At 37.9% G+C, this 72,089-nt stretch overlaps 1 protein-coding gene and 2 long non-coding RNA genes across 3 annotated transcripts; 2 read left to right on the top strand and 1 right to left on the bottom strand.

Moving 5' to 3' along the window:
- The first annotated feature begins 26,890 nt into the window (after positions 1-26,890).
- LOC141652382 (uncharacterized) lies at positions 26,891-28,635 on the top strand. The gene is made up of 4 exons (XR_012547182.1): positions 26,891-26,969; positions 27,698-27,801; positions 27,916-28,045; positions 28,389-28,635. It is a non-coding gene; the product is annotated as an uncharacterized LOC141652382 (long non-coding RNA).
- Positions 28,636-52,201: 23,566 nt separating this feature from the next.
- Positions 52,202-54,939, top strand: LOC141653717 (uncharacterized). The gene is made up of 2 exons (XR_012547503.1): positions 52,202-52,313; positions 52,859-54,939. It is a non-coding gene; the product is annotated as an uncharacterized LOC141653717 (long non-coding RNA).
- Positions 52,631-55,605, bottom strand: LOC141653716 (metal-nicotianamine transporter YSL1-like). Its single transcript, XM_074461558.1, has 6 exons — positions 55,042-55,605; positions 54,780-54,952; positions 54,599-54,693; positions 54,176-54,500; positions 53,961-54,078; positions 52,631-53,868 (listed from the first exon to the last, which is right to left on the bottom strand). Exons 1-6 carry the CDS (start codon positions 55,418-55,420, stop codon positions 52,940-52,942), a joined length of 2,019 nt encoding a protein of 672 aa, XP_074317659.1. The 5' UTR covers positions 55,421-55,605; the 3' UTR covers positions 52,631-52,939.
- Positions 55,606-72,089: the final 16,484 nt, after the last annotated feature.

The raw sequence follows: 72,089 nt of genomic DNA, 5'->3' as shown, positions 1-72,089 counted from the left end.
AGTCTTCGTCTGAGAAAGTAATAGGATTACTTAGCTTTGGTGATTCTTGGAAGACCAAGTTGACTACATCTTCAGGAGTGGAGTTATGTGCTACACTTAACTTGGCCAAAGCTTGCAGTAAAGCTTGGCGATGTGGGAATGAGCTTGCTATTAATTGCCAGACTGAAAGATCAGCCTTGGTCTTTTGTAATTGCTTGAGAAATTGGTCAGTGGGATCATCTTCGTTGTCATTTGGTGTGATGACGTTGGTTGGACCGTTTTGAGTAGCATTTTGATATGGGCGACCCGAACGAGTTAGGTGATCCACATCTTGGTCTTTGCCATTTTGGACTATTTCCTTGACTACGGAGTTTTCAATGAGATACTCGTCTTCATCATTATCGGCCCAAACCCCGTTGATTGCAGCTAGTTCCCTCATTCTTATGATGTCGCTCTCTAGTCGTATGATTTGGTCAACTAGCTTATCAACCACGGTAATTACCTCTTGCATAGTGGCATCTTGGGAGAAGGTTAGTGGCGCATGTTCTTCGGGTATTGCGTTGGGATTGCGTAAGATTGTTGCCATGCTCTCTAGCTCCCAAACTTGTCTATCTACACTTCTTGCCCATGTGATGAAGTCGGAAAGGGTAGGAGAGATAGTAGAGTAGAACCCCTCTTTCTCAATCGCATAAATTTCATTTTCGGTGGGAGAAATGAGGTGTGAGCAATCTAAGGTAGATTCGTCACTTGTAATCACTAGAACTCCAAGAGGATTCTGAGTGTTGTTGGGTTTACCTCCTGGTGGTATTGGGAGTCGACCATCTTCAATCATATCCTGAAGCACGTGTTTCAACTTGTAACATTTTTCTGTGTCGTGCCCCTTGCCCCTATGGTATTCACAGTATGAATTTTCATCCCAGAACTTAGACTTCTTTTCGGGTTCGGGAGTAGGTCCAATGGGTTGGAGTTTACCTTGCTTCATTAGCCTCTTTAGAGCGTTGGAGTAAGTATCCCCAAGGTTTGTGAACTTCCTTGGTGGGCTAGTTTTCTTGGATGGCTCGAGAAGGTTAACCTCATCGGTCTTGCTAGTAGAGCCGTATGAACGACTTGCGGACCCTTGATATCCTCTACCTACCGTTTTGGACAAGAGTCCTTTACGGATGTCATCTTCGATTCGTGTCCCTAGTACGGTTAGATCCTTGAAGCTTTTGATGTTTTGGTATCTCAAATGATTGGCATATATGGGCTTGAGGTTATCCACAAACTTTTCCACAAGAGTAGCCTCATCTGGGCGTTCGACTAGTTGAGTACTAGTCTTCCTCCACCTACTTAGGAAGTCGGTGAATCCTTCTTTGTCATTTTGGGTAAGAACCTCTAGAGTACGCATGTTGACTTGGATCTCGGCATTATCCGCATATTGTTTAGAGAACTCGATTGCGGCGTCCTCCCAAGTAGCGACCTTCTTATGATCTAATGTGTAGAACCATTGCTTCGGGATGGTGTCAAGAGATGAAGGAAAGATCCTTAAGAACATCTCGGGTTTGATGCCTTTGATAGACATGTAATCCTTGAAGGCACGGATGTGGTTCAAAGGGTTCTCGTGCCCCTTGAATTTAGGGATATCCGTCATGCTAAAGTTAGTGGGCAATTTGGAATTGACGGCTTCATACTTGCGATTGTTCTCCATGTAAATGTCATTCCCCTTAAGGTACATCAATTGTTCCTCCAGATGTTGGAGTCTTTTCTCAGCTATGGTCATCCCCACGGGAGGATTTTCATCTTTAGACTCGTCATCAGAAAAACGTGCTTCATTTTTAGGGGAGGGCAATCTTCCCTCTACCTCAAAGATACGGCCTTCGATAAGTTCAAGGCGGTCATAGGTTTGTTCTTGAGTGATTTGCATTTGGGCCAGCGCGGCTAGGATTCGATCACTATTCTCTTGAAGTTGCTGGAGATTTGTTTCATCACTTGATCCGGGCATCTTGGAAACTGGATAAGAGATCGGCGACGGATCAAAACACGATCGACCATTCTATCACACTTGCTAAAAGAGGAAAAGTTTTGACTCTTGAAGTGGGTGTGTGCCACTTGTGTTGAGTGAGTTTTGAAGAAAGACAAGGTCTTTTGAAAATGTGTGTCCTAGTCAACCGTAGTGTAGTTGTAGGAGTGGACTCGAAGTGAGGTTTTGAAATGGGCTTGTGGCCCGAATTTTTGACACGACAAACGGACAGAGTTTTGACCGGATTTGCGCTAATTGAGGCCTTATTTCGGAATTCTTGTTTTGAAAAAGGATTTTGATTTTTTGAAAATTTGTCATGGTTCTGTTTAGAAATGGTGATCACGTAGGGTTTACACATTTATACAAGCATTATAACGGGATGTTGAGTGCATTTAGAAGGGTTTTGGTTTAAAGGGTGGGTTGCCATACCGAACCATCAAACCCGAAGTCTGTGGAGAGGCTCGTGCCAAACAAGAGTAAGGCCGATTCCTAGTCCATTTCCTCAAGTAGTGAAGGCCCTTGATACAAACAAGAGTAAGCATCATGGTATGGATGACGTCAATCGCTATCCATCCTTAGGCCCAAATAAGAATTAGGACCGTTTAGACGGGACGATTGGTCGAATGGGTTGGGTTGGGCCTAGGAAGGCCGAATAAACGGTCTAGGAAGACCGAGTTATGAAAACCGACAATTGTCTTGTACAAACTTATTCCCCAACCTTGTTCAAGTTTCACCCTAGCTACACGTAAGTGTATTCCCCAGCGGAGTCGCCAAACTGTGGACAGCGGGCCGCCCACGGGGGCGCTTGGTGAGGAGCGAGAAACAAGCGTTTGCATTTTGTATGGAGTCGCCACCAATTTTTATGGGAAATTGGAACCGTTCGAATACCTCATGTCATGTCAAGACATAAAGTAGTGACATGAACACTAAGCAATCGTTACCCTTAGCATTCTATGTCTAGAATGACTCTCGTGGATGCCAATGAACACGGGTGCTCACGGAGATCTGGAGTAAGGGGTGAGGGTACGTATTAGGAAGCTCTTTTGATCGAACACCTAATCCCGCCCGCCTCGATAGCGGCCTCTACTAATGATTAGGGAAGTTATTCGTACTTGATATATCGTCGGTTATATGCATGCAATGCAACATCCAAGTTTTAATCCTAACATGTGAGATTAGCTAAGTCGGTGGACAATTAATTAGGCATACAATTGGGTCGAAGTTAGATTTAATGCTCATTTACATGTGAAAGCATACAAGGAATAAAAGAAATACAATAATTATAAATTACAATAATGGAAATTACAATAATTACAACGGAATAGGCGATTTATGTCGAAAATACCTTTAAAACGGATGATTTGAGAAAAAGGAATAAAAGAACAAAAGAAAGAAATAACGAACGGATCAGAAGGTGATAATACGGATAATAGTTAATTAATACGTAAGCTAATTAATTAAGTCAAGGCAGAAACGGAGTTCAGAGACGGAACTCAGCCAGGAACAGGCGCAGCAGGACTGCGCCCTCTGGAAGAGGCGCAGCAGTTGCTGCGTCTGTTCCAAGGGTGAGTTCTGGCTGTGAAGCCGGAACTGCAAATCGTTAATGTTAATTGTTAATTTTAAGGATTGATTAGATTATTTGACTCGGATAGAAGCGATTTTACAGGTTAATTACATATGAATAAGGTCATGAAAGCAATAAACATGAGTAAGACGGAAATAAGACGGATTAATTATGTGAAGGGTCGATGTTAATGAATGATTTAACAAGCTAAACGAACGAATTAAATAGACTAAACAAATTAATTAGACTAAACATGATGAGTTAGTGACGAACATACGATGAAAGACAGGTTAGAATGTATCAATGACGAATTCCAGAGATTTAATATGAACAAATTGAATCTCTAAAATCCGGGTTTGAATTTAATGACGAAAACCCGCAAATATTAATTACTTGGGATTTAAGTCGGATTTATGATAAATTAAGCATGCGAAGGAATTATATACAATATACATGTGAATTATATGCTAATACGATGAATTAATAAACGAACAAGCAAAAGAAAGAATTTGAAATACGAATTACAGAGGACAAACGAGGAAGAAAGAAAGCAGGAACTGCGGCAGCCTCACGAAGAGGCGCAGCAGGAACTGCGCTCCTTCGAAGAGGCGCAGCAGTTGCTGCGTCCTTTCTCGATGGTTATCTACTGGAAATCCGCAAAAACAGGTTTTAGCAACGGGTTTTAGAAATCGGTTTTAGAAGATGCTTTCGACATAAACCTTACAATTGATACGATAAATAAAATACAATAAATAAATAAGGATTATACACCCTCAGACTTACATGTTGACGGAACGAGAAGAACTAAGAATCGATTAGTGAATGCTCGACGCGAATGCAAGGAAAGAGTGCCCTCGTAAGAGGAAAAACGATTGATTAATTTAAGTTGATTGAGTGTAGTTGGTCAAATTGGTCGGTCATGCAACGGAGAGGCTGGTACCCGGAAAGATCCGAGCTTACGTGGTCGGAAGTCCAAGCACGTAGGCGCCAATTAGTAAGAACAAAGTCTAGAATGCAAAGGGAGAAGAGAAGGGCGGACACTCGCGTGAGAAATATGAGGAGCGAAGGCTCCTATTTATACTAATCACGTGAAGGTTTAGGGTTTCGGAGACTCTTTGGAAGTGAATCTCGGAAAGATATGAAAAAGATACGTAAATCATGCAGAGAAGGGCCTGGGAAGAGGCGCAGCGGCCATCGCGTCTCTTGGAAGAGGCGCAAAGACTGGCGTCTATTCCCGGAGGTTTCCTCTCCCGTCAAGAAAGATTTCCGTGTTTGAGTTATGGTAGGACGGAAATAATTCGATTATCCTTAATAGTTATCATAAATATTACGGGATATTATTTGCCAAAAGATAAAATTTATGAAATATGGAATAGAAATATCCGGAACATTCCAGAACATTCCGACTCGGGATTTAACAAATTATCGAAAAATGGAGACGGTTTTTGACCCGGACTCCGAATGTACTCTAATTACTGCCAAAACGACCGTATCAGAACGTAGATGACAACTAAGAGGTTGACATTAATATTTGAGCAATCACTTGACGATAATCTTACGAACTGTCACAAATCGTTCCGCGAATCAAACATGCGGCCCAATCATCACCGGGTGGTTTGCGAGGGGTGCAGAAACGAGGTGTCTACACCTATTTCATAGAAAGTTTTATATCTCTTTTTCAGCTTTCTAATTCCACCGAAATCACCTTAATCCGATTCGTGTAGAGAAAGTTATGCCTAAAATACGATAAGCTGTCAAACGCGTTTTCTCGCGCAGAAGGAAACTACTCGAGAAAGGACGCAGTAAGTACTGCGCCTCTTCCAAGGGACGCAGCCCCTGCTGCGCCTTTTCTCAGGGCTTTCTTTTTGTCCAGGTTTCCGTGTTTTAACCTAAGTCGGTTATTTCCGGATCTTTCCTTCCGTATCCTACTCTTACCATAATTTCCTCCGTGTGATTAGTATAAATAAGGACCTTTGTTCCTCATATTTCTCACGCGAGTGTCCGCCCTTCTCTTCTCCCTTTGCATTTTAAGACCGCGCTCTTTGCTTATTGACGTCTACGTGCTTGAACTTTCGATCACGTAAGCTCGGATCCTTCTGAGTACCAGTCTCGTTTACATGACCGACCAATTTGACCAACTCCACTCATTAATCAATAATTCAATCTTTTAAATCCTTTTTCAAGGGCACTTTCATATTTACATTAAAGTTCGAGTCGAGTTACCACTAAAAACTGATTTAGTTAAATCTCGCGACGCTAACATGTAAGTCTGAGGGTGTAAAATCGCAATTTTATTTATTGTACTTTTTATTTCTGTAATTAATTAATGTACGAGTTTATGTGATAAGCATGCTTAAAACCGATTTCTAAAAACCCTTTTATTAAACCGTTTTACGGATTAGCAGTAACCAGACGTCGAGAAGAAACGCAGCATCAGCTGCGCCTCTTCCAGGAGCTACCGCTGTTTCTGCTCTTCTTCTTCTTCCTCGGTTTTCTGTTGGCTTCGTCTCTTTTATTTTATTTTCTTATTTTCTTCTCTTTTCTTTGTACATAATAATTTTTAATACGTTATTAATATTTATCGCGTTTTAATACCGACTTAAATCCCTAATAATCCATATTTGCTGCGCCTGTTCTAAGTTGGCTTCTGCCTCTGAACTCTTCTCGTTTTGACGTAGGGTTTTTAATTAGGATTTTAATTAACTATTATTTTTATTATCACCATAATTCGACATATTTTCCATATAATTCATATTTTCCATATTCTTTATCTTATTTCCTTATTTTCCAAATTTCCTTATTTTCCAAATTTCCTTATTTTTTCCAATTTTCTAATTTTCCTTATTTCATTTATTCTTTTCTTTTCTTTTATTTCTAAAACTCATTTGGGCATGTTTAAGACATAAATTCAAATTATCCATTGTAATTTATTTCTTTATTTCATATTGTATGATTTAATTGTATGGCATTCACATGTAATTAATTCTAATTCCCAATTCGACCAAATTGTTTGCTAAATTACGTGTTTACCGACATAGTTTAATTCACATGTTAGGATTAATCTATTGTTTGTTGCATTGCATGCATATAATCGACAACATATCAAGTATAGATAATTTCCCTAGTCATTAGTAGAGGCCGCTATCGAGGCGGGCGGGATTAGGTGTTCATTAAAAGGACTTCCTAATACGTACCCTCACCCCTTACTCCAGATCTCTGTGAACATCCGTTTTCATTGGCATCCACGAGAGTCATTCTAGACATACAATGCTAAGGGTAACGAGTTCTTAGTGTTCATGTCACTACTTTGTGTCTTGACATGACGCGAAGTATTCGAACGGTTTCCAATTTTCCACAATAAATTGGTGGCGACTCCATAAATGCAAACGCTTGTTTTCCCAAGCGCCCCCGTGGGCCCATGTCCACACAAATCAGTTTCGGGTTAATGTGATGTTGGATTGATTCAGCAATGTATATTTGTGACTCGGATTGGGTTTGGTCGGCTTATTACAGGTTTGCCTTATTTCGAGTATATGGCCAACATTGGGAATAAATGGTCGAATTTCGATTGTTATGGATCAGGTTAGTTCGACTAACAATTTCATGTAAGAATTTATAACAGGTAATAAATTTCAATACTAGTTCAATGCTTCCCATCCCCGCCACATGCATTTGATACCATGTAACTGGTTTTAATTTTTTATTTATTTATGCATGATGAATTTACCTAAACGATGAAAAAAGCGTAACTCAATAGCAAAATCTTCATTAAGTTTTATTATGGGGTTTGCTATATTCCGCCCCTAATTTTACTCATTCCGCCCCTAATATATTACCTTATTGCACTTGAGTTATTAAAACTCTTTCATACATTACTTTGTTTTTTTTCTCATTTTCGAATTCCGATTTCAAAATTTAAGAAACTCGCTTCAAATCTTTACGCATTTTAGTAACATTGATTTTTCGTATATTAATGAACGATAATTAATAAGCAAAAACGATTAAATTAAAAAAAAAGAGCATTAGAAACGAAAAAAATTTCAAACGACCATAACTTTATGCTCGGGTGTCCGATTTTGACGATTTTTTTTTTTCAAATCGCATAATTTTACGAGACGAACACAATGGTAAAAAAAGGAAAGTGGGCCTTTTCATGTTAAAACACGAACTGACCTAGACCCATTCTTGTGATTTAGACAAACAACCTAGGCCAGTTCGTGTAAATCACACGAATGAGCTTGATGCAAGAGAAATTGTTGACAAGCTCTACACTACAACCAATGATGAGGTTCAAAATCTATTTCAGGATAAAATCAGGACCGAAGAACCTCGACCAGATCCTGCTCTAAATGCTACGGTCGTACTCGACCCCATACGATCAGTTACTAAGAGTAGGAGTAAACGTAAACCAAGCAGTGTTGGAAAGAAAAGGTCCAAAAAGGGACATGACAATGCGGCTTCCAATGCGGAGTTGTACACTCCAATTCCACGCCTTTTATAAGTCACCTGAATATGTTCTGACCATATTTTGGACATTTGTGTAATATTTTGGGTTTACAACTTTTTGGGTGCAAATCTCTGAACTATTCTGACTGTCTAATATTTATTTGATCACATATGGTCTTTTTGTAACCCAATTATGAAATATAGTTCCTTTTAGACTATTTGTAACAATAGTACCATTTATCCAACTTATTATATAATTGGCAACATTATATGCTTATGTGTGAACATTATAATTAACTACTTGTTCAGATTACAATTTCATAAATTCAAAATAGTCTCATATATATTCTTAATGGTCACAATTACACCAACATGAAACTTCCATTCATGTACTCTAATTTTAACTATATGTAACCAAATCAACACGTGTAGACACATTTTTGTCATTCATAAAACTACTTGTTCTTATTAGCTACTTGTAAGGCAATATTATTAGCCTTTTTATGGCGACATATTTACCATGAATACAAATGTCATCATATTTGTACTAATTGTAACCATATTAACAAAGAAATAACCAAAGGAAATTTGGTAGCATCGCAAGTTTATATGACAACATCTTCTACATTGCCAGCTGAACAACAACAACCAAACATACTTAATAAAATTCAGAACTTAAGAAGAATAAACTATTGTATGTTACAGCCAGTACAATGAAATGACAACAAAATGAAGTAACATTCATGTCAATAACAACAAAATAAACATGTTTCAAACATGTTTCAAAATATTAACACTTTTGTTTTGACTGATGATAACAACTACCTACAACCAAATGCCAGCCCCGACTAACAACATTATAGGCGATATTAACAAAATATTGTCATCACCAACTACCTTCACTTACGCCTTACCATCACGTTTCTTCGCTGCTCGGATGTACCCCCGCCTGTACGTTGCAGCCATAGGGTTTCCAGACTCGGGTATGAGGTGTCCCATACGGCATCATCTGTTGCTGCCCTTGTCTCAGCAATCAGGTGGTTACCAGTCTCAGGTAGGGGTTTTTCCACTGCCTCATCTCTTGCCCCCCCCCCCCTCTTGAAAACCTATGTCATCCAACCCTAGATCAAATAAAGGGGGTTCCACAAGACTAGCTGCCAAGGCTTCATCCACCATTCGGCCCATATTATGAAAATCATTAAGGAAGCTTTGATTGTTCTCCAAAGCTTAGGTCCATGAAAACTGAGAGTGTTGTTGGGTCGGCTGCTTGCCATCTTCTACCTCCTCCGCTTGAAGCACCTCATCAACAATGACATCGACAGAGAAAAAAGCTTCCAACTCCTTTCTCATGTCATTATGGAGTCGTGAAACTAGTTCCAGATTGCGTTTTGAGGTCATCCATTTAAGTTTACGCACCGAGAATAATAGAAAAATAGGAAAATTAAAGTGTGAATCAAGAAAATATATGGATACATATTGACACACAGAGTAAATATTAAACTACTTATGCCTGGGTACTTATGCTGAAGTTCCTCATCATTGAGCAGTCCAGCGGGGAAAGGGAGGGTTATGGTCCTTGGCTCATTCTCCTCTAACGTATTTGGGTCCTCCACACGCAGGCGGTACAACACTTTAGGCTCATTCCGTGATATTGAGTAGAAATCATTCTGGCACTCGTCTATACCAAAGTGCCCTCATTCCTACTATATGCAACCTTCTCCTCCTTCACCCTTTGCTTGATATCATTGTATGTCCAATGCTTAACTAAGGGCAGCTCACGACATGCGGGTTTCCCCCTCCAACTCAAAAGGTGGAAATAAACCAATTGTAGAAATAGTAGGCAGTCACCCACATTCGTGGTGTTATTCTTCTTGTATGATTTAATGGCCTCGCTCAACCAAAGTATAAGATAGGAACACCAGTCCTGCCTCACTATGTCATCTACATCTTCTGCCGCTCGGAGTAGCCTCATGTCAACACGTTTGTGCACCATGGGCGCTAAGAAGGATCCCACCGAGAACAGTACAAATAACTTCTTAAACAAATTGCCACCATCTACCAACCCCAACATTTCCTTCTTCACCTTATCTAGTAATATCTCATAAGTTGGAGCCACATTATATCTCGCCTTCCATGACATTACTAAAACCCGATCGGGGTTGTCCTTTTTCTTTCCAGATGTCAACTGCACAACCGGCCCTCTATGTACATGGAAACATAAACACGTCGTACACATCATGTTTGGTGATGACAAAGTTGGTCTTTTCACTGAACATAAACATTTGCGAAATGTTATCATAACACTCCATCAGCCAGTCCGCCGTGAGATTATAGAATGCATTTGCTTTCAACTCTAAAAGCCCACCAAAACATATATCCTCTATACTTTTTTTCTGATCAGGTGTCAATATTTGAATCAACTCGTACAACGCTCTTGGGTTACTGTGACCTTCAACCTCCTTCTCCTTTTCTACCAACCTGTTCACATCAACATTTCCCCCCTCCATTTGTTCTTCCAGTGGCTTCTTCAACCGGACAATCATTTTTCCTTTCACTCTCTTTGATGTTTCCCCAACTTCAAACCTTGGCTACAACTTTTTAGTGGCTTTGGTTCGATAGCTTTACCTGGAAACATTGAACAAACAAATTCATAATTGTCACATAAAACTGGAGACATTATCATCAACACTGGACACAAATATAAACACATTACAATTTGACAAATAAATTACAGTTTCAAATATTCAAAATAGTCACATATATGTTCTTATTGAATACGTATTACAACAACATAAAATTCAGATATTTGTTCTGTCATTTCAACTATTTGTAACCACATTATAATTTACCCAAGTTGTTATATAAATGGCAACATTATATATACTAATTTAAAGAAAAGGTCACATCATCAGCAAAACCTTTTCAGATTACTTTTTGACAAATTCAAAATAGCATTATATATTTAATTAATGGACACATATTACACCAAAATCAAATTTTTATTTATGTATCAACATTTCAATAATTCCTAACCACATTACCTTATAATTCCAAACCAAAAAATGAATTCGAGGAAAAGGTCACATCATCATAAAAAAATGGACACAGGAATAGATCTCATGAATTTCTTTATATGTTCAATAATGGAGGAATGATAACATATTAGACAACAAAGTAAACAAGTGAAGCACATACTAAATAGATTGAATCTTAGATATATGTAGTACCATTTGCATTGTTTGTCACCATATTATCATTTATCTCACAATTAAGTTAACTGGTAACATAATAAAGATCTCTGAAAACAAATTTGCCATTGATATAAAAACTCGTATATATTACTTTTTGACAAATTCAAAATGACATTATATATTTTCGTAATGGACACATATTACACCAACATCAAATTTTCATTTATGTATTAACATTTGAACAATTTGTACCCGCATTACATTATGAGTTCAAACAAAAGAATTAATTAAAGAAAATGTCACATCATCATCAAAAACGGACATATGAATAGATCTCATAAATTTCCTTATGAATTCAATAATGGAGGAATGATAACATATTAGACAACAAAGTAAATAAGTGAAGCACATATTACGTAGGTTGAATCGTAGATATATGTTGTACCAGTTGCATTATTTGTCACCATATTATCATTTATCAAAACAATTAATTTAACTGTAACATAATAAGGATCCATGTAAACATATTTGTCATTGATATAAAAACTTGTACAGATTAAAAATTCACAATTTCAAAATAAACTCATATGTGTACTTAGTGGAAACATATTACACCAACATCAAATTTTCATTTATGTATCAACATTTTAACTATTTGTAACCACATTACCTTATGAGTTCATTCAAAACAATGAATTCAAATAAAGGATTACATCAACAACAAAATAGATACGGGAATAGATGTAATAAATTTGCTTTTGAACTCAATAAAGGAGTCATGGTTACATATATGTAATACCATTTCAATTATTTGTAACCATATTATCATTTGTCTCACAATTATTTTATCTGGTAACATATTAAGGATATCTGAATACATCTCTGCCATAGATATAAAAGCTTGTAAACATTACAATTTAACAGATTCAAAGTAGTCTCATTTATGTTATTAATGAACACATATTTTACCAATATCAAATTTTCAGTTATGTACTCACATTTCAACTATTTGTTATCAAATTACAATTATCCAATCTATTATATAATTAAATGAATTCAAACACAAGATCACATTATCACCAAAACTGGGCACAGATATGTAATAGGAATATTTGTAATAGTTGGGCCTTAACCAAAACCTTAAGGTTTTGGTTGAGATGGTTCATCTATCATGGTATCAGAGCCAGTGTGACCGAAGGTCACGGGTTCAAATCCTGGCAACCTCAAAACTCCTCAAAAACTCGAAGTGGAAACCCAGCACACGGTATGGGGGAGCTGGTGCACAACTAACCACTCTTCAAGCCCAACGGACATTTGAGTGAGGGAGCGTAATAGGAATATTTGTAATAGTTGGGCCTCAACCATCACCTTAAGGTTTTGGTTGAGTTGGTTCATCTATCAACATGGATTCAAAGAAATTTCATTATCAATTAAATAAAGACGTGTCACATAATACACGAAAATGTAAACAAGTTAACCACATTTTACCTTCCTTTCCCTTTCCCTTTTTCTCCACCACTTTTGGTGGTGGTTCTATTTCTTCACTTTAAGAATCTTCAATGTCTGATTCGGCAACATCTTCTTCAATGACAACACCCTTTCTCTTGCCTAGAACAGATTTTGGACGTCCTCTTTTTGCCACACAGAGTTTATTTCTTATCGTCACAACAACATCTTCTACAAGACAAGATTTAAAAAAAAGATTAATAGAAAGATTGAAAAAAAAAACATAAAATAGAAGCTTACAACAAATCCACAGTTTTCCTCCTAATGCATGCACAAATTGGTAACAAACAAATATGCAAAAAACCGAATATTAACATAGTTTTTTTCTAATTACCAAATTCTCTCTCCTCATCATCTTCTTCTTTAACAAATACCTTCCTCCTTCCGGTGACTTTTGACCTCAATGGAACCTCTTCGACAGTTGTATTTGACGCCTTTTTGGAAGTGGTTTTCTTTGCATTTTTTCCTTCCCATTTCTTTTGTTAATTAATTATGGAGCTTTATTTTCAGAGAGTAAAGACGGAGTGAAGAGGGAGAAATGAAAACGGAGAGAGAAATGAAAGAGGGAGAAACGAGGAGAAATGATGGGAGATGTTGAGTGTGTGAACAAATTTTTGAAAAGAGAACTCTTTAGTCATTCTAGCCGCATACCTATATGCGTAGTAATAAATGTCAACCGCCAACCCACTTCTCTATTACTCAACCCATATTTACAATTTGGTATCAAAATGACACGTCTTATTAATAAGACGGATACACTTGGTCGACTAATTGAATTAATAGTGATGTGGGATGTGTCTTGGTGGTAGCTTCTTACTTGTTGATTGCTAGTTTTATGATTGTAAGGCTAAGATTATCCCAAGTCTAAGGGAAAGTCTCAAGCTCATACTTTGCTCATATATACCAAGTTGATGCAATAAAGTGGAGAGTACTATTCATTTGTCTTAACTCGGGTCTTCAGTTTCCAAGTCTCGCTTTGAGACAAGTGAATTGTGAGTGAAAAAGTGGGGCTTAAGTGGATCCCACCTTGTACTTTAGAGTATTTTGATAAATATGACGGATAAAATGGAAGAAATAAGAGGTCGTTTGGTTCATTATTTAGGAATGTAAAGGATTGGAATGAAAAATCATAGGAGTATGGGGTTCCAGTTCCATACTTTCCAAAACATGTTTGGTTTATTAGAAAAATAAATATGAAGGAATGGAGTTTGAATCAATGAGGAGGAGGTGGATATGAGATTCCAAGGAGTTGGGGTGGAATGAGAATCCATCAGGATTTTAACTCCATTCCAAAATATCCCGTCCAAACACTAGAATGACTAGAATCCATTTCATTCCATTCAAAACCTCCTGACCAAACATCCCCTAAGTGAGTCTGAGTCGAGTCTTGAATATAAAATAATAATATTTTACTGTTACTAACTTATAGTGAGTCTGTGGTTAAACATAGTCTAAGGATTTAAGGCAGAGACTAAATTAATTAGTACTCCTAGTAGAGTCGGAGATTGGCCTAACTATGGAATCACACTAGTATTAAAAGGATCTACTATATCACGCCTCTTATTTTATTTTATTTTTCAATTTTCCCCCTGACTCTTTTTACTTAAGTTTCTTAAAATTCAATTATTGTTTTATCGAACATGAATTATGGCGATGATTTTTAATATAATTAATTTAATTCGTAGGACGGCCTTTTAAATACGTCATGTTTCAATATGAATTGCTATATTACCACCCATGTTATACAAATAATTAATTTAATTCGTACGACGATTCTAAAAATACGTACTTTCCTCAACGCTCTCACTTAACGATGATTGATAGCACGAACGATAAATAATACGAAGTAACAATTAAATTGGGACAAAAAATTGAGGATTAAGGAAAAAAACTTAAAATGACCATAACTTTACGCTCGGGTTTCCATTTTCGATGATTATTTTTTCAAATCGCTTATCTCGACGAGACGAATGCAATGGAAATTTTTTGTTTTGCCTGTTTGAAGAGTCAAGGGCGAGAACACCTAAGAGGGGGAGGAGGTGAATTAGGTGTCTATTAAGTTTAATGAAAGCTTATTTTAAAACTCTTAAACACTTTTAAACAACGCTTAGATGAAAGGAGAAGTTGATACTTAAAATTGGAGAGTTAGAAGCAATCGACAACGATTCAGCAAGCAGAAGTTACAGTGTACTCAACTGTTGATTCTGAAGATAAAAACGTGAGTTTAGAGTGGCAGCAGAAATAAAACGAAATAGACACGACAAATGTACTGAACTGTTGTTTTTGCACCTAAACGTAAATTCGAGTTAAAGATCTCCTTAGGGCTTAGTCCTTACAACACATGACTTTAACACTAACGACAATCTTCATCTTTGATCTTCATGATGACTTTCTTGATAGACTTGAATTGATAATTGAAGGTTCATGCTACATGGTTAAAACTTAAGAGGCACGCAATTAAATAATCAGTAAGATTAATTTGTCTTAAGGCATCATCAACATTAATTAATCAAATTGGGTCTTTTCACTGTTTCAGTGGCGTGTTTACACGACCTGACCTAGGCCGGGTCATGTGGTTTACACGACAGGGCCTAGGGCGAGGTCGTGATATTTTTCGAGTCTATTGATTGACCCTTTAATAAGATCCGATAATTCAGCTTCAAAAAACCTTTTGCAAATGATTCACAACCCATTTTCTGATTGAGCTCAGGTAGTCCTCCAGCATTAGTGGATCGAGAAACGTGATGAATTATAACAGCAATGATGAGTCTGCTCATGTTGGAGCACCAAATACTAGTCCATAATTATTCTTTTAACGTTCTTTCATTTGAAGTATCTAAACTAGACACCAGCACCGCAGTTTGTTGCCTTTAAACATTTCAGGTGGGAATTTATGGAGATATCATTTGCCCAATGTAAAAGCTATGTTCTCGCTGGTCTTTGTTAAATGGTTGATCGTAGTGTTAGGTGAGTACCTTGTACCTATAGTACGTTGTTCCCGCTTTGGCGTAGTGTATTTTTATTCGAATTATAGAAAGTGGTATAGATCTCGTGCAATGCATGTACGGTATTTACTTTTTAGTATATTATTTTAGAGATTGTAAATTGGCTATTCATTAATTTTTAACGTTTCTCGTAATTGTAGTTTGATTTAAAAATAAAAATTAAACAACAAAATTAACCAAGAGATTTAAGTAATTATATGAAACTAGGTTTGGTGCCAGCTACGCCCGGTCTACCTTTATTTACCATTTAAATTTTATTTTCTATGAAATATGATATCTCTAAATTTGGTTAACACATACATTTACAATTTATATATTGAAATTATGATGAGAGTTAAAATTAATCAACAAATTATGAGACACATTCACCCCTCCCGTGGATAATATTATTACTTTCACTACATTCCGTGTTGATACTATTACGTTCACTGCTTCTTCGGTTACTGTTGTTTGTTTTACTACTCCTACTATTTTTACGGATAACCGTTAGTTTTGTCAAACTCATATATTTAAAAAATTAATATTTTCTTAAAATCGAATTGTAAGTTAATTTTTCATACTCACTCCGTTGTTCCTACTGTTACTTTCATTAAATGTGTCGTGACTACTATTATTTTCACTTCTCCCGATCGTCATTATTTTTTCTTTCACTACTCCCGCATTTATTATTGTTAATTTCACTACTCTCGTTGTTGCTAGTATGACTTTCACTACTCTCATTGCTATTATTGTTGTTTTACTACTCACATGGGTGGTTACTATCATATTAGTTGATTATCTAGTTGTTTATTTAAATAAATCTGAAATATTAGATTAGAATATTATTTAAGACCAATCATTATTATTTACTAATAATTAAATTACAAATCTAATGAATCATGCAATATTATATTTTTTAGAAATCTGAATTAATTTACTTAACTTTTAATAGTTTCCTAAATATAGCATATACTTAAATTATATTTGTGTATGTTAAATAATTAATGTGACACCCCTCGATAAAGCGGAAAATATAACTAATAAATTAAAGCGGAAATTTGTGAGATTTTAAAAACTTTTAAATTACTAGTTAAAGATTAATACGCGGGTGCCAAAAACGAAATGAAACAAATACGATAATAGACAAATTTAGGTTATTACAACCCAAGTCTAGAAAGCGGGGAAAAGATATCCCACGAATAAACAAGTAAGGAGTTTCTAAACTAGAAACTAAGGTCCAAGGGTTTAGTTCTCGCTAGCCCACATGTCTTCCCCACGTAAGCATCTTCACCACCTGTCATTCATGTAAACATGAACGCCACAGTCAGTGGGGAGTAACTCAAGGTTCTCCCAGCCACAATATATCGAAATGCAAGTAAACAACCACTTAATAAAAACATATTAATCATGCATCATATATGAACAACAAAGAACAAGAGAATATAATTGATAATCATGATGAGATAGGCATAATACTTCCTTAATGAAATAGGCATGATACGATAGAATAAACATGCGATCAAGGACATAGAATAACCAAGTCAACCAACTCATATTGACACGACTCACAAGTGTAAGACCGACACCAAGTGTAGACAGAGTATCCGGCTCAGAGGCTACCTTTAAAGCATGTCCGAGATACCACACACAAGACTACATCCTAGACTCCAACCTCCTGGTAGGACGACGATCATAATACGGTCCTAGTCTAAACCTGGCCAGACTCTCGGGATGGACGACACCCGATTCGACATGTGGTGACCCATCCGCATCCAAGACTCGATACATGGTACACCTAACCGTGCCCGGAAGTCGAGTAACCCCAAATCGGAACCTTGTCACCTAATCGTGACCCCCGGTCCGAAGAGGCGGAAGGAGAAATAGCCCAATCCGGAAACATGGCACCTAACCGTAACCAATGGTCCGAAAGGGTAAATAAGGAATGTCAAGTCGTCACACAATGTAAAACATCACACTTGAGTCACAATAAGAGTAAGAATGATCAAGCAAATATCATATGATACGGGATCATTAATGTCACATTCATACTCATGGCATGCATCTCACCATGAGTACGGATGGGAACATCAATCCCGACGATCATATCGCAACTAGAGGGCTTATAGCTCACCTCTAGTATCCGATAGGACCAAGACTCTCATGTCGATATGGGAAATTCGCGGGTGTTACAATCACCCCACCTTTAAAAAGTTTCGTCCTCGAAACTTGAAAGTAGAAATGAAAGGTTATATAAAATAAAACTGGAATTTTGGAATCGGTAACGAAAACATTTAAAAGGTTATTTACTAGTAAGAATTAGAATTCTTTAAAAAGTTTTCAAACAACATTTTTCGACAGAACCTGATCGAAAGGTAAATCATTTGTATAAATCAAAAATCAAAATGCTTTCAAAAGCATTACGGAAGAGTTTTCAAAAGTGTAAGTCTCATTCATGGAACGAAATTGCTCTTGTCGTGCACACAAGAACGCTAACCTTCCAAGTCAAAGACAGATTCAAAACAAAATCATTCGCCGACAAGCGTAGAACAAGTTATTAAACGTCTCTAATAACGAGTTCTAACATCCGATCAACGTTAAAATCAAAAGAAAAAGGTAATTTACTCAAATTTTCTTTCACAAAAGCCAATATAAAAATAAAAGTTTCACTTTTAAACTCAAAAAGGAGTCAAGTTTGTGAAAAGATAGCATCAAACCTTGGCAAAGAAATCACAAATAGATCAAAGTTAACAGAATTTGGATAAAATTTAAAGAAATTTCGGGTTTAGCATTTAAAATCATGATAAAGAAGTCTATACTCAAAGAACAAATCGGGAACTGAACCAAAATTTCATTTTCAAATCTTTAAAATAGGTAAGGTTTTTTTTTCAAAAGTAACATCAACTTTTAACAACGAATCAAAACTGGTAGCTTGAAATATTTAGGAGTTGTATGAAATGAAAAGCAATTTAGACAACATAAATACCAGGTACGCTAAGAGAGTCCAAACTTAACCAACAAAAAGAGCTATGATGAACTTCATAGGGTACGAATTGAAGTCAAAATGTCAAGGGTAGAGTTTTTATAGGTCACTAGCATCGAACTTAAGGGAGGAGCAAGATGAAGCGAGGAAGAGAGGTATGAACGGTAACGCTTATGGTCGAAGAAGAAGATGAATTAGGCAACAAGGAAACGCCAGGTACTCAAACCTCGAACAACAACATCATCCTAAACGGTTCCGAAAACTTCCTAACAACAAAACTCATAATCACAACACTTCCAAGGATTTCCTCAAAACACTCATATTGCTTCATCCTGAGCAATTCCATGAAACAAGGTACTCCACTATAAGTGTGATCTCACTCTTGCGCAAAACCTCAAACATCTACAAACGACTTCCACAAGATCAAGGTCAAGGTTCCAACAAAGATATACTCATATCCAACTAGTGTCAACCACGAGTTTCTAAAAATGGTAAAATCCCCAATCAAAGATCCGAATACTAAGCTCTAAATTCCCAGAAAGGGTTCCTCAAATATTCCAAAAGGTTCTCCTATAAGGCAAGGTAGCAACATGTCAACCCAAAGTCTGAAAAATTAATGAGACCTCGAGTCTCTCTATCCTTTTACTTATTAAGGATTCCCAAAAGCGGAACTACACTCAACTACAACATCATCCCATCATCTCAAGAACTAAATACAACCTCAAAGGTTCTAAAACCATAGGGTTAACAAGGACTTCTCAATACCAAGTCTCTCTCAACTCAAAAACTCTCAAGAGCCAACTAATATCAATTCACATTACCAATCCTTTATGGTCATCAACATCCCAAAATGTTTTCTTTCGAATCCGATATCGTAGAATTTTACTTACCATCGAGTTCCCAAGAAACAAGGTATTAGTAGTAACAACACTTTACCACCTCATATATTCTCATCCTAACACCAAAAATTGAAACTATGTCCTTTAACTTAACAATTGGTGTCAACCATACCCTTATCCTTTCTAGTTACTAAAACAAGTGCTAAGACTTCCCAACAATGTAGCTTACTTCCACTCTCATACCATACCTCAAGTAGTAATCAATATCACTCACTTAAACCAACTAATAATCCCACCATTCAATTTCATCCATTTTAAGTGAAATACTAAGCACTAGTATCCCAACATAAACAACAAAGCCAAGTTCTATAACCTTAGTAACCAATGCAACTCACACTTGACACATAAAATCCACCAATCAAATATACTCACTTTATCAAGGATCTAGGTATAAGAACCATCAAGTATGTCTCATCACACTACCTAAGTCTTTCCAACATCAAATCCTCTCAAAACCAGGTTTAAGGGTCAAACACAACAATCTCCTCAAAAGTCAAATTTTCCAACCAAGGTCAACATTCCTCAAAAGAAAGAGTACCATCAAAAGGCGTTAAGGGAGGATAAGCAAGGAACAAAGGATAAGTTAGGAAATACAAGAGTAACTTTCAAAGTAGAACAGAGGAGAGTTTAGGGAAAGGATAAGCATCAAGAGGTAAAGAATAAGGCAAGATACACAAAGAATGAGAAACATCTTCAAGGAAGTAGAAGCATTCTTCAAGGTTGAACAAATCTTCAATCCTCAGCAATAGGCACCAAATCTTGATCTTCATGTAGGTAAGCTCACGGTAATTGATCAAGGGCACAACAATTATTAAATGACAATCAACAACCATGTTAGGACCTAACAAAGAGCAAACACACTACAGACTACCACTTTAGGTCCTTAAGTCTACCCATCTCTCTTTCATTATTCAAGGTCAAGTTCAAATTAAATTTGAGGTACACGTGTGTGCGTCGGGAGCAACATATGCTCTGATACCAACTGTGACACCCCTCGATAAAGCGGAAAATATAACTAATAAATTAAAGCGGAAATTTGTGAGATTTTAAAAACTTTTAAATTACTAGTTAAATATTAATACGCGGGTGCCAAAAATGAAATGAAACAAATACGATAATAGACAAATTTAGGTTATTACAACCCAAGTCTAGAAAGCGGGGAAAAGATATCCCACGAATAAACATGTAAGGGGTTTCTAAACTAGAAACTAAGGTCCAAGGGTTTAGTTCTCGCTAGCCCACACGTCTTCCCCACGTAAGCATCTTCACCACCTGTCATTCATGTAAACATGAACGCCACAGTCAGTGGGGAGTAACTCAAGATTCTCCCAGCCACAATATATCGAAATGTAAGTAAACAACCACTTAATAAAAACATATTAATCATGCATCATATATGAACAACAAAGAACAAGAGAATATAATTGATAATCATGACGAGATAGGCATAATACTTCCTTAATGAAATAGGCATGATACGATAGAATAAACATGCGATCAAGGACATAGAATAACCAAGTCAACCAACTCATATTGACACGACTCACAAGTGTAAGACCGACACCAAGTGTAGACAGAGTATCCGGCTCAGAGGCTACCTTTAAAGCATGTCCGAGATACCACACACAAGACTACATCCTAGACTCCAACCTCCTGGTAGGACGACGATCATAATACGGTCCTAGTCTAAACCTGGCCAGACTCTCGGGATGGACGATACCCGATTCGACATGTGGTGACCCATCCACATCCAAGACTCGATACATGGTACACCTAACCGTGCCCGGAAGTCGAGTAACCCCAAATCGGAACCTTGTCACCTAACCGTGACCCCCGGTCCGAAGAGGCGGAAGGAGAAATAGCCCAATCCGGAAACATGGCACCTAACCGTAACCAATGGTCTGAAAGGGTAAATAAGGAATGTCAAGTCGTCACACAATGTAAAACGTCACACTTGAGTCACAATAAGAGTAAGAATGATCAAGCAAATATCATATGATACGGGATCATTAATGTCACATTCATACTCATGGCTTGCATCTCACCATGAGTACGGATGGGAACATCAATCCCGACGATCATATCGCAACTAGAGGGCTTATAGCTCACCTCTAGTATCCGATAGGACCAAGACTCTCATAACAAAACAATACAAGGCATTATCAAGAATATGACCCTTCACAAATAATTATTTAACAATAAATATCCCATACGTGTCTTATGCAAATAAATATTTCATTTTATAATTTATCATGTCGGTTAAATAAAATAGAATGAGTGACAATAATTTACGTTATACGAAATTACGGACTAAAATGTGACCAAGTCCAATTGACACATTTATGAGCCCAAAAAATAAATCATGTGAAATCCAATGAATGGACTAGGATAAGCCCAATAAATAAATCATGTGACAAACCCAACAGAATAAATAAGTAAATGAACGACATTGACTAATTACGTTATATAAAATGTGAGACGGTTATTTAATCATTATATAAATAAATCAATTTAGCGCCAAACGGTTTATAAACATGACTAGCCCTATTAAAATACCATACCACACCTATATGGCCCAATAACATATAATATAAAACAAGCCCAATTTGCCACATTACTAACTAACAAGACGAGTACATGAGCATATTTGAGACGGTAATTTAATTAATTAAATAATGAGATTCTAGAATTATAAAACATGAAAGGGAGATGTATAAATGAACAATGCTTTAACGGGTTGCGTTTTATAAAAAGAAACACGAGACGGAAATTCAAATATTCCAAGGAAATCCCGAAACCGCCAAAAACCCTTCAACTTACGACTCAAAGCAAAGGACTTGGGCATCGATCACGACCCAACCCACGACCTTACACGGCCTCACACCCAACCACATACGCGACCAAGGAACAGCCATAGACCGACCCCATCGCCACTGTCTCACGGCCGCCAAACACCAAAGAACAACCCAAAAGAAAGAGGCGTAGAAACCGTGTTACATACACCATCGAGGTCACCCAAACAGGCCACCAAAACGGACCCAACCAGGCCGTGAGTAGCCTTGACACCGCCACTACTTGACTACCTACCACCACCCTTCACCCACTTCATAACCCGACCCAAAACCGGTCCAAAACAGAACCCAAAAGATGCGTAAACCCGAGCACAACACAAACCACAATAGCCACCATATCGCCCATCCCAAAACAAAAGTAGTAATAAACCATCCAATACGGGCACTAAATCGTCCCGCTTCCAAAGACAAAAATGCGAAGGGGCCATGAGAATACCTCACACGACCACCCTTCACCCCACCTTAACTTCCACCCCAAAATCGCCCAAATGTACTCTGTATCACGCCTAAGGCCGCCCCGAACTCAAGTCGTTTAAGACGAAAAACAGAATACACACAACCGAACCATTACCCGGTTAAGACACCATTTTCAGACGAAATATAAGCCAAACCTCATAAAGAACGAGACTTTTTACGCAACTAGACATTCCACACATGATTTTAACACATAAAACGACACAACAATAAGAGATGTCGACATTTGTCTAGTAACCTATCACTGTTACCTTATCTCCTCGAATTCCCGAGTAAAAACGTCCATAACGCGACCCTATCTTCAGTCTTCAACTAAAAAGGAGGAAAAACGAGTTACATGAGTCACCGAAACCGAGTTGTCCTAAGTTGCCCATTTCGAAACTAAGTCAAAACGTAAGCTTTCTTACCTTAAAAGAACGAGGAAGGGACGAGGAAGCTTGGTACACAAATAATGGAGTTTGGTTGAGAAATAAGGGAGAAAATGGGGGTTGAAGGTCGATGGGAATGGCGTGTTGCTGCTGCTGCTTTCATTGTTGTTGTTGTTGTTTTTGCGCAGGAAGAAGCGGAAAGAATGAGGAATAAAAGGAGGTGGGGACGGGTACTTGAAACAACAACCACAAATAATATTAATAATAATATATAATAATAATAATAATAATAATAATAATATATAAATATATAATAAAGAGATATTTTTAAAAGTAGAGTGTAGGATGTTAGGTGGGTGTGATGTGTTGTCGAATTCTGATTGGCCCGGATTAAAGCATGTACAAAGTGAAATGTGACGGTCTATAGCTAGACGGATGTTGAGACGAGAATTATTATCATTACTGTCTTTATTATTATCTGACCAAAATATGTATACATTTATTCTTGTATAATTATGACTCAAAGAAATAATTTAATAATACGTATTTTTTGTATAAACGAGATTTTATATAATACGTTTATAAAAATCGTGTTTGACATAAAATTAATTAAATTGAATAATTCAAAAATATATAATAAAGTGATTAAACGGTTTAATAAATTTTAAATGTCGATATGGGAAATTCGCGGGTGTTACAATCACCCCACCTTTAAAAAATTTCGTCCTCGAAACTTGAAAGTAGAAATGAAAGGTTATATAAAATAAAACTGGAATTTTGGAATCGGTAACGAAAACATTTAAAAGGTTATTTACTAGTAAGAATTAGAATTCTTTCAAAAGTTTTCAAACAACATTTTTCGACAGAACCTGGTCGAAAGATAAATCATTTGTATAAATCAAAAATCAAAATGCTTTCAAAAGCATTACGGAAGAGTTTTCAAAAGTGTAAGTCTCATTCATGGAACGAAATTGCTCTTGTCGTGCACACAAGAACGCTAACCTTCCAAGTCAAAGACAGATTCAAAACAAAATCATTCGCCGACAAGCGTAGAACAAGTTATTAAACGTCTCTAATAACGAGTTCTAACATCCGATCAACGTTAAAATCAAAAGAAAAAGGTAATTTACTCAAATTTTCTTTCACAAAAGCCAATATAAAAATAAAAGTTTCACTTTTAAACTAAAAAAGGAGTCAAGTTTGTGAAAAGATAGCATCAAACCTTGGCAAAGAAATCACAAATAGATCAAAGTTAACAGAATTTGGATAAAATTTAAAGAAATTTCGGGTTTAGCATTTAAAATCATGATAAAGAAGTCTATACTCAAAGAACAAATCGGGAACTGAACCAAAATTTCATTTTCAAATCTTTAAAATAGGTAAGGTTTTTTTTCAAAAGTAACATCAACTTTTAACAACGAATCAAAACTGGTAGCTTGAAATATTTAGGAGTTGTATGAAATGAAAAGCAATTTAGACAACATAAATACCAGGTACGCTAAGAGAGTCCAAACTTAACCAACAAAAAGAGCTATGATGAACTTCATAGGGTACGAATTGAAGTCAAAATGTCAAGGGTATAGTTTTTATAGGTCACTAGCATCGAACTTAAGGGAGGAGCAAGATGAAGCGAGGAAGAGAGGTATGAACGGTAACGCTTATGGTCGAAGAAGAAGATGAATTAGGCAACAAGGAAATGCCAGGTACTCAAACCTCGAACAACAACATCATCCTAAACGGTTCCGAAAACTTCCTAACAACAAAACTCATAATCACAACACTTCCAAGGATTTCCTCAAAACACTCATATTGCTTCATCCTGAGCAATTCCATGAAACAAGGTACTCCACTATAAGTGTGATCTCACTACTGCAAAACCTCAAACATCTACAAACGACTTCCACAAGATCAAGGTCAAGGTTCCAACAAAGATATACTCATATCCAACTAGTGTCAACCACGAGTTTCTAAAAATGGTAAAATCCCCAATCAAAGATCCGAATACTAAGCTCTAAATTCCCAGAAAGGGTTCCTCAAATATTCCAAAAGGTTCTCCTATAAGGCAAGGTAGCAACATGTCAACCCAAAGTCTGAAAAATTAATGAGACCTCGAGTCTCTCTATCCTTTTACTTATTAAGGATTCCCAAAAGCGGAACTACACTCAACTACAACATCATCCCATCATCTCAAGAACTAAATACAACCTCAAAGGTTCTAAAACCATAGGGTTAACAAGGACTTCTCAATACCAAGTCTCTCTCAACTCAAAAACTCTCAAGAGCCAACTAATATCAATTCACATTACCAATCCTTTATGGTCATCAACATCCCAAAATGTTTTCTTTCGAATCCGATATCGTAGAATTTTACTTACCATCGAGTTCCCAAGAAACAAGGTATTAGTAGTAACAACACTTTACCACCTCATATATTCTCATCCTAACACCAAAAATTGAAACTATGTCCTTTAACTTAACAATTGGTGTCAACCATACCCTTATCCTTTCTAGTTACTAAAACAAGTGCTAAGACTTCCCAACAATGTAGCTTACTTCCACTCTCATACCATACCTCAAGTAGTAATCAATATCACTCACTTAAACCAACTAATAATCCCACCATTCAATTTCATCCATTTTAAGTGAAATACTAAGCACTAGTATCCCAACATAAACAACAAAGCCAAGTTCTATAACCTTAGTAACCAATGCAACTCACACTTGACACACAAAATCCACCAATCAAATATACTCACTTTATCAAGGATCTAGGTATAAGAACCATCAAGTATGTCTCATCACACTACCTAAGTCTTTCCAACATCAAATCCTCTCAAAACTAGGTTTAAGGGTCAAACACAACAATCTCCTCAAAAGTCAAATTTTTCAACCAAGGTCAACATTCCTCAAAAGAAAGAGTACCATCAAAAGGCGTTAAGGGAGGATAAGCAAGGAACAAAGGATAAGTTAGGAAATACAAGAGTAACTTTCAAAGTAGAACAGAGGAGAGTTTAGAGAAAGGATAAGCACCAAGAGGTAAAGAATAAGGCAAGATACACAAAGAATGAGAAACATCTTCAAGGAAGTAGAAGCATTCTTCAAGGTTGAACAAATCTTCAATCATCAGCAATAGGCACCAAATCTTGATCTTCATGTAGGTAAGCTCACGGTAATTGATCAAGGGCACAACAATTATTAAATGACAATCAACAACCATGTTAGGACCTAACAAAGAGCAAACACACTACAGACTACCACTTTAGGTCCTTAAGTCTACCCATCTCTCATTCATTATTCAAGGTCAAGTTCAAATTAAATTTGAGGTACACGTGTGTGCGTCGGGAGCAACATATGCTCTGATACCAACTGTGACACCCCTCGATAAAGCGGAAAATATAACTAATAAATTAAAGCGGAAATTTGTGAGATTTTAAAAACTTTTAAATTACTAGTTAAAGATTAATACGCGGGTGCACTACTACAAAATCAATATATACAGGCGCTCCTCCAACGGCGCTATTAAAAAAAGTGCTAAAAATGAGAAAAATCCACCAAAATTAAAGCGCTTTCTAATAGCGTCTCCACCAAAACTCGCATAAATTGATTCGTTCACTTTCACTCCCCACTAAATTCTCTCTACCAGTCTACCCACCTAAAAAAACCTATGTGTTCTTCATCCTTTAGCAAACGCACGATGGGCAACAATCGAAACTCCATAGTGAACCAGGTATGATCTAGATCTATTGAATTCTTAATGTTCCTTAGTTTTCTCATTGAAAATTGGGGTTTATTTTTTCTGGAAATTATTTACAAATTTCACTCATTTCATATGTTTCAAATTGAATATAAATACTAGTCTTGAACAACGATTCAAACTTTAGGTTTTCATTGTGCAATTAATTTGAATTAATCCCATTACTTTGACATTGTTTAGCCATTTTCTATTAATTGAGATGTTAATTTTGATTGGGTGAAGTAGACTTTAGTATAATATGAGAATAGACTTTGTGGATCTGTGTTCAACGCCTCAATTTTTGTTGACTTGGGTAGTGACATGAATGACGAAGCATATATCGGTATCTTCGTTGCTTTTTTCTTCTGTATTTATCATTTTGATTATACGAGTTCATGAGACTTCGCATTGCTCATCATATTTGGTTTTTAATTTTACTTAATTTGGGTATTTACATATTTAAATGTAAATAGTAAATGAATATATATCTTATTATGCAATTGCACTTAAAACATGGCATGATACATCGCTACTGACATTGCTTACATGTGAATTATGGTCATTGTGATGATATGTTTGTGTTAGCAACTTGATGATATGTTTATGTTAGCAACTCAAAAAATACTGTTTGTCATTCATTTTACATTCTTTGTTGTCAATCCTGCTAGAGGTGTCATCTTGTATCTAATGTTCCCATGTACTCCGTATATGTTGATAAACAGGGAACCATACTGTATGTATGTTTTCAAACCCAACTGATAGAACAATGGGCAGAGGAAATTACTGAAGAGTTATTTGCATATACAATGATTTCGTCTCTTCAAAGGTTGGTTTTTTGCTCTTGTCATTATTTATAAAGATCTGTTTAAATTTATGTTTATTAGCTATATTATTTACTCTTTTTATACATTAATATTACTTTGTTCAATGATCTATGAAGTTTGACAGAGAGTGAAACTGTCAATGAAGATGTTGACGGGCAGCTGTAGGAGAAACTTTAGCTATGGCTTATAAGTTCATGCTACCCAACTGGTTTATGTTCATACCTCCTTGACGACAATGAAGCACAGGTATAACTACATGTCTTCTTGAGTTAATTCTTGTAAATGTGTGTTATTCATAAGTTGTGGGTTTCTATTGACTACGTCCTTGCTAAATTTTTGTCCTTTTGATCTCCTAGCTCTTTGTGTTTGTCCTTTGTAGGATAGAAAAATAAATCTTGCCTATGTTGTTGATGTTGTTTGTGCCATATTTCTCTATGTTCTGATTTTTGTGGAATGTTAATTGTTAAAAGAAGGTAGCCGCTGTAACTCTTTCAATGAATTGTATAGCTTTTCTTCGGAAAAATGATACGAGTTATTGGTAACCTTTAGTAGTTGTACTAACTTTTTTTCTTTATACTTCATATTGCAGATTCGGCATGTGAGATAAACAAGTACAGTATAGATGCACAAGTTCGGGCTATGCAGTGAAAGATGTTAAACAATCATTCATGTTATGATATGCCTTATCCTTTGATTAGGGGTTGTAATTAGAAGTGTATAGATATATCCAAGAACAGTATAGTTGTATATATCCAAGAATTGTATGTCAGTGTTATTAATTGCATGTATTTGACAACAAATATGTTAATAAGAAGGGTGTTTATATTGAATTTCAAGATTATAATATATTTTTGTAATAATGCTTGGTTAAAGCACAAATGTTTTCGATTAGAAGAAGACAAGCACACAGATCAAGGCACTTTCATAACAGTTATTAATTGTATAATGCATAAAAGAGCTGGTATTTGAGTGCAACAAAGTAGCGGCGCTATTTGCTTACTATACCGACGCAAGCAATAAGCGTCGCTATAACACCTCGTATTTTATTATGTTGGATAAAATTCTTTTAATTGCTACTTTGTATTTAATTACGTTGGTTAACGATTTATATATTTATTTTCTCAGCTAATTAATTAATTTCATTATAATTCGTTACGTTAAATTTAATAATCGTTAATAAGTTCTTTTAAAAGTTAGCCCGAGTTTGTTTAGCTGACTTTTTATGGGTTCACGTAAATAGTTTTATTTATTTAATAACTTTTTGTTTCTTTCTAAGTCCCTTATCGAAGTCGAGCTAAGTGGGCTCCAGACGGATCAGTTAGCTATTTCGAGTTTGTTCCGCTAAATTAGCAAATATCTTTAAAAGCCGCTAATTTAGTTAAAATCTCTAATAATTCCGATTCGAGCTAATTTCGTATTATTTTCGTTAACTAGCTGAGTTTATTTTATTTTCATTCATTAAATTTATTTATTATTGAGTATGTTTTATCTCGAAAACCTTTACTAAAATCGCTTCTATTTAACTCGAGACGGTTTTAAAAACTAGCGAAATTTCTTAACGATGAAGAAACGTACGTATAATAAATAGCTAGCTAGCTGGCTGCTCCCTCATTTCTCACGCATCATTCCTTCTTCTCCCTTCCTTTTTCTTCTTTTTCGCTTCTTTTTTTAATTTTTATCAGATTTTAAATTGATTCTGCCACTCTGTTTGTCATCCGTTATCAATGATTTTCGTTCCATATTGCTGCTCCCATCGTTCCTGTCAATCCATTGTAAGTAAAATTCATTTTCATTACGAATTTTTACAAACCCAAGTTATATTTTCAGCTTTATTTATTATAAGTCGGTTGTAAGTGCTGAGATAGACGGGCTGGTAGAAGATTTGTTAGTCATAAATGATTAGTTCAATCGGAAAAAAGGTAACAATGATAGGTTACTCGATATTACTTATAAAATATGTTTATTTCGAATGCTGGTTAGTCTGTTTTATAGTTGAGACGGTGTATAATTATATATAGGGATCATTATGGATGTTAATTAGTCCGTTGTATAGTTGAGACGGTGTATACTGATATGTGGAGATGATTGAGACGGTGTATACTGACCTGTAGGGATCATTTGGGATGCTAGCTAGTAAGTGGTATATTTAAGACGGTGTATGCTGACATGTATGGATTGTTTTGGGTGATAATTGGTGTGTTTTATAGTTGAGACGGTGTATACTGACATGTAGGGATTGTTTTGGGATGCTATTTGAGATCCTGTTTATTTTGTGGTATATTTAAGACGGTGTATACTGGCGTGTAAGGATCGGTTTTGGATACTAGTTAGTCCGTTGTATAGTTGAGACGGTTTATATTTACATGTAGAGATTGTTGGATACTAGTTAGAGTATTGTATAGTTGAGATGGCGTATATACAGGTAGGGATTGTTGTGGATGCGGTTTTGATAAAAGAAAATGGTATATTATTTTGTGGACTTGTCTGGCTATATTTGTACTTTGTTGTAGGTGAGACGGTAAGCATTATGGGCCGTATATGTGCTTTAATTATGTTGGAACAGGTACGAGATGTTGGTCGGCCAATACATGGTGGTATTTTCATATTTAAGTGTGTTTATTCCCATTCCCGTATTGCGTGGTTGTTTCCACCTTTGGATTGTCTGGTTAGTCCATGCTAGATATGTAAGTACAATGGGTCTAAGTGTGTTTGTCATTCTATACTAGTGGTAATCAATCTCATTTGTTACGATCGTTTCTATTTGGATCCTAGTTCATGTGTCGTGGACTAGGTGGCCGGATTGAAGTTACTCGGCCGTGGTTATGTGGTGTAGCCCGGTTACAAGTCTCGGGGTTACGGAAAGTTACCGTAACCGTTGAATCGGATACGTGTTGTATTCGAGAGTATAGTGTCGGGTTACCGAAAGGCCGGTACTGTACTTAAGCTAGGACTGATTATATCGGCTATGTGTTGTAGTCCGATGATTGTCGGGGTATGTGTTGTATCTCGAGAGCGTGATGTTATTTAGCTGTCCTACCGGGAGATCGTGGTTGGTTATGTGGTGTAGCCCGGTTACGAGTCTCGGGGTTACGGAAAGTTACCGTAGCCGTTGAATCGGATACGTGTTGTATTCGAGAGTATAGTGTCGGGTTACCGAAAGGCGTCTTGTACTTAAGCTAGGATCGATTATATCGGCTATGTGTTATAGTCCGGTGATTGTCGGGGTATGTGTTGTATCCCGATAGCATGATGTTATTTAGCCGTCCCTACCGGAGATCGTGGTTGGTTATGTGGTGTAGCCCGATTCTGAGTCTCGGGGTTACGGAAAGTTACCGTAGCCGTTGAATCGGATACGTGTTGTATTCGAGAGTATAGTGTCGGGTTACCGAAAGGCGATCTTGTACTTAAGCTAGGACTGATTATATCGGCTATGTGTTGTAGTCCGATGATTGTCGGGGTATGTGTTGTATCCCGATAGCGTGATGTTATTTAGCTGTCCTACCGGAGATCGTGGTTTACTCTTTATGGTTGATTTAGCATTTGTACATTGACAGCAGTCCGATACATCATTTTGGTCATGGGTTGTCCTCGTGCTTCCTTTACTACGATGTTGTTTTTGGTCGTAGTAAAGTGGGAGACGTTTTGGTTGTTTCAGTTCCGTTATTACATGATTTATTTTTCTTATTTATCTTTTCTATGTTATATTTGTTTTGTATTGTACTTATGTTATTACATTGTAATATGGTTGAGGACACTTGAGTTACTCTCCGCTGACTGTGACATTCATTTTGATGAATGACAGGTGACAGGTCGGTGGTATATGCTAGGAGTTACAGGACGAGTGGCTAGCGAGCGTTGCCAAGGCAACGATATACCCTTTTGATTATCGTCCGTTATTGCACTTTTGGAAATTTGGAGGGATCCGAGATCCCTTGTATATTTCTATTCGTATTATGCTTTTATTTGGTAAAAGTAGTAATTAGGTTAAATAGTTTTAAAATGTTTTCAGTGAACTCCGCGGCTATGCCTCGAAGTTTTAAAATTTTACGTATTTTCCGCTGTTAATTATATGTTTATTCTTTTGTATAACCGCGGGGGTTCACAGTCGCAACAGGTATTAGCGGCACAGGCAAAGCCGGCGCTTTTGATAGCGTCGGTATAACCCCTTACGACGCTATTTAGCGCCGCAAAAACTACATTTTAAGCGCCGCTAAATACCTATTTTCTAGTAGTGGTGCCAAAAATGAAATGAAACAAATACGATAATAGACAAATTTAGGTTATTACAACCCAAGTCTAGAAAGCGGGGAAAAGATATCCCACGAATAAACATGTAAGGGGTTTCTAAACTAGAAACTAAGGTCCAAGGGTTTAGTTCTCGCTAGCCCACACGTCTTCCCCACGTAAGCATCTTCACCACCTGTCATTCATGTAAACATGAACGCCACAGTCAGTGGGGAGTAACTCAAGGTTCTCCCAGCCACAATATATCGAAATGCAAGTAAACAACCACTTAATAAAAACATATTAATCATGCATCATATATGAACAACAAAGAACAAGAGAATATAATTGATAATCATGATGAGATAGGCATAATACTTCCTTAATGAAATAGGCATGATACGATAGAATAAACATGCGATCAAGGACAAAGAATAACCAAGTCAACCAACTCATATTGACACGACTCACAAGTGTAAGACCGACACCAAGTGTAGACAGAGTATCCGGCTCAGAGGCTACCTTTAAAGCATGTCTGAGATACCACACACAAGACTACATCCTAGACTCCAACCTCCTGGTAGGACGACGATCATAATACGGTCCTAGTCTAAACCTGGCCAAACTCTCGGGATGGACGATACCCGATTCGACATGTGGTGACCCATCCGCATCCAAGACTCGATACATGGTACACCTAACTGTGCCCGGAAGTCGAGTAACCCCAAATCGGAACCTTGTCACCTAACCGTGACCCCCGGTCCGAAGAGGCGGAAGGAGAAATAGCCCAATCCGGAAACATGGCACCTAACCGTAACCAATGGTCCGAAAGGGTAAATAAGGATTGTCAAGTCGTCACACAATGTAAAACGTCACACTTGAGTCACAATAAGAGTAAGAATGATCAAGCAAATATCATATGATACGGGATCATTAATGTCACATTCATACTCATGGCTTGCATCTCACCATGAGTACGGATGGGAACATCAATCCCGACGATCATATCGCAACTAGAGGGCTTATAGCTCACCTCTAGTATCCGATAGGACCAAGACTCTCATAAGAAACAATACAAGGCATTATCAAGAATATGACCCTTCACAAATAATTATTTAACAATAAATATCCCATACGTGTCTTATGCAAATAAATATTTCATTTTATAATTTATCATGTCGGCTAAATAAAATAGAATGAGTGACAATAATTTACGTTATACGAAATTACGGAATAAAATGTGACCAAGTCCAATTGACACATTTATGAGCCCAAAAAATAAATCATGTGAAATCCAATGAATGGACTAGGATAAGCCCAATAAATAAATCATGTGACAAACCCAACAGAATAAATAAGTAAATGAACGACATTGACTAATTACGTTATATAAAATGTGAGACGGTTATTTAATCATTATATAAATAAATCAATTTAGCGCCAAACGGTTTATAAACATGACTAGCCCTATTAAAATACCATACCACACCTATATGGCCCAATAACATATAATATAAAACAAGCCCAATTTGCCACATTACTAACTAACAAGACGAGTACATGAGCATATTTGAGACGGTAATTTAATTAATTAAATAATGAGATTCTAGAATTATAAAACATGAAAGGGAGATGTATAAATGAACAATGCTTTAACGGGTTGCGTTTTATAAAAAGAAACACGAGACGGAAATTCAAATATTCCAAGGAAATCCCGAAACCGCCAAAAACCCTTCAACTTACGACTCAAAGCAAAGGACTTGGGCAGTCAGCATCACGACCCAACCCACAGCCTTACACGGCCTCACACCCAACCACATACGCAGCCAAGGAACAGCCATAGACTGACCCCACTGCCACTCGTCTCACGGCTGCCAAACAGCCAGTGAACAACCCAAAAGAAAGAGGCGTAGAAACCGTGTTACATACACCATCGAGGTCACCTGAAACAGGCCACCAAAACGGACCCAACCAGGCCGTGAGTAGCCTTGACACCGCCACTACTTGACTACCTACCACCACCCTTCACCCACTTCATAACCCGACCCAAAACCGGTCCAAAACAGAACCCAAAAGATGCGTAAACCCGAGCACAACACAAACCACAATAGCCACCATATCGCCCATCCCAAAACAGAGTAATAAACCATCCAATACGGGCACTAAATCAGTCCCGCTTCCAGCACAAAAACCGTCTGAAGGGGCCATGAGAATACCTCACACGACCACCCTTCACCCCACCTTAACTTCCACCCCAAAAACTGCCCAAATGTACTCTGTATCACGCCTAAGGCCGCCCCGAACTCAAGTCGTTTAAGACGAAAAACAGAATACACACAACCGAACCATTACCCGGTTAAGACACCATTTTCAGACGAAATATAAGCCAAACCTCATAAAGAACGAGACTTTACTGCAACTAGACATTCCACACATGATTTTAACACATAAAACGACACAACAATAAGAGATGTCGACATTTGTCTAGTAACCTATCACTGTTACCTTATCTCCTCGAATTCCCGAGTAAAAACGTCCATAACGCGACCCTATCTTCAATCTTTAACTAAAAAGGAGGAAAAACGAGTTACATGAGTCACCGAAACCGAGTTGTCCTAAGTTGCCCATTTCGAAACTAAGTCAAAACGTAAGCTTTCTTACCTTAAAAGAACGAGGAAGGGACGAGGAAGCTTGGTACACAAATAATGGAGTTTGGTTGATAAATAAGGGAGAAAATGGGGGTTGAAGGTCGATGGGAATGGCGTGTTGCTGCTGCTGCTTTCATTGTTGTTGTTGTTGTTTTTGCGCAGGAAGAAGAAGAAAGAATGAGGAATAAAAGGAGGTGGGGAGTGGGGACGGGTACTTGGAACAACAACCACAAATAATATGAACGAGCTGTTGCCTTCATCTCCGCTGGTGTCAAGGCTCTTGCCCTCGACTACGGCACCGTTGCACCTGTCTCACGCCGGCCATCATCTTGTCGGCTGTCTGGTTTCCCGGTGTTGGGTTTTAGGGTGTCTTGTTACGGGTTTGCCTGTTGGTTTTTATTTGGTTTGCGGTCTTTACCCAACAGTTCCTTCTGCCCCTTTACACCATCAACAACCACCCCGGGTCGACCTTCAGACCGCACGTCACCGGTCGAGGGTGCTCGTTTGTTGGTTTGCTGTGTGGTGCTGTTAGGGATCTGCGACGGGTGCACGTCGACGGGGGTTGTCGGTTTCGAGATCTTTTCGTTTTCGGCTACTGCTTTGGTTTTTGTCGGCTTTGCTCGACGTTTTCTTGGCTGTCGCTGCCGTCGATCTTCACTGGCTGTCGTCTCCGGTCAGGTTCGTTGGGTCAAGGCTTTACTTTTGTTTTTTTTTTGCGGCTTTTCTGTTTTCCTTTTCCTCTTTGTGTCTCCTCGGCCGCTTTCTCCGGTGGTGGTGATGCCTTCTGCCCGATGCTTTTCCCCGGTCTGTTTGGGACGTGGGGTTTAGGGTTCAGTCTGTGGTGGCCGCTGCTGGTTTAGGGGTTCCTTGGGTTCGGTGTGTTGGCGTGTTGTAGCATGGTGCAGGTTGGCTGGGTAATTTGCAGCGTTGACTAGTTTGAGTTGACATGCTTCATGCTGCTGCGTTTTTGAGCATTTTTATTTTAAGTTTTATTTGGTGTTGAGTGGGTCCCTGCATGTGAGGACGAAGGCTTTTATTCCTTCTTTTATGCCTGAGCTTGTGCGGTATCATTGTCCCTTTTCGGGTCTTCATGCGTGTCGGGATGGTTTTGGTAAGGGCCTTACTAAGGCCGCATGGCGAAGCATTTTCGGGACCGACATTGTCATGAGGGGGGCGTTGGAACTTACACGTCGACTCTTCCGATAGTTTGACGGTTTATTCTAACGCCGAGAGTTCTTTGAGACGGATGGGGCTCTGGTTGTGTGGGGTATGTTTTAAAACCCGTACTACTCAAGCTAGATGTCGGCATAGTCGGGGTGATATTGTGAAGTATCCGGAGTGTTTTGATGGCCTCTACACCTTTCATATTTATGGTATTCCGAGACCTTTGGCTCCTTCTACTTCGGTTTCTTCTGATGATAGTATTGAGCTTGTTCAGTGGTCTATATCTTCGCTTGATCGTTTATTGTCGTTAGGCCTTCGCACCGTGAAATCTATTCCTCCTAAATGCCGTCTTGGGTTTGCTCGGGCTTTGAAAGGGGCCATGGATGATGTGGCTGGATTACCCGGTGATCTCTCCCGCTGGGTTCGTTTGCTTGTTCTACCGCTGTGTCTGCTTAAGACTTTTGCTCCTCGGAGTAATCATGAGTGTAGGACTGCTATTCGGCGTCAGCGTCAGGAGGAGAGTATTGCCAGGGCTATCCTTGCTTGGGGGGTCCCTGGGGGGGGGGGGTTCGCAGCTGTTGCAGGAGTGTTTTGATGAGGGTCCTTCTTCTTTTACTGTGGACGAGAATCTGGATTTGAGTGAGCTTAACCTCCGCCAATGTCGGCGGAAGATTTGTGACGGCCACTATACTGCTGCTGTCAGGGTGCTTTCTTCCTCTAGTGTCGCCCCCTACTCCGATGCCACTCTTGTGGCCTTGCGTGAGAAGCATCCTGTCGCCCCGCCTCCTTCTTTGCCTCCTTTGTCTGGAGATCATCATCCTCTGGTTGCCTCTTCGACGGTGGTTTTGGATATGATTCGTAGCTTCCCACGCGGTACTTCTTGTGGGCGGGATGGTTTTCGTGCCCAGCACCTTATGGACTGTTTGAGTGGCGCTGCTGTGGCTATCTCTGATGATTTGATCACTTCTCTTACTAGGGTGGTTAATCTTTTTCTTGAGGGCCGGTGTCCTCTTCCTCTGGGTGAGTACATTGCCAGCGCCCCTCTCACGCCACTCGTTAAATCGGGTGGTGGGGTTCGTCCTATTGCTGTTGGCACGGTCTGGAGACGGCTTGTCTCTAAGGTTGGTGCTTTTATGGTTGGTCCTTCTTTATCTTCATATTTTGATGGGCTTCAGTTTGGGGTGGGTGTGTCCGGTGGAGGAGAGGCTATCTTGCATGCCTTGAACCGGCTCATTGAGGCTCGGGGTGCTGAGGTGGGGCTTTCTATGTTGCTGGTTGATTTCCAGAATGCGTTCAACCTTGTTGATCGTGTGACCATGCTTCAGGAGGTCCGCCGTCGTTGTCCGGTTCTTTCCCGTTGGGTGGAGTTCTGTTATTCCAGCCCGGCCCGTCTTTTTTATGGGGAGCACTGCTTGTGGTCTTGTCAGGGTGTTCAGCAGGGTGACCCGTTGGGCCCTTTGCTTTTCGCTTTGGTTTTGCATCCCATAGTATGCAAAATCCGGGACACTTTTGACCTCACTATGCAGGCATGGTACTTAGATGATGGCACCATTGTGGGTGATACTTTGGAGGTAAGGAAGGTCTTGGATTTGATTATGGTGGATGGCCCTCGTTTTGGACTGCATCTTAATGTCTCCAAGACGGAGGTCTTTTGGCTCTGTTGAGGATCCCAGTCGGCTCCCGGGGTTTTCCCCCTTCTATTTCTCGGCCATTGCGTGGTGTTACAGTTTTGGGTGGACTCACAAGATTTGCCCTGGTTTTGGCAGTGAGATTGTGGCGAAGAGAGTAACTAAGACCATTGAGCTAATGGACTTGGTTGCGAGGATTGAGGACCCGCAATGTGAGTTGCTTCTACTTCGAGCCTGTACTGGTATTTCTAAGCTTTATTTCTCACTTCGTACTTGCTCCCCTAGTGTTTTTGGGCCTGTCCATCTTCCTTTTGATGCCGCTCTTCGTTCCAGCTTGGAACGTATTGTCACCGCGTCTGGCCCGGGGTTTGGGGATTGGCAGTGGCGCCTTGCTACATTCCCTTTTCATCAAGGTGGTCTTGGTGTCTATGCGGCGGGAGATGTTTTATTTTATGCTTTTATTGCGTCCCGTTTGCAGTCTGTTTGGTTTTGCGCTAAGCTCCTCGGCCCTTCTGGTATTGTAGCTGCTGGCCCTGCTTTTGATGATGCCGCACAGGTTTTTACTGCAACTACAGGCTCTGGTATTTTAGGTAACCCTAGTGAAATTGCTGCCCCCAAACTTATGAAGAAATTGGCAGACATTTATTTCGCGACGGTTGCTGCTGCCTCAGAGTCTGTTTTCACCTTGACACCACGACTGCTTGCTTTATGGCAGTCTCAGCAGGGTTCTCACTCCTCTGATTGGTTACGTGCGGTTCCTATCTCGGGGTTGGGTCAGACTATGAACGGGAGGACTTACCGTAGTGTGCTTGGGTATCGACTGGGTGTTCCGTTATTCACGGTATCTAGGCCCTGTCCTGCTTGCTCTCGGGTTTTTGTTGAGGATGTTTTTGGGGACCACGCTGTTTCTTGTACTGGTACTGTGGGCGTTAAACATCGGCATAACCTTGTCCGGGACACTCTTTTCGAGATCTCGCTTTAGATCCGTATTCTCGAAAGGAGGTTGATATCGGTTTGGTTGATGGGCATGGTGGCTCTCTTCGTCCTGCGGATTTATTGCTTTATTCTTGGGACGGGCGTGATGTGTGCGTCGACTTGACAGTTTCTTCTCCTTTGACTCGGGACTCGGGATGACGGATTTTGTGCCTGGCCGGGTTGTCGCGATCTTTGCTCAAAAAAGTGTGCTAAGTATGGGGATTTGTGCGCGGTGGCGGGTTATGGTTTCCTTCCTTTCTCTTTCTCTTCACTTGGGAGCTGGGTTCGATCTTTGTTGCCTTGCTCAGCGGATCCGAAATTCTCGGTATCTCGGGATGACGAGGGGCTCGGGTGGCCGCTTACATTTTTACTAGACTTAGCTTTGCTGTTGCTAAGGGTGTGGGAGCCCGGCTTGTTTCTCGGCTCCCCACCAATTTCATGTAAACTTTTGTTTTTCATTTAATGAAAGTTGCGCGCATCTTATAATAATAATAATAATAATAATAATATATAAATATATAATAAAGAGATATTTTTAAAAGTAGTGTGTAGGATGTTATGTGGGTGTGATGTGTTGTCGAATTCTGATTGGTCCGGATTAAAGCATGTACAAAGTGAAATGTGACGGTCTATAGCTTGACAGATGTTGAGACGAGAATTATTATCATTAATGTCTTTATTATTATCTGACCAAAATATGTATACATTTATTCTTGTATAATTATGACTCAAAGATATAATTTAATAATACGTATTTTTTGTATAAACGAGCTTTTATATAATACGTTTATAAAAATCGTGTTTGACATAAAATTAATTAAATTGAATAATTCAAAAATATATAATAAAGTGATTAAACGGTTTAATAAATTTTAAATGTCGAAATGAGAAATTCGCGGGTGTTACAATTAACATCTTTATACTAATTAATACCATAAGTGACCCGTTTATTTTAAGGAAACTCGTCATATTCTAATATTTTCTAAATTTATACTTTTAACCAATATTATATAATATTTACATTGAAGTCTCTTGTTCAGGTCCGTCACACAGCTAGCGCTAACGATTAAAAACTATATAGTATACTTAATTTGTATAAATTTTTTTGATTACATAGAAGTCCCTTGGTTTCTGGAATTAATGTATAATATTGATTGATGTAAATTTTAATTTAATGTTTGTATACATAGTAAATCTTATAGCTACGTCTTATCTTTCAAAAAACAAAATTCTCACGGGTTGTGTTTTAGGCGGGAAAATCTTGAGTTTTTCTTATTCTTTTAGTATATATAGGAGATTAAAAGGAATACTTTATACTTTATATGGTTGATATGTCTGTTATTTCTGGCTTTTTAGAGCTGAACTGAACTAAGCTGAACTGAATGGAGCTGAACTGAACTGAACTGAGCTGAACTGAACTGAATGGAGTTGAGCTGAGCTGAGCTGAATTGAACTGAACTGAATGGAGCTGAGCTGAACTGAACTGAATAGAGCTGAACTGAACTAAGCTGATTTGAGCTGAATATTATTATTATTATTATTATTATTATTATTATTATTAGAAAAATAAGAATAAGAAGAACATTAATAATATTAATAATATTAATATTAATACTAGTAATTATCCTAATTTGAGTTATTAACTAGGTAGCCACCATGAACCACGGTTAACCATCAATCTAATTAAATGAAATAATGGAGCACCGATTTGCTAGATTGTTGTTCAAAGTCTACATGTTTATCATCCTAATTTGACTCATTAGGTAGCCACCACGAAGCACCATCAATCCTAATTTAATTAATTCGATAAATAAAAATCGACAGGCCTTAATTTTATCTTTAACAAATATATAAAATTTGGTTGATTAATTAAAACTCAACAAATAATATTAATAACTGATAACAAGTAAATTAATTTATTATTTGATAAATTAGAATCCATCTTGTAAGTTTTAAGTCATTTGAGCAATTAAATTAAGTTTTAGGGAAAAATATTAATTTAAGAGTTCACTTGGTTCAGTTTTATGTGTAATTAATGGGTATAAAATAGAACGTTATGAAAAAGTGTAAGTGAAAGAGTAAAGTTCGTATATGAAAAAATAATTAGGTATTAATAATAGTAATATTAAAATTAACAATGTTATTAATAATATTATTATTAATTAATATTCATATTCATATTCATATTAATAATAATAGTATTAATTATATTAATATGAATATTATTGATTTAATAACTATAATATTCATAATCATAACAATAATGAGGATGATTAATTAATAATAAATTAATGATAATAATAATAATAGTAATAATAATATAAAAAAATAATAAACAACAACAACAATAATAATAATAGTAGTAGTAGTAGTAGTAGTAATAATAATAATAATAATAATAATAATAATAATAATAAAAATAATAATAAAATAATAATATTATTAATAATAAATATATAATATTAATAATATTAATAAAAACTATTAAGTTTAAGATTCGCAAAATTGAAATTGACTGAAATTAGTGGAGCTGAACTGAAGTGAGCTAAGCTGAACTGAATGGAGCTGAGCTGAACTGAATGAAGCCGAGCTGAGCTGAACTAAACTGAATAGAGCTGAGCTGAACTGAACTGAATAAAGCTCAGCTGAACTGAAGTGAGCTGAAAATAAGTCAGAAAGAACAGGGTATTAAGATAAAATATCTCTGTTACTTAGTAGGCTATGGCGGTTGCTTCAGGCTTTCGGCAATAATTTAACTACCATCAAACTCATACTTAAGGTAAGATTATTGGTAGTCTTGAGACAAGACTTTGGTAAGTCTTGAGATAAGACTCACTCAAGACTACCAATAATCTACCCTAGTCTTTACAAAGTCTTAAACTGAGTCTTAGAAATCCAAGACTCAACTTAAGACTTTGGGTGAGTCTTGACTCCACCTTAAAGAAAAATTATCCAATGGATGAACAACACGTGTCCTTTCTTTTTGTTAAAAAAATAAAGTGGAGTGAAAAAGTAGAGTCTGAGGTGAGTCTGACGGATAATTTATAAAGTCTGAGGTGAGTCTGACATGAGTCTGAACAATAAAGAAATAATAAAAGTTAGTGAAAGACTGATGTGGCAGAGTTTTTAAGACGTAGAAGGATTGACTGATAATCTCACACTTTAGTTGAAACTTAGCAACTCCGTCTCCTGTGGAATATATTAAATGAGTAGAAACAACATCAGTTATGATATCCCTACCTATGTTAATGTGTTGAGTTTATGGATTCAAGTACCTAAGAGGGGGAGGGGGTGAATTAGGTACTCTTTTAAAAATTTTAACTTCAACTTTATTGGATTAAAGTAAGTTAAGTAAACAAAAGAGATTAGATGATACTTTGAATAATATTGAAAGATTGAACAAGTATCACGATGAATGTTTGCTGAAGTATGAAAGTAACAATCGTTATCGTATCTATTTGTCTCGGTTTGTGGAGTATTATGCGGGCCAAATACGACAAGATGATGAACTGTTACTTCTAAGTTTAAGCGAAACAAACAAACAAAGTAAAAAGGCAAATGGAAATAAAATAAGCACTTGAACACGAGATTTTTGAATTGGTTCGGCAAGAAACTCAAGTGCCTACGTCCAATCTACTTTTTATTACTTTCCTTTAGTGATCTACTCCGAAAACTAAAAGACCCTTGTAATAAAAGACGCCAACCTACTCCGGTTGCAAAGCTAGTACAAGAACTACTCCGTTCTAGACAAGCTAACTCGCAATCTACTCCGATTGCCAAGAGTTAAAGGACTACTCCGTCCTAGAACTCAATACTCACAACCTACTCCGGTTGCCAACTCACAACCTACTCCGGTTGTCAAGAGTTAAAGACTACTCCGTCCTAAACTCTACTAACACACTTAAAATGTAACGGATCAAGTTTCCACTAACACATTCTTAACAAAGAATAGAGGTGGACAACTTTTACAAGATCAACACTTTTAAGCAAGAGAGTTTAGTATAGAAAAGCAACAGTAGCCACGACTGTAGAAACTGAAAGACACTTGAAGACTTTTAAAGGTTTTTGCAAATAAACACAACTTTTAAGCTTTAAGAACAATTTGCAAAGATGAAAGAATTATTTCAGAAAAGTCTTGGGAGATAATGAAGGAGGGACTCGGTATTTATAGAGGAGGTGAGTGAAGGGGGTTGCTAGGGTTTTGAAGGGTCAAAGACCTTGCATGTGAGGAGCAATAGTAACCACCCAAAAACTTGCACCAAAGAGGAGTCTTTTGCAAGGGTAAGAAAAGAGAAAGAAGGTTTGAAAGATAACCTTAAATGCTCATGCAAAATCAGAAAACAAAGGATGTGAGACAAGTCACATGATGACAAGTTAACACAAATATGGCAAAAAGCATTTCTTCTTTTCTTAAAGACCAAAGGATTGAATTTGCATAAAGAGGAAACATTTTGAAATAATTCAAACCACTCTTTAAAGACTACTACCTCCTTAATAAAATCTGATATTTATCTTTGAAAAATGAATCACGTGAAAGCTTTTGAAAGATGAAAAGGATCTTCAAGTTTTTACGAGTTGTGGCAACAATCCACTCAGCTGTTTACTTGTTAAAGCAACAGTCATCTGGACTGTTTCTATTACTCTACTATACTTAACTTTCTTGCTTGTACATTAGATGAAACACGACTAATTACAATGGGATTATAACAACTTCAACACTTCTTAATCCAAGCTTGATTACATCATTAATCCTGAAAAGGTAAACTAAGATAACACAAATCAAATGGGCATGTTATCATCAACATAAGGAACCCAACAAATTCCCCCTTTGATGATGACAAGCCCCAAACGAATGTATAAGCAATGTAAACACCTTGATTCAAGAATTTTAATAAGCAAGATCAAATGATAGAGAAGGGACAATATTACCTTACCAAGGACAAAAGCTAGAATCAAACTATCATGACAATTTTACATTGCCCCAAACAAGAATCAAGCTAAGAAGGTTAGACAAGCCATTAGTTTAATCAATAAGCAAGGAGATTTAGAGCATGAGTTTACCTTTTCCCCCTCTTGACATCATCAAACGGATAGGGATGTCAAAAGCATTAGAGTGCAGATAATTCACAAGAAAACACAAAAAGACACATGTAATTGTAACAAGGTAACAAGGTCAACATAAACGAAGATTAAACATAAGTTAATCAAAGTTCAACATGGCTAAAGATAGTTTAAAATACACCACCAAATGTCAAAATAACAAGCAAAGAAAATAGTCTTAGAAGGGCACAACAAGGTGGGACAAAAGATGTAAGGCAAAAGACAAGTGTGATTATGGGCAAATTTAGGGTGCGGAAGTTTGGTCATCATTTTGGAGGATAATGAAGAGGATTGAAAAAGGTGGAAGTTTGACAATGAAGGGCCGAGTCACAGTCATCTCAACTGTTGCATTGGATTTTGTTATATTGAAATCACCAAGGTATGCATCGATATACCTTCTCAACATATGATGAAAGAGCATCAACTTCTCATATTTTCCTTAGTACACGACATGTGATGGGGGAACATCAACTTCTTATATGTTGCTCCCATTTCATGAAAATTCTTGACAAATTTGATCTTGACCTTTGAGCATAGCAACAGTGGCATACACTGTGACTTCCTTTCAATTTCTTCCAAGTTTTTGCTTTCCTTCTTTTCTCAAGACCGTCGCATTTTTCAATTTCATCTATCTCGTTTCCAATAATCACTTTGACATTTCACATATTGCCTTCCCGTTTTTTTTTTTTTTTTTTTTTTTTTTAAACCAACTTCAATTTTTTAATTTCATCTATCTCCGTTTTCTAACCAACTTCCCGATCATCTCTTGATACATATGTAGAACATAGACCTTTGCGACGATGAAGTAGCTTTCTCCTTTCTTTTGTTAGCTTTCCTTGCCGGAATCGGTAGACTTAGTCGGATTCTCATTCAAATCAATTGGAGTTTCTTCAATTTCATCGACATTCATAGTCACGGTCTCGGTGGAGGAGCTTGGGACAGTGGTGAGAGGTCATTTTCACGGGTTTGATGGGTATAGGGGTATTGAATGACGTCTTGACCATGGTGGGTTAAAGGGTAGGTTAAATGGAGGGATTTGGGAGATGAAGAGATAAGTGGGTTGTGAGATTTCGGTGGGTTAAGGGAGTTTGGACGGTGGGTTGTAGGTAGGAAGTGGCCCAATAAATGTGGTAAGTAAGGTAGTTGGCCCAATCTTGAACATATTTAATTACTCGAAATAAAAACGCAAGGTAGCATATAATAAACGTAAATTTAGATATGAGGTTGAGTGATTACCGACTCACAAATACGGTGTCAATTTTTGGTCTAAACATGATGTCAATGCACTTAGAACACTTAATAACATATATCCAATTTTAATTTAATCAATTAAGGAATTTTGTAAAACTCACACTAAAAATCACGAGCTATTAATTAACTCAATTTCTAGCCTAAATTTCTCAAAATGTTCTCTTGCAAGTGGCTTAGTAAAAATATCGGCAATTTGATTTTCGGTCTTGCAAAAGATAAGTTTAATATGTCCTTTTTCCACATGATCACGAATAAAATGGTGACGAATATCAATATGTTTGGTTTTGGAGTGTTGAATAGGATTTTTGGAAATATTTATTGCACTCGTATTATCACACATTAAAGGAATGGAGTCAAAAATAATACCAAAATCCGAGAGTTGTTGTTTTACCCAAAGGAGTTGAGAACAACAATGTGCCGCGCTAACGTACTCACTTTCGGCCGTAGAAAGAGCTACCGTGTTTTGTTTCTTTGAGGCCCAAGAAGTCAAGCAAGGACCCAAGAACGTTGCAATTCCGGAGGTACTCTTTCTATCCACCGTGCACCCCGCATAGTCCGCATCCGAAAAGCCTATAAGATCAAAAGGACAATATAAGGGGTACCATAGGTAAAGATTTTGTGTTCCAATCAAATACCGAAGAATTCGTTTAACGGCTTTGAAATGTGATTCTTTCGGATTTGCTTGGAATCTAGCACATAAGCATACACTAAAGAGAATGTCGGGACGACTTGCGGTCAAGTAGAGAAGTGAGCCTATCATACCTCTATACACCTTATCACTAACATTCTTACCGAGTTTATCTTTGTCCAATTTGGACCCGGCTACCATGGGTGTATCATGAGGCTTACCATTAGTCATCCCAAATTTCTCAAGCATTTCTTTGATGTACTTTTGTTGATGGATCATGATTCCATCCTTTGATTGCTTAATTTGGAGCCCAAGGAAGAATCCTAGCTCACCCATCATGCTCATTTCAAACTCCGATTTCATTAGTTCCGAAAAATATAAGTAAAGGAGTTCATTTGTTGCACCAAATATAATGTCATCAACATATACTTGTACAACCAACAGTTCACTGGACTGTTGCTTTAAGAACAATGTTTTGTCAACGGAGCCTCTTTTAAAACCATTTTCAATAAGAGATTTAGACAATCTATCATACCAACATCTTGGTGCTTGTTTTAAACCATAAAGAGCTTTGTCTAATTTGAAAACATGGTTAGGCAAGTCATTGTTCTCAAAACCCGGTGGTTGCTCTACAAAGACATCTTCTTCCAAATATCCATTTAAGAAAGCGGTTTTGACATCCATTTGGAAGAGTTTAATGCCTTTGTGAGCCGCAAAAGCTATAAGCAATCGTATGGCCTCAAGTCTAGCTACCGGTGCATAGGTTTCATCGTAATCAATACCCTCTTGTTGGTTATAACCTTGCACCACTAGTCTAGCCTTGTTCCTTACGATTTCTCCCGAGTCATCAAGCTTGTTGCGAAAGACCCACCTAGTACCAATGACGGTACGATTAGGCGGTCTAGGGACTAAGTGCCATACCTCATTCCTTTTGAATTGATTAAGTTCTTCTTGCATGGCAAGCAACAAGTCCGCATCATCAAGGCGATCACATTTGAAGGTTCAATTTGAGAAAGGAACGCATTGTGGGCACAATACTCATTGAGATGAGCGAGATTGTTGAGGGATGATCTTGTTCGAATTCCCGAGTTGAGATTACTTGTGAGATTAGTGAGTGGATGAGAGCTTTGATGTTTCCACTTCTTTGGAACAATAGTTTCTTGTTCCCCCTCACCGCATCGATCCACATGGATCACGTTACTATTGGCCTGGAAGGTTCTTCATCCTCACTGTTTTGGTTTTCTTCAGTTCTGGAGGTAGAAGCAACAGTCGTTGGGTCTGTTGCTTCCAGAGAAGAAACAGTAGCAGAGGTGCTACGTGTTCCCCCTGAATTGCTAATTTCCTTTGAAGGCGACAGTCTCTGTGTCTGTTGCAATTCAGTGCTGGGATCTTCTTCATCCGTGAATACAAAGTCCTTTCGAACAAGACCAATCTCAAACTCGTCATCCTCGTCCTCATCATCATCATCCATGTTTTGTACCTGTCCAAGCACACTAGATTCATCAAAAATGACATGGATGCTTTCTTCAATTAACAAGGTTCGTTTATTGTAATTTTTATAGGCCTTGCTATGATCGGAGTACCCAATAAATACTCCTTCATCACTACGTGGATCAAACTTACCCAAATTGTTTTTACCATTGTTATGAACAAAACATTTGCTTCCAAAACATCTAAAATATGAAATGTTGGGTTTTCTTCCACGTAACGATTCATAGGGAGTTTTATTCAATATACTCCTTATCATGACACGATTATGAATGTAGCAAGCGGTATTTACCGCTTCTCGCCCAAAATTCTTAGGCAACTTACTAGTTAACAACATTGTTTTAGCCATTCCTTCAAGGGTTCTATTCATCCTTTCAACCACACCATTTTGTTGTGGGGTTCTAGGAGCCAAGAAGTTATGGTCTACACCATTGTCATCACAATAAGCACCAAATGATGAGTTTTCGAATTCGGTTCCGTGATCGGTTCTCATTGAAACAAGTTTTAAACCAAGTTTATTTTGAATCTTTCTTAACCAAATTAGAAACTCATCAAATGTCTCATCCTTAGAGCTTAGGAAGAGTGCCCAAACAAACCTAGAGTAATCATCAACAATGACACACACATAACGACTACCACCTCTACTTTTAGTTCTCATTGGTTCACACAAGTCGATATGTAAAAGTTGTAAAGGTTGAGATGTACTCATAATTCTTTTGGATTTAAAGGAACTTCTAACATGTTTTCCTCTAGCACATTCATCACATACTTTATCAAAATCAAACTTTATATTAGGAATGCCTTCAACTAAGTCAAGTCTTTTAAGGGTATTAAGAGTTTTTGTACTAACATGACCAAACCTTTTATGCCATAACCAAGGATCATTGTTCATTACACTCATGCAAGACATGGTGTGACCGGATAGAGAGTTCAAATTAGTTAAGTAAACATCTTTGACACGTCTTCCTTCGAGTATTAGTTCATTAGTAGTGGCATCAAAAATTCGACACATATTGGCACGAAATTCAACAACATTACCCTTATCACAAAGTTGAGAAATGCTAAGGAGATTATGTTTCAAACCTTTGACAAGCCGCACATTGTCGACACAAAGTAAGGATGACTTACCAACTTTTCCAATGCCAATTACTTCACCTTTCTTGTTGTCACCAAACCTTACCGTGCCACCATCAAACGCTTTAAGTGAGAGGAATTGGCTTCTATCACCCGTCATGTGACGAGAGCATCCACTATCCAAGTACCAATTGCGTAGCCTCTCACCAAGCCCTACACAAGATTAGACTTTGAGTTTAGGAACCCAAACAAACTTGGGTCCCCTTTTGTGATCAACATATCTTATGGTGTCTTTCCTAATCCATACTTGCTTAATTATTTTGATGTTCTTGTTAATGTCATGAAATCTTTTTTCACAAGTGTTGAGGACATGACCATTCTTACCACAATAATTGCAAATAATGTATTCGGGAAGACCAACATACTTTCTCCTTCTAAAATCGCTTTTGGCTTCGGATGCAACAGTCTGTCTGACTGTTCCATTTGAACCCCAAACCAGCAGTTTTGTTACATCTCTCGGTTTGATTCGTGAGGAAGTTTAACACGGTTTGACTTCCTTCCCATTTTTCAGTGATATTCTTAGCACTACCAAGTTCATTGGTCAAGTCATTGACACGTGAGAGGAGATGCAAATTCTTTTCTTTTTCTCTCTTGAGTTCATCATTGTTAACACTTTCAATAGACAACCTTTTCTCAACTATGAAGTCATGGGTGTGGTTGTTGAGTTTAGACACGAGATACATGATTCGTTCTTTGGACTCTTCATATTTAGACGTCATCTCATCAAGACGTTTGTTTAGATCAACGAATTCATCGGATCTATGATGAGGAGAAGATCTAGAAGTGCTACATTTGGGCATACCTTTTTGAAGAAAAGTAAGCCTATCATGAAGGACTTCTATTTCGTTCTTGAGACAAACAACCTCACCTTTTAGACAAGTGTTTTCATTTTCCAAACATTTAATCTTTTCATTTGACTTGTCTAAATCTTGGTCGAAGCAACAGTCTCGAGACAATCTGTTTTTTTAGGTCTACAATCTCAACCACAAGGTCATCCAATTCATCTTTGAGAGCATCTTTGTCCTTCAAAAGGTCATCACGTTCCTTGGTTAGCAAGGAAACTTGCATCACCAAAGTGGTGTTGACATTTTCAAGGTCAGAGACATCCGTGGGGATCATTTTAAGACACTCAAGTTCTTTAATCAATTGTTTGTTCAATTTGTTGACTCTTTTTACTTCATCATAACCCTCGGAGGTGACAGGTGACACTTTGCTCTGTTGCTTTCATTCATTTTTAAGGTTAAAGTTTTCTTGAGCAATTTCTTCAATTTCGTCTTGCATGACATCAAGCTTATGATTTTGTGAACGACACTTATCAAAGAGTTTGTCAAGAAGCTTACATACCTTTTCTTTGGAGTAAGATCTAACCTTGGCTTTTAGATGTTTTACCTCATTGTCGGAGTTCGAGTCGGAATCATCGGGGTGAGCCATAAGACATCTAAGATGTTCAATTTTGGAAGTTTTTGAGACTTTGTCCTTGAGATGACTTGTAAGACACATTTTAGACTCTAGTTGCTCCTCGATGAGTTCCTCATCTTCCTCGAGTCGACATTCCCAAATTACGGTCATGACTCTATGTTTGTAGTCCCTTTTAACTTTATCTCGTTTTTCCTTTGATTCGATTTCATCCCACTTGGGACATTCTTTAACTTGGTGAGTTTTATCACCACACTTAAAGCATCCCACGGTGGAACTAGGTCGTTTCCTAGGAAAACGTTTTTTCGAGTAATTATTATTGAACTTTCTATTTTCTAGATCATTGACCAACCCAACTAGATTCCTTGAGAACATAGCAAACTCGTCTTCCTCCTCGTCTTCTCCATCGCTTGGAGAGGACGTGAGAGCGAGACTCCTTCCCTTTGAAGACTCACTAGAATGCTTATCGAGATTGAACTCGTGAGCCATTAGTGATCCCATTAGTTCATGAGGAGATAGGGTTGACAAATCTTTGGCTTCCTCTATAGCGGTAACTTTGGGTTGCCACTTAGAGGTTAGACTACGAAGGATTTTTCGAATGATGTCCTCGGACTCAAAATTCCTTCCTAGACTTTTAAGCTCATTAATAATACAAGAAAAACGTGAAGAGAAACTATTTATGGACTCGTCCTTTGACATTCTAAACATCTCATATTGTTGCATGAGAAGGTCAATACGGTGTTTTCTTACTTGGGACGTCCCTTCATGGGCAAGTACAAGGGAATCCCAAATAGATTTTGCCGTAGGACATCCGGAGATTCGACTAACTTCCCCCTCACCAACACAACGTTGAAGAATCGACATTGCTTTGGAATTCTTTTCGGCAAGCTTGAAGTCGTTCTCATTGTAATTTCTTTCCTCTTTTGTCTTGGTGAAACCGTTAAGAATATCGGTTTCCTCAATGACAAGAGGTCCATTTTGGATGATGTTCCAACATTGATAATCGATACTTTTGATGTAATGTTCCATTTTGAGTTTCCACCATCCAAAATTCGAACCGGTAAAGACCGGGATCTTGGAGTGTTTCTCGGAATCCATTACCCACGAATCAAACTCTAAGGCGGTTAGCCTCGATCAAGAGCACGAGGCTCTGATACCAATTGTTGAGTTTATGGATTCAAGTACCTAAGAGGGGGAGGGGGTGAATTAGGTACTCTTTTAAAAATTTTAACTTCAACTTTATTGGATTAAAGTAAGTTAAGTAAACAAAAGAGATTAGATGATACTTTGAATAATATTGAAAGATTGAACAAGTATCACGATGAATATTTGCTGAAGTATGAAAGTAACAATCGTTCTGACTGTATCTATTTGTCTCAATTTGTGGAGTATTACTGCAGGCCAAATACGACAAAGATGATGAATCACTTCTAAGTTTAAGCGAAACAAACAAACAAAGTAAAAAGGCAAATGGAAATAAAATAAGCACTTGAACACGAGATTTTTGAATTGGTTCGGCAAGAAACTCAAGTGCCTACGTCCAATCTACTTTTTATTACTTTCCTTTAGTGATCTACTCCGAAAACTAAAAGACCCTTGTAATAAAAGACGCCAACCTACTCCGGTTGCAAAGCTAGTACAAGAACTACTCCGTTCTAGACAAGCTAACTCGCAATCTACTCCGATTGCCAAGAGTTAAAGGACTACTCCGTCCTAGAACTCAATACTCACAACCTACTCCGGTTGCCAACTCACAACCTACTCCGGTTGTCAAGAGTTAAAGACTACTCCGTCCTAAACTCTACTAACACACTTAAAATGTAACGGATCAAGTTTCCACTAACACATTCTTAACAAAGAATAGAGGTGGACAACTTTTACAAGATCAACACTTTTAAGCAAGAGAGTTTAGTATAGAAAAGCAACAAAGAGCCACGATCAGAGAAACGAAAGACACTTGAAGACTTTTAAAGGTTTTTGCAAATAAACACAACTTTTAAGCTTTAAGAACAATTTGCAAAGATGAAAGAATTATTTCAGAAAAGTCTTGGGAGATAATGAAGGAGGGACTCGGTATTTATAGAGGAGGTGAGTGAAGGGGTTCTTTAGGGTTTTGAAGGGTCAAAGACCTTGCGTGGAGGAGCAATAAGAACCACCCAAAAACTTGCACCAAAGAGGAGTCTTTTGCAAGGGTAAGAAAAGAGAAAGAAGGTTTGAAAGATAACCTTAAATGCTCATGCAAAATCGTAAAAACAAAGGATGTGAGACAAGTCACATGATGACAAGTTAACACAAATATGGCAAAAAGCATTTCTTCTTTTCTTAAAGACCAAAGGATTGAATTTGCATAAAGAGGAAACATTTTGAAATAATTCAAACCACTCTTTAAAGACTACTACCTCCTTAATAAAATCTGATATTTATCTTTGAAAAATGAATCACGTGAAAGCTTTTGAAAGATGAAAAGGATCTTCAAGTTTTTACGAGTTGTGGCAACAATCCACTCAGCTGTTTACTTGTTAAAGCAAATGTCAAATCCTGGACTCAAGCTTTCTATTACTCTACTATACTTAACTTTCTTGCTTGTACATTAGATGACACACGACTAATTACAATGGGATTATAACAACTTCAACACTTCTTAATCCAAGCTTGATTACATCATTAATCCTGAAAAGGTAAACTAAGATAACACAAATCAAATGGGCATGTTATCATCAACATAAGGAACCCAACATAATGGTCGTTGGTTCCAATCCCCCTCTGCACTTATAAAACCATCTCTATTTGCGGAAAATGCCTTTCAAGCAAAAGACCAAGAGTGGTATATCAACTGTTGTAGAGAACCAATGCTTCAGGTATACTTTGGCAGTATAGCTCATACCATAAAATCTCCATCAAAAATTTCCCCATATTCTTTAGGCTTGATTGATTTTTTCTCTTCTGTTTTTTTTTTGGGTGTGACAACTTATTGGAAACTGTGCCTGTGAATGTCATTTTTAACATTCATTGTTTGTTTGTTTGTTTGTTTTAAGAACTTAAATCCAAATTTGAAAATTGTTGTTTGTTTTACTGCCCAACTGACGAACAGACTGTTGGTATTTGTTGGCTCCAATAGAGACAAGTAATTGTCTCGGCAAGGTTTCAGTTTGTAAACATGATTACGGGGTACATATGATTACAACATGTGCTTTTTATCTGTCGCAAATGTTTTGCTCCAAACTGTGCTGCTATATCTGATATTTGCACGAAAGCCACATCAATGGATGATCTGTATGATGATGTATTACCATACAAACTATTTATATATCAAATCATCAATTCAGTAACCCTATCGGGATATATCTGAATTATTCTAATCTGAAGAGAAGATTATCTCCTCTTGTTTGCGACTTGTGATCAGTAAGTGCTGTCAAGCCTTGGGGGCAAAAATGAAAGGAAACAAAAAAAAACATATCGAGTAGGAGGAGTTAGAGCAGCAATACTAGGGCTTGCCGGACAAAAAGGTCATGCAGATGGGAGCATTAATTTTGGCCAAAGCAAGGAGTGAAGCAGGAAGGGACCAGAGCCCCTCCCCACAGATCAACCCGGAGGCCACAGCTGGTACCATCAACTCGGCCTCCTTGGAATTCATTTGGTTCCACAAAAACACGACCAAGCTTCCTACGCACATGTCTATGGCAAAGTACCCTCCTACCAAAAATGGGACCGCCATTACCATAGGAAGTGGCATCCATTTGCCAACCTTTGGGGGTATAAGATCTCTCGCCAAGTCAATAATCACTGCAAAGGCGAAGAAGCCATAACAAAGCTGCAAACAATGACGAGGCAAAGCCGAGAAGCCTTCTACCCCTAAAATGGCCATATTCCTATATATCAGCGCATACGGTGCTTTGTATTCCCCATTTGGATTTCCTACATCAAATGCTTTGTAAAACAGAAAGAAGCTCAAAGGAGCCACGACACAGCCGATGGCTGTGCCTATGGCCTGGCTAATCAGCATTGATCGTGGGGATGTTAATGTTAAATGGGCCGTCTTCAAATCCTGCATCAACGTACAAGAGACAAGGGCCATTGATTTAATGACTCCACATCCTACAAGTCCTGCCACCACTCCATATCTTTTCCCGGCTAAACCGGCGAGCACAAAGAGAGCTACTTTACCATAGTTGTAGGCCATGTTCATATCTGTTAGTCCTGCTCCATATGCATTGCAGAAGGCCAAAGACGGAGCTAGAATGTAAGCTACGACAATATAATACCATTTAATTTCATGAAACATGATGGGAAGGGCAATGACCGAGATTATGGAGAAAACGAGGTAACCACTCCCTGCTATCCACATAGGTATGCTTTCTCTTTCAAACAATTCGTTCTGTTTTAGGATGCTGCTTGTAGCTTTGGTTTTACCATCTGCCAAATGCAGGAAGCGCAAATAATTAGAATGAAGGGAAGTGCGGTCCTCCATACATGCTTGTCAAAAAAAGTAGAGGGAAGTGCAGTACCTATATTGAGGACAGCCTTGTGTTTCATTCTAGCATGGACGTTAATTAGGATGATTAACAGTACCTTGAAGAAGTTGTAGAAGCCATCTCCAAAAATGAGAGCAATGGAAATGAAGACCTGGAAGACACAATCATACATACATACGTGACTACTGAGTGGGATGAGCGAGAGTTAAAATGAGTAAATATATATATATATAAGGTGAGTGGGTGACCTTGTAGCCATTCAAACCCTGCATGCTGTCCTCTGGTAAATTGTGAGGGAACCAATTCCCCTGAAGCTTATTAATGAGAGGCCACATGATTCCCCAGGAAAGCACTGCTCCGAGGAGCAAGGACAAGCTGACAAGATGGGAACAAATCATGCCTGTCCCCACATAGGTCATGCTAAAATCAAAGTAAAAGGTGTGCTTCCATGCTTGCAGCCCAAATGTAGGGAACTGGTTGAACCCGCAGCTCTCTTTTGCTGCGTAGAACCACTGGAAGCAACCCCATAAGAAGCTCATTGAAAAGTACTTGTAAAAACCCCTTATTTGTTTCCTGCAATATAATAGTATATAATAATGCCACCCATTTTCATTTTTAATTATTTATGAAGAATTCAATTTAATACTTGTAAATCTCTACTTTCTCTTTACCTGGCCATCTGATCTCCTCTTGTATGGAATCCATTTATGAGGACAGCAGTTGCCATGCCACTTGGAAATACCAGTTTGTAGTCGATTATCAGTATCTGCAGTCAACTTGATCAATCAATATCACTACTACCAGTAGATTGTTAAGCAAGCTTTTCAGTTTGTTTATATATAGTTTTATTACCTTCCTAAGTGGGACGAGCACGAAGAGTCCAACAAAACAAACAACGAAGAGATAAGCAGTCATCCAGCCGATTTGGAGCTCCCTGTAACTAGCTGCAGTGTTCCCCACTGTGTTGACTCCTGCCAGCTCATAAGTGGTCTTGTTCAAACCCAAAAGGTATGACCCAAACCCACCTGCATGCATGTAAACCGGCCAAGTCATCAGTAAGGTAATTACTAACAATGAGTGATTTTATTGAAAAGGGATAAAGAAGAAAAGAAACCTCCAATGGCAATGCTATAGCAAGCAACAGCACAAGTCTGAATCATGGTGTTCTCTTGCTTAGTGAAAGGAAGAGGACGAAAGCCAGCCTTTTCAACGATCTTAGACCAAGTCCTAATGAATACGAAAGCAAGCAGAGCAGCAGAGACGTTGAGATTCGGGCTGAGACCGGTGGTGAGGTTAAGCTTCATAGCTATGATGCTGTATATCACACCTAGCACTCCACTAGCCACAACCCCTCTGATGGTCACCTGTTTAGTCCACGGTGGAAGCCTCGTTACTTCTTCTTCTTTTTCTTTTTCTTTTTCTATTTCTTCATTGTCTTTTTCGTCTCTCCCCATTTCTCTCTCCTCCATCTTCTCCACTTTCTCCATCAACATACAATTTTCTCTCTAATATGTAAATGTAAATGTAAATGTGAATGATCGTCCTTCCTCAACTGACTCACTCTGTTTACTTATATAGAGAATACTACTTTTCTTTATCGAATTTTCGAGATGGTCAAGTTGAAATAATGACAGATGAGTAGCACCTACGTACGTACCTTGATGTAAGCTGAATTGTTATTATTGTTTTGCATACAATTTTCAGATTCTTTGTTTCGTCTTGGAATTTTGCCTTTTATTTGTTTTATTCGGTGACATTTCGTTATTTGAATTAATAACTTCTACTGATTATAACAAATCCTCATGTACTATCCTAAAATAGTTTTTATCTCATATCGATCTCTGCAACAACTCGAGTTCTTATTTGTCTTTGGTCATTTTGTTGACATAAGATGAATGAATACTAGAGATCGAGTTATAATTTGGGTATACATTTGCTTGGATTGTTGTGTCTGAGGACTGAAGGCCTATTTGGATGTTGAATAATGTTACTCGTATAATCAATCGTATTACGCAACAAATGTTCCTTGGGGTAGGCAGAAAGATGCATATAAGATAAAGTGAGGGTTTGGACAAGCAAGATGCTGAAAATGACTCGAGTACTAGTACCAGTCTAACTAGAAGAGATATTATTGTTTGTAGCGTGTGGTTATCTCTCGTTCGTTCGTAGATATATATAGCGTAGCCACAAGAGTCGGTCAATACGATAAGGCACGCAGAGAAAAATCCAACAAATGGAGGAGAAACTCACAGTAGACGACATTACTGTCAATTATTAGCATCAATTATTATCATATATATTAGCATCTTAGTCAACTTGTTCAAGGCATAGATCCTTTAAAATTTTTAGGTGTGAAAGAGGATATCTATGAATGAATGAATGAATTCCTCGACGTCGATGTACGTGGGAGCTTAATTAATGTTACTGTCCAGATTAATAAGGTAAAAAAGGTAGTTTAGTTTAGGCAGGCAAGTGTATTTTATGAAAAGCATTTGATTTGGAATGAAAGGACAAATATCATGTGAAGGTGAGAAAAGGGATGAGGTTCTTCCGGCAGTGAAGTATATAGTATAAAAAAAAAAGGAAGAAAGGGACAAAAGAGGCCACAAAACAAAGCTCAAGTTGGAGTTGAAAACTCAAAATAGTGGTTGCTATTTTGGCAACGGGGTGGGGTGTAGCAGCATAGTAGCTACTGAATCATTTCACATGGACCATTGTGAATTTGTGACACTGCCATAACAAGGAATGATGTTCCACTAGTAACGCCCTTCCGATTAGACACACCTTCGCAAGCATACCACACGCCCCTTTTCTGCCCATTCAATCTCTATGGACCATACATCTAACAACATCTAACCTTTTCCCAACCCTATTTAACCAATCATTTTGCTTCACTTCCCACTTTTTCCCACTTTCCTCATATTCTTCAACCTATCTATTTTTAACATCTATAAAGTCGATTAGGAGTCACCATCCTATATCAGACTTGATTGGTATAAGTGGTAAAGATTAACACCAATTTCTAAATAACGGTCAAATAATTCACTTCTTGACTCTTGCAAATGAGAAACATACATGTAAAAGGTGTTCACTCATTAATAAATTGTTTTCAATACCCTAGTGAAGACTACCCTAATTATATATTTAGGGGATACTGCAATTTTATAAAATAAAAACAAAATACAAATAAATACCACTATTAGTTAGAAATTTTAAGGTTCGATCAGGAAATAGTGAAATACCATACTTATCAACTAGACATTGACATCCCTATTAGGCCCTTACAAAGGAGAAGTATTTGATAAGAATATCTTTCCAAATAATATCATATTATCTTGTAATTATATTATTCCATATTTTATGTTAAGTATTATATTGTAATCTTTGTAGTTGACTAAATCTCATGATCCTTTGTAATATATTACGGCAAGATTATAGGGCTAGGGTAGTTGTTCCTCTTGTATATATACTCTACACTGTAATTGATAATGCTTATGCAATTCTCAATGATAAAAACTGTTCTCTTATATTTTCTCTTAATTCTATCATGGTATCGAGCGCTCGTGCTTCTTGATGAGGGTAACACCTCAGAGTAGATCCTTAGATCGGAAGTCAACCCACCCACCCACCCAAAACCCGACTTTGCTCTGCTATCGACCGTCTTCCGCTGCCATCACCTGAGAATTGCATCAAAAATATGCTATCACTTTCGACCAAAATTCGCACCAACCAACAACAATAATAATAATAATAATAATAATAATAATAATAATAATAATAATTATTATTATTATTATGACCATATAAAACTCCATGTCTCCTAGGCATCTTGCCAATACGGCAAACCCAAACTCAGCTACTCCATGATGTTAAATCCGATACTATGGCACCACCCTTCCCGCCATCACCACTTAACAACCACCCTCGTGATATAAACTATCATCTTAACTAAAAACACCCGTCTCAAGCCTTGCTTATCCAAACCCACAATATTCTATCTTTAACGTGGTCCACGTTAAATGATCATCCCCACCCCTAATTTTGGTCTTGGCAAATCTCAAAATAGGGGGCCTTGACTTTTGACTTACTGCGCATTCACCCGTCTTCAGAGAACCTCTCATAGATCTTCTCTCATGAAAATTATACGTGCATCTCCAAAATCACAAGCCCACAATTAATTTATGCTTAAACCATTCTTCACACTACCGTATCATAATTAATTTATATTTAAACCAATTCTTCACACTACCAACCATATCATCTTCATATTATACACTACCCATCATAAAATCTTATGATACACCAACATCAACACCCGCACCAATATTATGGTCACAACCATCCCGACCACCACTAAACTGACCCCAAACCAATTACTAAACCTCAGAGCCACCCTTATGGTCATCATCAAAAACCCTTAAGCTTTACTCTTTTTGATATTACAAACTTTATACTATTAACCATCTTTCCTCTTCTGCTTTTTAATTCTTTCTTGTACCATACATGACAACAAATTGTCATGAAACCTCTCACCAAACTCAACTTTTTGGTCACCACCCTCTTAGGCTCTTAGCCAGTAGTAATATTTACTCAAAAAAAAAAACACAATAAGTCAATGACAACCCACGGTGAACATGCCATCTCCAAAACTCATGCATTTGCACATTTATATCCATGACATGAATATGTATCACCATTAATGTTATCTCTTCACCGTGTCCACTGGACCAACCCTTTACAACCCTCAAAATTTATTCCTTTCCCAAAATATCATGATGACGATTAGCCACAACCTACATCAATCACTTCCCATCAGATCACTTCCCACCTGCATCTATGCCTCATAATATCATAGTTGCACTCCATGTCTCATTGCTAAGACCTATAACCATTGTAGCAACCATCAGCAGGGTGCCCCTCCTCTTTCGCATGCTCGTTCTCGAACACCACATTCACCGTTGCAAGGACAACCCAAATCACATTTGACCACTCATGGCAACTCCCCTACTCCTACTATTCTCGTCACTGACTCCACCTGCTATTGTCCAAGATCGGACTTTCGCCTTGCCCGTCCGTCTTGCGGAGGCATGATAAGAATATCTTTCCAAATAATATCATATTATCTTGTAATTATATTATTCCATATTTTATGTTAAGTATTATATTGTAATCTTTGTAGTTGACTAAATCTCATGATCCTTTGTAATATATTACGGCAAGATTATGGGGCTAGGGTAGTTGTTCCTCTTGTATAAATACGCTACACTGTAATTGATAATGCTTATGCAATTCTCAATGATAAAAACCGTTCTCTTATATTTTCTCTTAATTCTATCAGTATTATCTCCATCCCATACACATTATCTATCTTTAATTTTCGTAATCAACTCCAACTACTAGTTGCTCATAATAGGTTATATTGTTAAATCATATGTGGAGAGAGAGAGAGAACACCCACAATAGAGAGGATTGAGCATCCTCTTAACCCTCTTTCTCTTTTAAGAGGACATCCTCTCTATTGTGAGGCATATGTTACATGTCCTCTTAGCAAGAGGAAGATGGTTACTTCCTCTACTTTTAGAGGAAAGTAAACATTGGCCCTAGTGCCCACTAACCAACCATTACATTCTTTGTGTCTAATAATTTATTTATTTATCAAATATGAGATTATTTAAAGTAAGATTAATAATTTAAGAGGATCCTCTCTATTGTGGTAAGAAAACTATAGGAGATAAAGGAAGAGGATGATAATCACGAAAAATAAGGTAAATGAAAAGACATTGAGGTGTCATAAAAATAGAGGGTGAGTGAAAAAATAAGAGGAAGGTAACCTCCTTTCTATTATGGGTGCTCTTATGGAAGAGTCGTTTTTATCGACTAAATGTGAAAAAAATGACATTTAATTATTAAAATAATAATAATTGACAGATCAACATCAGAATTGAAAAAAAAAAAAAACTTATCTTTATAAATAGAAGAACATTTCATGTAAATCCCTGCGGCCACGTCACCACATACATCATTTTTGTTTTTTTAAACAGTCAATATGGGACCCCGCGGCATAGATTCTGGAATTAATCGTATCTATATAAATACAAGAACATTTCAAGCATTTGTGTGCACCCACGTCATCATTTTATCAAAACCTAAACTACGTTCTCCACTTCTCTAATCACCCTTAATCACTCTCAAGGCTTTGTCGATCGATCGTGAGTCTAGTTCCGTCTTTTGTCCCGATTTATTTGCTAAGTTTCTAGTATATCGTTAATCTTTAGTATGTTGTCTTTAGGGTTTTACCCTAATTGTCAGTTTGGGAAAAAAGGGTTTTGGTGTGATTGTGACATAGGCATGATTGTGATTATTGCTAGGTGAAGGATTCGTATAGAAACGATTATAGCTTCCGCTGTGTACTTGTGATTCGGGTTCGTAATAAGGTAGGGTTTCCGTACTCAATTGTCTGTCTAATTGATTTAAGACGATGTTGATTGTTGTATTGGCATGATTGGTATAATTATTGGAATTGTCTATCTTGGATGTTGGATTGGATTATATTGGTTGTCTTTGTGATTTTCTTATCTTGATTATTCAGTGAACTGACCCCGTTTATGTTTTCTAAAACTGTGGTGATTCATTCGGGGATGATGAGCAGATTGTGACAGATAGTGATTTCATATTAGCTGCGGGGACGAGGATGGGATGTCATCACTTATAGTCTTAGCTTCCGCTGTCACGAGTTTTAGATACTTTGTTTTGTTGTACTTTGATTTACATTCTTTATACTTTGGTTCACAGTTTTGAGACAATGTAATCAGTTAACGTTATACTTTAATAATTGTTCTTTGATGGTCACTATTGATATACTTACCTCGGGCAACCGAGATGGTAGCACTGTTATATGCTAGGGTGGTCCTTGGTAAGGCATATTGGTATATGGGGGTGTTACAAAGTGGTATCAGAGCGACGATTTTGAAACCTAAAACCAATGAACAAAATGAACATAGATAGTCTAATTAAAATGAACTTAGGTAGGAGTTGTTTGGAGCTACCGCAAAGGCTTGGGGGACGTCCCAAAGTTGCATTTTGGCCCTTACAGCTTTGAGCCGGTCACTATGGGGTGTCTTAGGAAGTCGTTTCGCGCATTATATATGTTTCTTGTGAGCTTGTTGGATGGAATGAAGTATATGATCACGTATATTTTGAGAATTGTGGATGATATGAAGCATGATTGGATGTTACTACCTGGCTTTCAACTGATAGTAACATGTTTAGGGATGATATATGTATAGACATATGCGTTTTTCGGTCGAAGTAGTTCGTTTGGCATGATTCGGCCGAGTAGGGCGGATACTCGACCGAGTAGGGGATACTCGGCCGAGTAGCCAAGCACTCGACCGAGTGTGGGTTCGTGTGTTTAAAACCGTAGCTACTGGTTGTGACCACTCGGCCGAGTAAGAGGGGCACTCGACCGAGTGGGGCCTACTCGACCGAGTATGTTTTATGTGTTTTGGAGGTCAGCTACTGGAGTAGGATACTCGGCCGAGTAGTCTCAGTACTCGACCGAGTAGTCCTTACTCGACCGAGTACTTCCCGGTACTCGGCCGAGTACTTCTTTGGCGGGTGATTTGTTTATTTTGAGTCGTAGGCTATGTGCTTACGTTTTCTTGGTTATATCAGCTCCAAATGCCGCCAAAGAGATCATCTGCATACATCCAAGCTACTGAGATGAGTCTTGAGGAGGTTGCCATAATGATTGAGCAGCAAGACGCGTTCATGGAGGCACTTAAGAATGTGAGTACGGGAGGAGAGAAACCGGTGGATGCATCCCGGCTGAGAACCACCATTTCTCGCTTCCACCCCCACTACCTATACGGGCACCGGTGAGCCAAAGCTGCTTGACAATTGGCACCGTGAGATGGAGAGTTTGCTAGAGGTAGTGAAGTGTCCGGAGATATGATGGTAGAACAGCCTGTGTTCTACCTAAGGGATGAGGCTGGAGTATGGTGGCAGAATGTGAGGGAAGAGGCTCGGGAATACTACAGGAACCGGGGTCAACCTGCTATCCTATGGGTACGTTTCAAGTAAATCTGTTCATGGGCCATACCGCCAAATAACCCGACCCAGTCGGCCCTTATTTTTAGCGGGTTTGGACACAAAATTTTCAAAAATATGGGTCGTGGGCTGGACAAGCCCGGCCCGATTAAGTTAATGGGCTGGACATGGACACGAGCTTTTCAAAATGGGCCAACCCTCCCGGCCCACTAAAAAATATAAGATAATAAATTTTCAATTTATTTGTGTATATTAATTGTTTATATTATAAATAATGATTTTTTAATGAAAGAAAATAAAAGCATATTTTTATTTAATAAAGTCAAATCTAAACCGTTGTCTTTCCAAATATCTTCATGCTAATTAAAATTTGATTGTCTTTCCAATAGGCACATATATTCAAAACACCACTAATTACCGTGTATTACAAGCTACAATAATATATACATTCAATCTTTACTTCTACCCTTATATGTATTCCTTCACTATCCATATATATTATACACCTAACATCAAATTTCAAATCAAGGTATGAGATATAAAATGTAGTTTAAATTGAAGTCATTCTATACCGAATACGTAACTAACAGTTAAAGTTTAGTGTTACGGCCTATTAGCCCATGGGCCGCCCGACTTTTGACTAAAGGGCGGGTAAGGGCAAGGATAATTGGCTCATAATTATGACCCAGCCCGCCCACTATAGTCTTAAAGGACAACTTTTTTCTTCACGGCCCGGCCCATGTCCGTCCCAAGCCCGCATTTGAACAGCTCTAGTTTCAAGAGTGCTATGAGAGAACACTTTGTGCCGGAGCACATTCGCCATAAGTTGAGAGGCGAGTTCGATTCCTTTTCCATTGCTGATAACATGACCGTTACAGAGTACTATCACCGGTTTATCGAGCTGTCACAATACGCGGAGGATATGCAACTTAGTCAATGGAGTTTGGCTCTTCGTTTTGAGAAGGGGTTAGCATCGAAGATCATGGATAGACTACCAGCTTGGGTACTCACGGATCTGAAAGAGGGTTATGCAAGGGCGGGGCACGCTGAGAGGCTAGTGGATTTGGCCAAGGAGGCCAAGGAAAGGAATGCAGAGAAAAGAAAGGCTGAGACTCTGAGAGTGAGGGCGGCAACCAGTCGAGTCACAAGAAGGGCAGCTACAATCAGGCTAGGACCTTTTCTGGAGGATCTAGTTATGCGGGGGGATCTCGAGCTTGGGGAAGAAGAGGCGGCCGGAGTACTAGTGATAACTCCAATCTTATATGCTTCAACTGCGGTGGATCGGGTCATAAGAGGTATGAGTGTACGAGCGCTGCGAGAGGAGGAGAGGGTTTTCCAGGGACATACCAGGGAACCTACTCGCATGCTCCAAGCCAGAGCTTTGCTAGTAATAGGCCAGGTGGGTCGTGGGGTAATCGCGGGTACAAAACAACAACAATTGTAACACCCCCATTTATTCAGGAGTCTTTAGCTAGGCATCCCAAGTAAATGAGAGTGTTACCATCTCGGTTTCCCGAGGTAGTGAATAACAAAGTACAACAAACCAAAGTATTTTAAATTAAAACTTAGTGAATACATGTTTATTACAAATTAACCAACTAAAACTTAATATAAAATATTACAACTCGCAGCGGAAATAAATAAAGTGATCTCATAATCTATGTGGTCTAGACTTCTGGGTAGATTGGCCAGTCCTCACGCATCCCATAGCTCCCAAGTCAACTAATCTTTTGTACCTGTCAAATCTGCTCCCCATAAAACGGTTCAACGCAGGTGTTCACGAATACACAGTCAACCGCGAGGTTGAGTAGGAATAAATACTAACAACAAATACATATGATAACAATCCAATTTCCATTGCACAACCTCCTGACAACGTGCTCCTCCCTTTTACTTAGCACACTTAAGCCAAGCTCTACTCATTACACTAATCATCCCGCCAATCCCTGGCCGGGGCAACCTCAACCCGAAGGTGAGTAAACACACACTACATTACCAAAAGGTAATGTCTGCCTCAACATATAATTGAGTAATATCCACCAGATGGCCTGCAGACCAATCTGGGGCCTGCCTCGAGTAAACACGATAAAATATCGTCTGCCAGAATAAATCTGAAATACGTCACCCGAAGGCTTTTACCATGACGTCTGCCAATATAACCGCAATAATAATCTACATCACCACGAAGGGATGTCTGCCAATATTAAACTGAATAACCAATGCAATAACAGTAATTCCATCAAAACTAATCCAACCAACATATACAATATAATTCTCCCTTCCAACAATTTCAATGATATCAACCAAGACAATTCTCATATGATCAATTCACTTTAATATAAATCATCCAACAAACACTATCGAGTAAAAGTTGAGTAGGATTTATCCCTACCTGGCAAGCGATTCCAATTAAACACCTCAAGCAATCCAAATAATTAAAGCAATCCGACGCGATTATAATTTCTTCACAAACCGTAACCTAATCAAAATATTATGATGAAATTATTTATTATTACCTTCCATTATTATTCAATAATTATAAATTATATTCATTATTCAAATTAATTAATTATTATTGCTATTATTATTAAGGTCTACGATATTAAAACCCAACTGAAATACAAACCCGAGTCAAACCCAATCTTAAAAACCCGACTCAAGCAAATCAAAGCCAACCCATAAGACAAAAACCCAAAGCCCACGTATAACCCCCTTTAACCCGTGTAACACTTACCACAAACACCCACACAAACAACTCCAAAAACAACTCGACTCTACCTAGCCCCACCGTAGCCAACCACCAGCACCATGGTGATCCCCTACTGACGCCACCTCCATGACGAAACCTAGCCACCACAAAACAACCCTCGCCCTAAACCCACCTGATAACCACGACTTATACCACCCTCCAACCCGACACAAACTCAACCCCGCATCAACAACAACAAACCACCCAACCGCCACCTCTGGCCGCCACCACTGGAACACGGTGGTTCCAGGGTGGTCCCTTAATCCCTTCGACCCACTGTACCCTCCACAAACACCGCCATAACCGATTAACTGTAGCAGCGACACAACCACACCCAACTCCCATGTTTTCACGAAATACCGTCAGCCACCACATATACCACCACCTCCGACCACCATAACACCACCACTAGGACCGAATAATCACCATGAACCCGACCAAACTCAGTTAGAGTCCCACAAGTCAAGGAAAACGTGTATAAAACGGTTCCACCCCTGTTTAACAATACCCATGCCCTAACACTTATTTCCGGCCAACCACCGCACGAACCACCACCCTTGACAATACTTGAACGCCCACGGTGGTCGACGCAAACCTAGTTACCACCTCAACCAATCCCAGGTAATTCACGACTGAATATGGGCTTATAACCATGCTTAAACACGTAAAACAACCCAATAACAACCACCCATAAAAACCCGCCTGAAACTCCCTTTACCCGTGGTTCCTGGTGGTCAACGGTGGGTCCTGGTCGATCCTTGATGGTCCACGGTCATGGTGACGGTCTCGGGTCAGTCAACGGTTCTCTAATTAACGAGTTATACTAGTCTTAAGGTGAGTATATTATGAGACGATTAGAAAATTACCTTGTGACGATCTCACAGCTGCTAGTTCTTCTTTCTGTTTTCACCTTTTTCTCTTATGTGAATTACTTGTGTTTTTATGATAAATAAGGTCTATTGTTGTAGGTTTGTTATCTATTTATATAGGTAGATTAAGGTTATATGGAAATCAATTAGGAAAAATACGTAATTACCATATTATTATTATTATTATTATTATTATTATTATTATTATTATTATTATTATTAGTAATTATCCGATGCTGACAATTAATCAACCAATTTATGGAACATATATAGTCGACCCAAGCCCTATAGGCTATAGCACATGACCCAACTCCAATCCCGTCTTTCTTTATTATTTTATTTATTTAATTATCGTCTCATAACAAATATTATTATTATAAATACAATTACTATTATTATTATTATCATATTACTATTATTATTATTATAACATAATAATCATTGACTATTACCATATAAATTATCGTATATTATTATTACCCAATTACCATTACGACCTATTACTCTATTATTCTATTATTTTATTATATTATTCCATTTTATTCACAATTATTAATTATAACCGTCATAATCAATTATTCGAATTACATAAATTAGTTATATAAATTTCACTAAATTACGGGGTATTACAGTCTTATCCCCTTAAAATGAACTTAAATCCCGTTACCCACAACTACTACCACAACACTTATAACATCCTCATAATTAAGCACCATCCAACACAATTAAGCATTTTACGATTATCAATCACACCAATCCTATTACAAGGTAACACAACAATAACTCAAAATATTCGTAGTATTACATTCCTTCCCCCTAAAAATAAACTTCGTCCTCGAAGTTCGGAATATCAAACAATAGAGATAACCAAATCATTGTTGTAAGGCCATAAAATAAGGAACACACAATGTACATAAGGCAACTATTATTTTCCAACACAACTCCAAGTAATGAATAACAAAATCTTTGATTTACTTCTAAATAGCAAAACTAATCATATAAGATACTCGAATTAATCTTTATTTAAACCTCAACTTATTACTTTAGCTATCGACGAATACATTGCCAGACTAAATAATAATCTATAACAAAATACGTGCAATTGTTTAGTTTAGTCTTTTCTTCATAATGATATCTAACTTAGACATGGATGCATTTAAAGTGAACATATATATAGGCTTAGGAAAACACGTTCCGCATATAACTAGACATGTCATCCTACTTCACAGAATTCACAACATCAAAATATCAATGTGCAAGAGATAAGAAACAAAACTTATACTTTTTCAAGGCTAAGAAAACATGTTATAACTTCTAAAAATAATTAATAAATAAGAACATAATTACTTCTTGAGAACTTATACTTTTTAGAAATTACAAAGAATTACAAATTCATGAGAGAAATAATCAAGTCAAAAACTCATAAGGTCAATTTATAATGAATTTTACAAATTATTTGGTCGAAACAGAAATTTTACAGCAACTTGTTAGAAACTTAGGTCAACTTGTAAAAATCACTATAAATTGTCAAAGTATTTCCTTGCAACGTGACTTATCAATTTAGAAACATATAAGAATATTTTAAACATTGGAGTTGGAATTATACCTAAACAATAAGTATTTTTTAAATGACAATTTTTACAAAAACATGGCGCGAAAACATTACTGTACAGGAATATTTTGACCACTGTCCACTAAAATATTTATTTATCCTAAACCGTATATCATTTAATCATGAGACCAGTGGAATGTGAAAGCTAACTCACAAGGATATCACACATAAAAATCTTGTATAAAAATTATAATCAGGCAGTAAATGGCAGCCAAAACAATCAATGGTAAAAATCTTGTGAAATCAACAAAAATCGCATTCTTCGCAGTTCCACACAATAATTAATACTTCACATGCTTATTCATATTCACACCTTCCACATACATGCCAACATAGTTCCTCATATCAACATGCTTATAATAATGGTTAAAAGAAATCATGTCACACCCCTCCTCCGTAAAATAAGGTTACGCCCCCGTAACCGCAATCATCAATGACAACAATACGCAACCAAGACAAACAAAAACTCCTAAAACAAAATAAACAACATTCATTTTAAATTTCCCCACATTTTAACATCTCTCAAGGTAACCGGTTCGAAATTGGAAGGGCCAGAAGTTTGGTGTGAGGGGCGCCCTAACTCATTCCAAGCCTTAAGAGGGCACCTAACAGTTTCTACCCGGGTTCATTTTATTAGACACATCCTATGTTCATTATTGTTCATTGGTTAGGCCTTGCTCTGATACCACTTTGTAACACCCCCATTTATTCAGGAGTCTTTAGCTAGGCATCCCAATTAAATGAGAGTGTTACCATCTCGGTTTCCCGAGGTAGTGAATAACAAAGTACAACAAACCAAAGTATTTTAAATTAAAACTTTAGTGAATACATGTTTATTACAAATTAACCAACTAAAACTTAATATAAAATATTACAACTCGCAGCGGAAATAAATAAAGTGATCTCATAATCTATGTGGTCTAGACTTCTAGGTAGATTGGCCAGTCCTCACGCATCCCATAGCTCCCAAGTCAGCTAATCTTCTCAGACTGTCAAATCGCTCCCCATAAAACGTTCACCGCAGGTGTTCACGAATATACAGTCAACCGCGAGGTTGAGTAGGAATAAATACTAACAACAAATACATATGATAACAATCCAATTTCCATTGCAGAACCCCCTGACAACGTGCTCCTCCCTTTTACTTAGCACACTTAAGCCAAGCTCTACTCGTTACACTAATCATCCCGCCAATCCCTGGCCGGGGCAGCCTCAACCCGAAGGTGAGTAAACAGACACTACATTACCAAAAGGTAATGTCTGCCTCAACATATAATTGAGTAATATCCACCAGATGGCTTGCAGACCAATCTGGGGCCTGCCTCAAGTAAACACGATAAAATATCGTCTGCCAGAATAAATCTGAAATACGTCACCCGAAGGCTCTTACCATGACGTCTGCCAATATAACCGCAATAATAATAATATACATCACCACGAAGGGATGTCTGCCAGTATTAAACTGAATAACCAATGCAATAACAGTAATTCCATCATAACTAATCCAACCAACATATACAATATAATTCTCCTTTCCAACAATTTCAATGATATCAACCAACACAATTCTCATATGATCAATTCACTTTAATATAAATCATCCAACAAACATTATCGAGTAAAAGTTGAGTAGGATTTATCCCTACCTGACAAGCGATTCCAATTAAACAGCTCAAGAGATCCAAATAATTAAAGCAATCCGACGCGATTATAATTTCTTCACAAACCGTCACCTAATCAAAATATTATGATTAAATTATTTATTATTACCTTCCATTATTATTCAATAATTATAAATTATATTCATTATTCAAATTAATTAATTATTATTGCTATTATTGTTAAGGTCTACGATATTAAAACCCAACTGAAATACAAACCCGAGTCAAACCCAATCTTAAAAACCCGACTCAAGCAAATCAAAGCCAACCCATAAGACAAAAAACCCAAAGCCCACGTATAACCCTCTTTAACCCGTGTAACACTTACCACAAACACCCACATAAACAACTCCAAAAACAACTCGACTCCACCTAGCCCCACCGTAGCCAACCACCAGCACCACGGTGATCCCCTACTGACGCCACCTCCATGACGGAACCCAGCCACCACCAAACAACCCTCGCCCTAAACCCACCTGATAACCACGACTTATACCACCCTCCAACCCGACACAAACTCAACCCCGCATCAACAACAACAAACCACCCAACCGCCACCACTGGAACACGATGGTTCCAGGGTGGTCCCTTAATCCCTTCGACCCACTGCACCCTCCACAAACACCGCCATAACCGATTAACTGTAGCAGCGACACAACCACACCCAACTCCCCTGTTTTCGCGAAATACCTTCAGCCACCACATATACCCACCACCTCCGACCACCATAACACCACCACTAAGACCGAATAATCACCATGAACCCGACCAAACTACGTTCGAGTCCCACAAGTCAAGGAAAACGTGTATAAAACGGTTCCACCCCTGTTTAACAATACCCATGCCCTAACACTTATTTCCGGCCAACCACCGCACGAACCACCACCCTTGACAATACTTGACCGCCCACGGTGGTCGACGCAAACCTAGGTACCACCCCAACCAATCCCAGGTAAGTCACGACTGAATATGGGCTTATAACCATGCTTAAACACGTAAAACAACCCAATAACAACCACCCATAAAAACCCGCCTGAAACTCCCTTTACCCGTGGTTCCTGGTGGTCAACGGTGGGTCCTGGTCGATCCCTGATGGTCCACGGTGACGGTGACGGTCTCGGGTTAGTCAACGGTTCTCTAATTAACGAGTTATATTAGTCTTAAGGTGAGTATGTTATGAGACGATTAGAAAATTACCTTGTGACGATCTCACAGCTGCTAGTTCTTCCTTCTCTTTTCACCTTTTTCTCTTATGTGAATTACTTGTGTTTTTATGATAAATAAGGTATATTGTTGTAGGTTTGTTATCTATTTATATAGGTAGATTAAGGTTATATGGAAATCAATTAGGAAAAATACGTAATTACCATATTATTATTATTGTTATTATTATTATTATTATTATTATTATTATTATTATTATTATTATTATTATTATTATTATTATTATTATTATTATTATTATTATTATTAGTAATTATCCGATGCTGACAATTAATCAACCAATTTATGGAACATATATAGTCGACCCAAGCCCTATAGGCTATAGCACATAACCCAACTCCAATCCCGTCTTTCTTTATTATTTTATTTATTTAATTATCGTCTCATAACAAATATTATTATTATAAATACAATTACTATTATTATTATCGTATTAGTATTATTATTATTATTATAACATAATAATCATTCACTATTACCATATAAATTATCGTATATTATTATTACCCAATTACCATTACAACCCATTACTCTATTATTCTATTATTTTATTATATTATTCCATCTTATTCACAATTATTAATTATAACCGTCATAATCAATTATTCGAATTACATAAATTAGTTATATAAACTTCACTAAATTACGGGGTATTACAGCAATGGCGGCTACAACCGCAATAATGGAGGTTCCTACCAGCGTTCGAACAACAGTGTGACGCAGAACTTGGCATCCAAGCCTACTACTTCGACAACCACGATTCAGGGTGAATGCCAGAAGAACAGTGGGAAGCTTTTTATGATGAGCAAGCAGGAAGCTGAGAATGATGCTCATGTTGTTATCGGTACTTTTCTTGTTAATAACACGCCATCCTTTGTTCTATTTGATTCTGGGGCAACCTACTCTTTTATGTCTAGGAGTCATGCCTTAGTTGTGGGTTTGGGAGAACATGAACTCGTAAGAGATAATGTGTTTATACCTTCGGGAGAGTCAGTGTCATGTTCTAAGTTGTATAGAGGGGTGTCCATGATGGTGGGGGAAGTAGACTTACCGGTCAATCTGTTGGAGTTTCCTATGGATGGGTTTGAGGTTATCATCGGGATGGACTGGTTGGACAATATGAGGCTAAGATAGATTGTCGGCAAAAGAGGGTGTCTTTAAAGGGGGCCTAAGGGAGTCAAAGTATCATATAAGGGATTCATAGTAAAACCTAAGATGAAGTTGATCGCGGTAATGACTCTAAAGTCATGTTTGAGAAAGAAGTGTCCTTTAATCCTTTGTCATGTGAGGGATATGCGTGTGGAGGAGCCATCAACATCTGACATACCAGTGGTTCGGGAGTTTGGTGACACTGACTCTTGTTGAAATTTAGGCTTTATTAAACTTGAAATTTCAATTTTCTTATATAAGATTAATTTTTTATGTGGTCAAATCAAGTTTCGGATTGGGTTTTGGATTATATGGTGGATCAGGTATGGATTTGGAGTGGGTATGAGTTTATAAAAAGTATAATGGATGGGATATGGATTTTAAAATGTTGGATATGGATTGGGTATGGATATGGATTTGTGATCCAATAAGTAAGTGGATTGGGTTTGGATCTTGCAAAATCCGATCCAATCCGACCTATTGTCATCCCTATTCATTGTTATTCTTGTTCATGTTGCTCCAAACCAATGCTTTCTCCATTTATGTTTTCTACAAGTTGAATATTGTTGATGGGGCATATTCTGCACCGCTGACCAAGTCAACATATTGAGCAAGGTCAAAGATATCCACAGCAAGTCAACGACTTAGGCAGCCTAGCCGATGCAGCCCATCGGCCTATCAGCCTGGGTCTCGGCATGGCAACCCGCCAGCCGGGACACATACCCGCGTACTCATATCCAAGACCCCTCGGCGGTGAGCCAACAGGGCCCGCCGGCCTGTCATAGGTCCCTCGGCCGAGGGGTAGATCAGTCTTTCCACCTGCTAGCCACTTGGCCACTACGTGACAAA

This window comes from Silene latifolia, chromosome 4, assembly GCF_048544455.1.
Source record: "Silene latifolia isolate original U9 population chromosome 4, ASM4854445v1, whole genome shotgun sequence".
NCBI lineage: Eukaryota > Viridiplantae > Streptophyta > Magnoliopsida > Caryophyllales > Caryophyllaceae > Silene > Silene latifolia.
This window is presented reverse-complemented; position numbering and strand designations above follow the sequence as displayed.

What these genes read in the sequence shown, in the direction of transcription:
- LOC141653716 (XM_074461558.1), bottom strand. Translation starts at nt 55,420, where the DNA reads ATGTTGATGGAGAAAGTGGAGAAGATGGAGGAGAGAGAAATGGGGAGA. An exon ending in TGCTCGTCCCACTTAGGAAG is followed by an intron (nt 54,694 to 54,779) that starts GTAATAAAACTA and finishes AGTTGACTGCAG; the next exon opens with ATACTGATAATCGACTACAA. An exon ending in AGAGGAGATCAGATGGCCAG is followed by an intron (nt 54,501 to 54,598) that starts GTAAAGAGAAAG and finishes ATTATATTGCAG; the next exon opens with GAAACAAATAAGGGGTTTTT.